At 37.0% G+C, this 72,089-nt stretch overlaps 4 protein-coding genes and 1 long non-coding RNA gene across 6 annotated transcripts; 1 reads left to right on the forward strand and 4 right to left on the reverse strand.

The window, feature by feature from the left end:
- Positions 1–617: 617 nt before the first annotated feature.
- LOC140154219 (cytochrome P450 3A17-like) lies at positions 618–6,908 on the reverse strand. Its single transcript, XM_072176823.1, has 10 exons — positions 6,822–6,908; positions 6,027–6,146; positions 5,561–5,646; positions 4,899–5,047; positions 3,640–3,773; positions 3,136–3,288; positions 2,174–2,391; positions 1,747–1,884; positions 1,180–1,330; positions 618–776 (listed from the first exon to the last, which is right to left on the reverse strand). Exons 1-10 carry the CDS (start codon positions 6,891–6,893, stop codon positions 681–683), a joined length of 1,317 nt encoding a protein of 438 aa, XP_072032924.1. The 5' UTR covers positions 6,894–6,908; the 3' UTR covers positions 618–680.
- Positions 6,909–7,196: 288 nt separating this feature from the next.
- LOC140154220 (uncharacterized) lies at positions 7,197–10,421 on the reverse strand. Its single transcript, XR_011859267.1, has 3 exons — positions 10,194–10,421; positions 7,758–7,851; positions 7,197–7,249 (listed from the first exon to the last, which is right to left on the reverse strand). It is a non-coding gene; the product is annotated as an uncharacterized lncRNA (long non-coding RNA).
- Positions 10,422–11,983: 1,562 nt separating this feature from the next.
- Positions 11,984–25,098, reverse strand: LOC140155113 (adhesion G protein-coupled receptor L2-like). The gene is made up of 19 exons (XM_072177816.1): positions 24,458–25,098; positions 24,023–24,082; positions 23,723–23,825; positions 22,958–23,074; positions 22,229–22,289; positions 21,867–21,984; positions 21,445–21,500; positions 20,865–20,985; positions 20,456–20,559; positions 19,485–19,590; positions 18,620–18,773; positions 18,041–18,107; positions 17,582–17,648; positions 17,067–17,152; positions 16,468–16,594; positions 14,781–14,822; positions 14,399–14,476; positions 13,287–13,395; positions 11,984–12,966 (listed from the first exon to the last, which is right to left on the reverse strand). The coding sequence occupies exons 1-19, from the start codon at positions 24,965–24,967 to the stop codon at positions 12,896–12,898; spliced, it is 2,157 nt and encodes a 718-aa protein (XP_072033917.1). The 5' UTR covers positions 24,968–25,098; the 3' UTR covers positions 11,984–12,895.
- Positions 25,099–30,203: 5,105 nt separating this feature from the next.
- On the reverse strand, positions 30,204–31,645 carry LOC140154389 (craniofacial development protein 2-like). Its single transcript, XM_072176956.1, has 2 exons — positions 31,600–31,645; positions 30,204–30,763 (listed from the first exon to the last, which is right to left on the reverse strand). The coding sequence occupies exons 1-2, from the start codon at positions 31,643–31,645 to the stop codon at positions 30,204–30,206; spliced, it is 606 nt and encodes a 201-aa protein (XP_072033057.1).
- Positions 31,646–48,161: 16,516 nt separating this feature from the next.
- Positions 48,162–70,510, forward strand: LOC140155114 (uncharacterized). 2 transcript variants are annotated; one of them, XM_072177818.1, is made up of 15 exons: positions 48,162–48,297; positions 52,157–52,531; positions 52,798–52,860; positions 53,023–53,288; positions 54,215–54,364; positions 55,177–55,327; positions 55,684–55,850; positions 56,092–56,471; positions 56,995–57,048; positions 57,569–57,693; positions 58,280–61,197; positions 61,667–61,957; positions 62,503–62,640; positions 63,960–64,088; positions 65,821–70,510. In XM_072177818.1, exons 2-15 carry the CDS (start codon positions 52,192–52,194, stop codon positions 65,998–66,000), a joined length of 5,352 nt encoding a protein of 1,783 aa, XP_072033919.1. In that variant the 5' UTR covers positions 48,162–48,297; positions 52,157–52,191; the 3' UTR covers positions 66,001–70,510. The 2 variants fall into 2 exon arrangements, with proteins under 2 accessions (XP_072033919.1, XP_072033920.1); XM_072177819.1 differs by lacking the exon at positions 52,798–52,860.
- The last annotated feature ends 1,579 nt before the right edge of the window (positions 70,511–72,089 follow it).

A 72,089-nucleotide genomic window follows, 5' to 3' on the forward strand; every position in this document is an offset into this window, starting at 1 on the left:
GTTATGCGTTTGTTAAATTGGGAAAATACTATGTTGATCAATTCCCTTGCTTTGCTGAGTGTCATTTGTACACCAACCTTTATAGAAAGGCGAGTTATTTTAGAACATTACAACATGCTTTTTATACGTCATTGTTCACGTATAGACATATATACGTTATTAGGTCATCATCCTTAGGCCTATACGTCATTGTTCAAGGCCTTCATTATTATCTCTGACAACCGTTCTATTTTAGCCATAGCTTTCTCAATTTCCGAGAAGTCCGATGTAGAAACTTTCGATGTGAAATCCAAGTTGTACTCGCTTTTCAGCTCAAGTGCCTCGCTAATATGAGCTCCATCATCACATTTAAGTCGTGGTGATCGCATCGAAGCTGAGAGATGGTCTGATAAAATTCCGCGTTTGGAAGCCTCAAGGACGGCTTATTACGTCATCCGGATATGTTCAGACTTGCAAAACAGTTTAAAACTTGTTTACATCATTCCATCATGCTTATTGCGTCATCCAGACACGTTCAGACTTGTTTAGAACCCATTGTTACATCATTTCAAGTTCTATTACGTTATTTCCAACCTACCTCCGGTTTAGAGGTCAAAGGTCACTTCCGGGTCAGGTCAAAAGGTCAATCCATTCTACCGATTACCCTATACTACTCATTAATTTCCTTCACACGGGCAGTACTACACCTGTCGTGATGCAGAATTCCTTGATACAAGTTTCAAAATAACTCCATCACGTGGTGTGAGTAAACCAGTTGAACCAAGAACAGGTGGTACCTGGAAGTAGTAACAAATAATGGTGATTAAAAAAGCCATTATGCGTGTGCAAATAATGTAATGTGAAGAGCACATTTTGCAGAAAGTCCTTTCCTGTCTCATAAAAATGAAGGAATTCTTTTGGAAAATGTGAAACACGATTCCTACTACTATGTGCGATAATTGGAGTTGGAGGTGCCCCTCCTCTTTCTAATTTTTGATGAGTTTCTGAAACAGGGATCAAGAAAATCCCTTGAATCACAACCCATCAAGCGTTTATGAAGGCAACGAGTGTTGCTGAAACGTAGGCTACGCAAGTAAGTGCAATTTATGGATCAGATACATGTAATAAGAACCTTGTCTACTGAGTTTACTACTATACCCATCCTGATGGATCTGTTCAACAATTATACATTTAACCTACCTGTGTTTCTAAGCAAGTTTCTAATCTGTACAAACGAAGTAGATGAAGAATAGCGAGTTTAATTTGAAGAAGTACAAATTCCATTGCGATACAATTCCTTGGACCACCACCAAAAGGCAAATAGCTGCACTGGGTAATATGCGACTTAAACCTGTGGGAAAGAGAGATATAATTAGAATGAGGAAGAAGTTCACGGGCGAAGTTCACCCTTAACATTATGGTATATGGATACTGCTGCAAATTGTGTGCAGATTGATCTGTAACTTTTGATCGATTTTTTTTGTTTAAATACCATAATAAAAAATAATTAGGGCTATAGGGCCTATATAAACGTTTTTACATAGTAAAATAAAATAAAATTATTGAGTCATGCGAATATTATTCACCAACAAACGCCTTTTATGTCAAGCATGTCTAGGCATCAATAGCTGAAATTTAGGAAATAAGGCAGATGACACTTCGGCAAGACACAAATGACCTGTTGAAGGGGTCTCCATTTTTACAGGACAGGCACGTGTAGCAAATAATCGAGAATTTAAAACAATGTGGCTCCTTATCATTGCTTACCGGTGAGGATTAAATTTGTGAGGATTTGTCCAGTATTTCGAATCTCTATGTATTGACCAGACCGGAATACATACAGTCATACCAGCTGGAATGGTAATACTTTCATATTGGACCGTCTCACTGCAGACCCTATCAAACCTGCAAACAAAATGATTGAAAACATTAATAATAATAATAATAATAATAATAATAATAATAATAATAATAATAATACTAATAATTATAGATAGTTTCCTTGCATGAAAATTTATACTTGAATGTACTTATCATCATTACAATAAAAAAGAATGTGTAAAACATCCCACTTTGAGCGATCCTGCATGTTTAAAGGTAGCTATACTTTGATCAGCTCGTAATCGGCGGGCCTTATAACATCGCGGATTAATATCAAAATACGTCTTTTTATACATGTTATAAGTCTACTCACACAACAGTGGGTGGATACAACCTCAGTGCTTCCTTGATCACCATATCCAGATACTCCATCTTCATTATTGCATCATAACTAATTGAATCATTATCTTCTAATTGGTCTATTTCCTTAATTAGCTCATCTTGGGCGGATGTATGGGTTGCTATTGCGTAACATATCAAACACAAAGCCGTCGATGTTGTCTCATACCCTGCCAACAAAAATCCTAGTGTCTGGAAAACAACCAATAAGAAGGAATAATTTTTAACCAACGCCATCATCATGAATTTGGTCTATATGTGACTGGACACTACGAATCAGCCGTAAAGTCGGCCCGGTCAATTTTGTTTTATTTCGTGTTTAGAAAATATATATCATAAGCTTTAAAATAGTCATTTGACTTCAAACGATATCCAGAAGCGGGGTTATGGTTTGTTGAACTCTGCTCCTTCAACAAAATGGTACCCTTTTTCGGTTCTACGTGTGTCTCTTTTTTCCACATTGCTGGCAATAAAGTCATAATTGGCGGTAATTTCAAATCATCCCCAAGTCAACGAGGTTCAGCCTCAGGAATGTCCTCTCATTGTTATTGTTGGTTACACATATAGACAAAATACAATGCAATTGTAACCCAGCACTTGAACAGGATTTAGCCAAAGCAAATACAGACTAGAGCTATTTAATGATTCTTTATGTAGAAGATTATTATCCTCTTCAGCAATAGGATTATTGATTGGTTTAAACGCTATCAAATGAGAAACATGTCGCGCCTAATTGAGACACCTATGAATACGACCTTCACACATATTTTGCACTTTATCTCAGAATACAATTTGCCGAGTTTACGGCTCATTCTTAGTGTCCACTCACATATATGGAACATTTGAAGGTACTCCAATTAATCGCTTATATTTTTGCTGTCTGACTTCATCATACAATTATCTTGCTGTATCTAAATTTAATTACTATATACTAACTTGTGCCATAATTTGATCTGGAGACGCTTCTGCAGCCTTGTTGACATGACGTATTCCTTTCATGTCGTTGTTGTTTCCGTTTTCCTGCATGTTTTCCTCATGATGTACATTCCTTTTGTGTGCTTCTAGAACTCCATTAAGTAGAGTGTGTTTCTGAGAGGAACGATATCAAAATATATTTTCATGATTAAATGACACCACCTATTTCTCATACCAAGGAAATTTCTACAAACAACAACATGGAGTTGCGATGAGATCACCACCCGAAAGTGGTAAATGTTTGTAAGGAAATTTTCGAGCAGAAAGCCTTGCAATCATATACCCTGGCGTCAAGCCAAACTCTGGCTACGTTTTGTCGACGACACCTTCGCGATTCTTGAGCGCGCCGAATTATTTGCTGTGATATTTGGATTTTTCGTTAGGCCCGCGTTTTTACAACATCTAACTACTGTAACTGGCCTTAATAGAGCGTATCTGTTAATTTTATTCATAAACACAGCTCACCTGTAATGCTAACGGTATCTGTGACATGGACTCTACTGATTTTTCTACGGTATTTCTAAAGTATTGCATAGACTCTGTAGGAAATAACCCCACATTGAAATAGTTGAACAATGGAGCCATCCACGGTAACATCGCTGTAATGGAATCAACAATACAGTAAGAAATTAGCTCTTTTGATGATTTGTACATATTTAATATCTACGAATATTGTAGTCATTCCGGTCATTAAATTATTATACTGGCATCAATCTTTGTTAAAAATGGCATTTTGGCCCAAATTTGACCTCACAGATGAATTGATCAAGTCTTTGCCATTCAAAATATGTATACATTTATATTCATTACACCAACAATTTAGCAGTTATGAGGCCTGAAAGTTTCCATAATTCCAGGGTTCAGACCAACCTTAAGCCATGATACCCGTTCATCAAGTGAACGTGGTATCGTCCAGCGTATCAATTGAACGCCGTGGAGCGAGCTATTGTCCGTGCTTTGACAAATGATTCACTTCTGGTTGGCTCTCAAAACCGTACGGACGTAACCAGGCTATCTTCTGATGTTTAGTTTAGATTGGTAAACAAGATGGCGAATATATGTTCATCATGTCTTGCATGCACGTGAATTATATTCAATTATACTTATTGTGCAGCAATGTGGCTCTGGTATTGGTAAGACATAATACATTATGTTATTTTGATCGGTTTGTCTGATGATGTAAATTCACAATAAATCTCTAAAACTTATTTCTGTTTCATTTTGTTCATTTCGTGTCAGTCATTTTTCCCGCTCATTATCCCCCATCCCTTGGGTACCTCGCTCTACATTTTCCTTTGGCTAATTCCCCAATTTAGCTTCATAATAAGTGGTGGAGAATATGTTTCGGTTAATATTTTTATGTTATTTGGAGTTCCGTTTGTATTTTTTCATTTCTCGCATGCACTCACACACAACATACGCCCCCTTAAATAGCTTCATAACCCCCTCCCTCAATTTAGCTTTATAATAGTTTTGACACTTTTGAGCTTTTATGTCGATTATTTATATTTTATACTTGTACAAATTTTATTATATTCCCGCATGACTTGTTGGACTTAGCTTAGGAAAATGTTTACTTGTATAAATTTCAAAAGTGTCACTTGGCCGAAATTACATCTGCTCTTTGCAATGTCAGTACATAATTTTTAGAATTTTTATATCCGTATTCGATATAAGTTGAAGCTGACACATTTTTTAAAAATTACACTAGTAGTTTTACTCACAAGTAACAAAGAGAGGTCGACTGAAAGCACTAGATTGTTGAATTTGCTTAGAATGGTGAATAAACAGGTGATGTGTGTCGTGAAATGTATCTAAATGTAGACCAAATGCAGAATTAGCTATTGAATCCAGAGAATAGGCATCGAAGAATCTGTAGAAAAACATACATGAGAACAAAAATGTAGGGCGTCCGTCAATGGGAAGCATTGCAAAGGGTAAAATAACCTGAAGGAGCATTTGGAGTCACTCATGACCCATATTTTTGTAGCGTTTACATGATAATTCAGTGGTTAAAGGGGCATTTCGTGATCCACAACCTCATTCCACCCACTTATCTATATCATCTAGGCTACCATCTTGGACACATAATATTTCTTGCCGATTCGATCGTGAAAGAAATTCTCCGATTGTATTTTCAGACTGTAGTAGTCGACACCCAGTAATTACAACATAAGCCTATAAATTTAAATGAAGCTGTGCAATAGCTTGGAAATTCAAAATTGGAATCAACTGAAATTTTGGAAATAAGGTGTTGTCGTCGATATATTGCTCCATACTGAAAAAGAACAATCATGTTGAAATCGCGAAATGTCTCTTTCAGTAAGTATTTTTTTAAATAAGATTTTTTTGGCATCGTAAATTAACGGTATTGTATTTCGCTTACCGTTTTAATTGTAATGGGTTGTCATTGATAGATCCGGCAACGTTTTTGAGTAACACACTACAATTGTCATTCATATGTTCATACATCTGTTGAGAAAAGTAAAATTAAGAAAGAAAAAAAAAACAGAAAGAAAAATAAAATAAAATCGGTATAATTTAAAAATAGAGCACATTATTATATTGAACGGAATCTGATAACCTAATAATATTATCGCCCCACATTCCACGAACTAGAACACTATAGACTAACCTCTAATTTATTTATATCATCATTTGCTCGAAGCTATTGTTTTAAGTCATCCCAGGTATGCATAGCTCATTATGGACGTGGACGTCGCTTTGGAGTTATTTGGTCAGTAAATGTGTGTCATATACTTGGTATTGTTATATCTTACGTTGTTTTGCCATGCCAGGAATGCAAAGTTCGTTATAATTAGATAGGGGCCTACTTGGTCAGTCCAACTTACCCGCCGCAAGCTGTTATCATTAAACACCGTTGACAACATCTCTCGAGTTTGATACCATTCACTTGGATCCTCGAGTTGACTCAAAGATGTATCAAATGGACAGGATTTCAATTCATAAACCTGGAAATTGTTTGAAGAATATATTGTTATAACGCGCGTAGGCTATTTGCAAAGAGACACACAATGTAGTTTTTCCTCGCACCGGACAACCTTTGACTGTAATAAAACTCCGTGCAGCTCCACGTATTTGTCCGCCTTATAATATACATCATGCACTGTATCCATCAATGCCAGAATACCTTACTGACCGTTCTTTAACAATACTCTGAACGCATTACAAGTAACTCATGATAGTGAGCTTGTCACCTGTTTATTTATGTTTTTATCATGTGTAAATTTAATTTGTAGCTTAACCGTGGATGCATTTTTTACTATGTGTAATTTAAGTTGCAATCTAAGATGTAGCTTTAAAAGTCTATTTGTACTGTGCCTTCATCTCCCTGATAGGCGCTTTATAAATGCTGTCTAATATAATAATAACAAAACGCCAAGTTATTTGATAACCATGATAACGTGATCTAATGATTCAGTAATACATCAGGCATTCTCTTGTTCTAGAAAGTTTACCAATTTTATTGAGAAATAAGTATATTTGTATTTAGTTTTGCCACATGGCTACCAATCACAGTGCGTATGTTTGGCTTCACGTTCACTATTTTATTGGACATGTACATGCATGTGTTTCTTTACTTGTTTATTCAGTTTTTGTTTCTTTGTTATTAAATCTGGATTTACCCTACGATTTGGGAACTTCTTGAAGTCCTTATGAAGAATATTGGCGAGTAATTCAGGTTCGGCGATGAGCATGTATGGTGCCTGCCTCTCAAAAGCTCTGTAGGAAATAAAAATGAGTTGAAATATACACAGATAAAGCAAGCTAAAGCAGTCTAAGCAGTTATCAGAAAGTAGGCGAACATTCATGCAAAACGCAGTATATTCGCAAAACAAACTTCTGCATCAAATGAATAATTACTCAATAAATCACGACGGATCTAAGTGGACAGTCGCATCGCAGATATGGATTCGCTATTCTTTTGAAACTTCTGCGAGCTAGTGCATACAGTATACAACTTTCAAATTTCTTTTAGTAAGATACAGAGGTACACTCACCCCACAATTCTTCCAAACTTTCGTATCCATTCTGCATGTGTGTACTGTAAACCCTGGAAAATATTGTTAAGATATAAAATATTTCATCTCGTGGTAAGAACAAATATATTTGTACAAAGCTAATATAGTTCGGTCTTGATAGGATCAGAATCAGAAGCTATCAGACAAATATTGACAAAGCCGGCTTCGAAGGTCCATAAGTTATACACATTAATCCTCTTGAAAGAAAAAGCCTACAATAATAGAACTAGAATAATTTTACTCCCGGCTTTATATTTTACATTTGGAAATAATAAATGTCATCAAAAGGCTTAGGTCTGAGATATAGCCTGATCCTTCCTTGACATGCTTGATAGGCCTATAATAAAACGTGACAAAAGCTTTGAATGATAGGCTTATATCACATCAAGGTAACTGTTAGCATCCACAATATTTTTTATTTGATTGACAATACATGATTTGCATGATTTTTCAACAAGTTAAGGTTTTCGCTTTGTCCCACTTCTTGTTGAACTCGTCGAAACATATTAAAACTTCGTGGGTTGTGACGATTTATCTTACCTTTGAGACGTCAAACATATTTCCGAATACAGGTTTGGGGAAGGGTCCTTTAACACCGTGTCTCCAAAATAGCGCGTGACACCATGAATCATATCTACAGAGTAAACCACAGAAAAAAAATCATAAACGTAATGTATAATTATATTTTCTTAGGGTTTTCAATAAATGTTATTCAAATTCAAAATATAAAAAATATTAAATAAAATCGACCCTTTCTTTTTGTTATTATGGGAGTTAATAATTATGTTTAAAAGGAATCTACAAATCGTCGGGAAAGTTTATGCATCTAATTCAAGCTTAAACACGATGTTTAAACAAATTATTATTTTTTTAAATGTATGCATGAACCGGGGGATTGAACCTAAGTATTTGCATATTAATAGGCGGTAGGATAATAAGCGGTAGCAACATAAAAACACAAAAATTTATGGAAAATTCAATTTCATTCACAATGTTTCATCATTTTTTTTATAATTCTCCCATTTTTTCTGTCACCCTGGGTAAATAATACTTAATAGTCTATTGTTAATTATTTATGCATGAACCGGGGGATTGAACCTAAGTATTTGCATATTAATGTTTTTGTCTTATTCCCAATTTCATTCAACCTCCACCAGCTTCTTTATGATAAAATGTCAGCATAATCATCATCATCATCATCATTATAAATTAATCAAAATTTGAAAGCCCTAACTGAATTAAATTCCATACCGTAGTCCATTAGCAAATATTATATTATATTATATTCACAAACGCAAACATGCTATATTGGTGACCAAAGAGAGCTGGCTAGGAGAAACATTGCAAACAAAGGTATCCATCAATAACTATAATAAATTCAAGTACCATTCTTCCATTAAACTGTTTTTGTGCATATTCTGAGATGGTTCTTTTTCTCAGGCAGGATACATTAATTTATGTACAGACCAACGATTTTAAAATAGGCTAGCTGTTATTAATCATATTAATACTATCTTCAGACGACTGAATCCTTGAATCATTGCTTACCAGATTATTGTATTACGATAAATACAATAAAATCTAAAAGCAGCTTATGATGTAAATCCTACATTTCATTATCTAAACTATCGCAAAATATGTGGGTGGACAGCTCTCAAATACATGGCGAACAGAATAATTCAGAAATTGCTGTTTAATGTATATCACCTGATCACAATTGTGCAATTCAGCATTGTATTTAGTGAGGCATTTATGCACAAAATTTGAAAAACGTATTAACCGTGAGGTCTTCAACCACGGAGAACAAAACCTCGTTTTGCTTTTATAGAGGCCTTGCATGTGACGTATCATCCCGTAAATATGGCGGACTACTCAAGTGCATTCAACAAAAGCATGATTGCAATCTACCGTGACAGTTCGTCTCGCTCATATAACCCTGCACTACGATCGAATAGGTTGATGACAACATTTGATTGAATGGACTGCACTCCGCCATAACTACGGTGAAGGACACCGGTTCAAATCCTTTGTTTGGAGCCAATCGATAAAAGAATGCAAGGCCTCTATACAAGTTACTATAATTGCATTTAAGGCGAGTAGGGGCGGTACCTGAGCAAGCGGTGTTGTACTCAAGTATTGAGTAAAATCAAGCCCATTATGCTCATGAAATGGTGTGGGTTTATATGTGCCACAAGGCTCATTGTATCAAATAGCAAAACTTTCCTTTTGGCCTATTATTTGTCATGACTCAATAAATGCAATATGGAAATATAATGTGGCCAGTGGCTTTCTTCACTCATTTCCTATAAGATCAGTAACTGTATATTATCCTGCAGAAATAAATTGTATTATTTAAGCAGAATTTATACCAAAACTGGTAACCTGACGACTCGCCTTAACCTAGTTTTCTTCCACTGGTGTTTTCTGCTATCATTAGCTGATTATGTGTATCTAATTAAGTTATCACAGAGAAATACTCATCCCTTTGATAATCAGTGCTGTACTGATATATAACGTTGTTGTATTATCATTATTGTAATATTGTTTGATTTTGTGAGTGATTGATTTGTTGTTTGTTGGGGTGTATGTAGAATATGTATGTTTGTTTGTTTGGGTGTTGTTTATTTTGGTTTTTAAACAAAATGTGGTTTACAACAAACATAATTCGAGGGTTGAGAGCCAGAAAGCCTCAACTCACAATCAACTGCTCACATAAAATGAGCATAAAGTCGTCAGGGCACTATAGAAGATACAACAAGATTCAATAGAAAACAAAAGACAATGTGATTGAAATATGGATTTTTGAAGACCAAAGCAAGGAACCAACTTTATGCTCAATTTCTTACGGCTTTCTGGTTCTGAACCCTCGATCTCCCAGCTCTAGCTCAACTACTGTGATTTTATTGGGTTTTTCCATTTGAAGACGCTCAAGTTTTTTGTTTATAAATAAATAAAGAACAATATAGGCCTACTTACGTGAAGTACAAAGTGATTATTCCGATGCAAATATTCCAGCAACTGACGTATTCCCAAAATTCTCCGATGTATTCCATTTTAGAGGTTTTAGCTGATATGAAACAGTATGTGGGAACTTTGGTTCTGTGCAAATAATACTTGCAAAAGCCTTCCGCAACTCACATTTGCACAGTCGGTGTGTTAGCGAGCTTTCCTCTCGTGTGATATTCACGAATATTATCACGATTATGCAGCAGTTCAATTGGCAAATATATTATGCTTGAGTGGTTCAGAAGGCTAAAGATCGGACAGTAATTCAACAATTCATTTCTGAATTTTACCATGGCAACAAATATAGCTCCACTTTCCACAGACCATGTATAGGCTAAATATTTGTAAAATTATCCACAGAATTCTGCACAAAAACAAAAATGATTAAACAGCAGCAAAAGCGTATTATCTTTTAAAGTGAGCTACTGCGTGAGAGCGCTCTTTCAACAGCAACAAAAATACTGCTGTGCAAAATTTCTTGTTCAAAGTGAGAAAGCAAATATTGCAAATATGGGAAAAAGTCACTTTATTATTTATCGTTTGGTTGCGAGTCTCAGCTCGGGTCATGTGACTGGCAATTGTGCAAACACTTTACATTCCAATTGAATATAAAATGTCAAAATTATCATATTATTTAAGTGACACAAATCACACATTCATGCTTGACAGTGAGTTAGGGCTATGCAATATCTGTTCCCCGGATTTTGACTTGCCAAAATCTCTTGCCCTCCCTTTCAACCGGCCAAATTATTATTACACAGCCCATTGTATGCTAAAAACGTCATCGGCACTGGACTTTCACTTCAGAGATTTTTGGCAAATCTTATTGCAGACGAATGAAATGCAACAGTTTAAAAAACTAATTTTGACGATTATCCCCACCGATAGTACATTTGTAGCAAAGCCACTGAAACGATTAATGATTGCGTCACATCTTTTTTATACTTTTTTATCATTCTTTAGACTCCCGGGTTTAGACTACACTCTAAATGAGAAAGACTTAAAATTTAAATCTTAGTTGAGACTTAGAATAAATTAAGTCTTAAAGACTTATTTTTCGCGGGCTTCGATAAATTTTTCTCCAACACCGCGAAACCATTTAAATCTTTTGAAGGATTCAAACTTCGCACCAATCAGATTGTCATGATACGTACACGTGATCCAATCTGATTCTTCTCGACGCCATCTTTTCTTTTCGATTTGTGCTGTGCATGAAGAGAAGTACGCCGCGAAGACCATGGAGAAATTCTTAGCTGAGAATGGCGATGCCAGTATCCGTGACATATTAAAAGGTATGAATTTAGTTTAGTATGCATCCTAGAACATCGTGAACAATTTTCACGGTGATAAATTTTGAAACAATAAAACATCTATAGATGTTTTATTGTTTCAAAATTCACAACACTTTAGAAATAATACGTTTGTTTAAAAGCAATTATTCTGCGAGGAAGAAAGTAACAATGATCATTTTAATGTAATAAATACAGTAGCTGTCGCACTAAAGACTCAAAATAATTAAATACAGGCCAGACTGACAAAATACGGATTAAAAGTTATAGAGAAACATCTTTATTTGAAATATATATGTTTAGAATAGTATTTTTTTAATTACCGCGATAGATCGAGTTTAAAACAAGAAACGTTTCCAATTACCTTATAATATATACAAATTAGATTATTCATTTACCATATATTATAACACTTTTTACAACTGACACGACATGCATGTTTATGCGTCAACTAGAAAGAAGTAGGCAGTAAACTAAATATAGAAAATGTATCTCAATTTCCTACACAAATCTATGCAGAGTAGGTTAAAATATGAAAATGTATAGTTATTTATTGACTTTTGTAGGCTACTAGTATTTTTAGTGATTTCATATTGCTTGTAAACAAATTAAAATTTTAAACAAAAAATGGCCATAATTGTTTTTTGCTTGAAAAAATATAATTTCTTTGGATTCATCAAATTAAAATAACAAAACGAAATGCGGTAAGAATTGCTCCCAAAAGCGAAATACGCGGGCGACCTACAGGAAACAAATTTGTTTTTAAAAGATGAGTATGAATATATTTTAATATTTGGTTTAATTACTTGCACAGAGCTGTATATTATATCTTAAAATATCTTATGTTGTATATTATGTCTTAAAATATACACAGTCAATAACGTCAATTATTACTTTTGGTTGGTTTATTCCCTATTTGAGTATTTGGATCCAGGGATACCTTAACCCTCATCCTCATCCCTCTTGTGCGACGACGACACTTAATTTATATATAACTATAAGGCAACGTGAATGTATATAATAGTTGGCATTTTGCCTAACGTGATAGTATAATAAGAAAAGATTATAGAACAATAATATTAAAAATCTATATATGTAATTGATCAAATCAGGGATATGGTTGTCTCATACCCCTGGTCAATGGTCAAATCATTATAATCGGCTTTGAAGGCCGAAGGTCACATAGGATCCATTTCTTATTTGCATACTCGGAGATAAATATACATGTACAGACAACTGATGACACTGATCTTCTAATTGCTTTGATAAATAATTGCGTATACGATTACGTAACTCATTTTATTAGCTCATTATATATACATTGTCTTTCTTTGGATCTTCATGGCGTTTCCATTGTGTGACGGATTGCTTTTAGTGCCAATCCTAATCAACCTCTGATATTGATTTCACCCCTTCATTTTGCAGGCTTGTGGGTTGTCTCCGAATCACCATTTCTGTGAAAAAAAAGTGCATTGATTTACGTGCTTAGTAACTTAAATCATAGATATGGTTAAAAATGAAAGATTGAGATTTGTCAATACGTTTTCTCACGCCATGCAATTCCCGGACAAGTATAGGCTGACCCAGTAAATGGTATGAGCATTTCAATTTGTCAATAGGCCCAGGCTTTTCAGGAAAAAATCTGGCGAAAAACAACCCATTTTCCCCCAGCGTTGACGATTGCAAGACCAAGTGACAATACACAAGTTTTAAAGCAGTTTAATGTTTGCAGGACATCATCGTGTTGTGGTGTTTCTTAAGGCTTGTGGCTTACGTGTATGTGTGGTGGTGGTTACGGTACTTTGTATATCAACCATTTCTGTCTCTTTCGTTTCATCCTCTGGATGCACACGATTGGCTTTGTTGCGACTCTTAGAATCCTCCTGAAGGAACAAAGTGAACATATTTAGATCATGATGCGAGTTCTATACGCGCGAACATATATGTTACGTTAAGGAATCGGATAGCAGCGTTTGCACAGTATTTTTTGTGGGACCTGAGAGCACATCAGACACACCCAATTACATTCTGAGTGACAGGAATGTCCTTCTGACATGTCTGACATACAGCACTATACTAACGAATAATTTTAATATCCTGTCAACAGATTCTGTCAACGTACGTAGTAAAGTAAACTTACCATGCCCCGGACCTCCGCTTGTAAAGAATTTCATATAAATGTCGTTTAAGGAATCGGATAGCAACGTTTGCAAAGAGTTTTTTGAGGGACCTGAGAGCGAGGAATGTCCTTCTGATATCAAATAATTTTCATTAAAAAAAAAATCGCGATATAATACAAATTTATGGCAAATTATTAAAAAATGATATTTTTTGATATTTTTGGTATTTAACAGTCCTCGAAGTTAACTTTATAAATCTAATGATAAGTACTTTAAAAAGTGTATGTAGCTGGGAGGAAAAGCCGTCTATCATTTGAAAAGTTTGACTTTTTGTTAATAATGCCATCACAATTATATTATATCGCGAATTTAAAAAATCTAAATTATTTGATATCATCAGGACATGCCTTGTATTCAGAATGGTGTCCCACAAAAATAATGTGCAAACGTTGCTATCCGATTCCTTATACGACATTTTATATGAAATTCTTTACAAGCGGAGGTCCGGGCATTGTAAGTTTACTTTACTACGTACATTGACAGAATCAATTGACAGGATAAATTGTTCGTTAGATGTGCTGTTTGTGAAAGATTGACGTTACCAGGCTCTGTAACCATTAATCAGCAATCTTTCACATATCATAAAATTGACGTCACGCAATGTGTGATAGTGGTGTGAGATGGGGGGGGAGGGGGCTGCATGATAGTATGAGGGGATGGGTGGAGTGTGTGTTTGTGTATATGTTTAGATGGGTATGTGACTCACCGTGCTATCGAGAGTGGAAATCATTTCACCTCTAGTGAGAGCTCTCTTTTCCTGTTGTCTGTTCATTGCCCTTCGCACCTGAATAATAAAACCAACAACCCTTCATGAGCAAATAAATCCATACTTCGTTACTAACTTGCATTAATAAAATTAACTTGCATTAATAAAATAAAAAAAGAAATATATTATATATTTTAATTGGAATCAAAAAAAAATTTCAACTGGACTCGCGTTTTTACTATTCTCCAGCATCTTCAGGCCGACTTAGATGATCTGGCGGCAATTGCATTGGCCTCTGACAAGATTGTGTTGTATGCCAAAGGTCTTTGATTTTGAGTCAAACTTCTTAGGAATATCTTTGATTACAGAATAATCACCATACCTCAGCGTTGAAGACGCAATAGAGTAGAAAGATGAACACACCCTGTATTGTGAAAAAAATACGATGTATATGTCGTATATATAATTGAATGTTAATCATTGTTAAGGCGATATAATACCCTGATTTTCATCAGTACCCATCTTCTTTTTTTTTTTTCAAATTTATAAAGTATATAAATATGTTCATCATCTCATGTCCTGAACTTATAAAATATCTCTACATACAAAGTGGTTTTAAACCATTTTAGAAAATCATTTTAGCCCTATATATTTTTTTGTTTACTGTATCCTGGTAACTGAGATGTGTGTTTCATAACAAACCATAATTTATTCTATTGAACATGTCCAAGTAGAATACATGAATAGAATACATTAAATCCTTTGTTATACTATCTATAGAAATGTACTCACTGATTATAACACTGAATAAATTAAATAGGCCTAATCTCTTCCACATAGACAATTTAATACTACACCATGTATGTATCTTCTATAATGTGTTGTTAGGAAAAGAGATTAAAAAGGCTATAAGGTCATCAAAGGTCAGGTTATAGGTCAATTGGTTCAGGTCAAATTCAGGCATCAATTTTGAATACATGTGATAGTCTGTGATATCATACATGTCATAATGAGGCATCAATTTTGATATTTTGTCTGTTACTGGATATATAATGGAAATGTGTGAGGTGGATATACTAAAATACCTTGGGATGTAAATGGTGAGTACAATTTAGATTGCCTAGTTGAGATGGATTGGGCAAATAAATATAAAATAGTTACCAAAATCACAAAAATGAAGCTTACGGAAAACTACCTAATATGGTGGTATAGGTGACAAAAAATACAATCTTTTTCAACATTGCTGTAGTGTGGTTATGGTAACCTGTTACCTATGGCTTAATTAAGTTTCAGTGACATAGTGTCGCAAGTTCAAAATACAAAATATAGCTCAACATTGAAAATAGAAGCATTTTAACCGGTTCGTTTTTTGATAGTTGTGGAGCACCAAGTTCATGAAGTCATAAAAGAAATCAGGGACCACTTATTCCCATTTTACATATCAACATTATTTCCCTAATGTGTTGGCAACACATATCCAAAATTTTAACGAAATCCGTTGATAGTAAGTTTTCCAAAATGAAGTGAATTTAAAACATCAGTGATGTACCACTTTTTGGCTTATACCATTAGAAGCATGTACGCGTCATTGATACTGATGCCACCAATTGAACGAGAAGATTTGCCCCTTCATTTTGTATACCACTTTGTCCAATTTCTTTTCTCATTTCTTCACAAAATGCAAAAAATGCAAAAAAAAAATGCAATGGGTGTAGTACCCCTTAATAGCATTATTATTGCAAGAGCGCGTTTGCCAATGATTATACGGAATGGCATTATTTCGCTGCACCGCAACGTATATACTTCACATTGTTTTAATGCTGTTGTAAAATATCAATTTAGTCTGATTATTGACAATATAATTATTTTGACACTTGGTGTGCCACATACCAAAATAATTTCAGCATCAATACAATACATCTTGTTAATTTATATCACTCTCTTTAGTATTTTGCAAGTTCAATAGTCTGACAAACATTAAACCTTAATCTCTACAAAAATCTATACTACCCCACAGTCACAAATGTTACTTCTTTTTCTTCTTTTTTTAATGACGTTCGACATTATACCTGCAATGAGTTGAAGATGGCAAATAGATAGAGAAATACAACAGTGTGTGCATTGACCGAGATGACACCAAACAGCCAGGTAATACCAAGGAGTGGAAGCAGAAGAACTGCTCCTTTCAATCCAGCTCTGAAATTAACCAATACAACGGCTATTATTATGTATTCTATTACATCATTATGTACTTATTTGATGCTTAAATGATTGATGTTCTTATTACAGGGCTAGATGCACCCCCGGTATCCACCAGTTTCAGCAATTTATAAGCCTGGCACTTTCGGGATATTGTGCATTTTGGTTCAACATTTTTTTCCACTCGGGTCTTTCCCGAGCATCTTGTATCATCCTCCGATTATATTTAATTTGGGTGTCGAAAGGTAATCAAGTTACAGCATGGAACCTATATACATTTACAGAAAACAATATGGTTCTCTAGAGGTTCGAACCTGCCCGGCACCGACAATATTTTGATCGTATACCGTAGTTGCTAGCTAGTTGCTGTAACCACTTTCGTTAGGTGAATAGATCCTATTGCCGTTTTGGCCATCACTTTTTTCTATACCATTCTTACAAATACGTAAGTATATAATAAATGAATTACTTGATGTGGTCATAATCTCCGTCTGATTTCGTCTTTGCCGATATTACAAGAATACGAAGAACCATAATCAAGATGACGCAATTCACCTGAAAAGCAAATGATAGACATGAAATAGGTCAAATGAATAGTAAAATAGATGACACCATATATAATCGAAACCTGAATGGCTAAATCTAAAAACTCTGGAGGCCATTTTATTTGGGACAGTTAAAAGATTCAAGGTCAGACCAGTTTAATCATTTTGGGTCAGACTAGATAGAAGTTTCAAGGTCAAGTCAGTTAAAAGTTTCACTCCTCAATCCAATGTAGGGTTTTAGAAAAATTCGCTTCATTCCTTGTAATACATTTCAACGGCTCTTTTCAGAGCCACCATATCTGCTCCTAGAACAACGAGTGTGAATGTAATGTAAAGTTTGATATCAACAGTTCGTATTCAATTTGAGATCATGAAAGTTTTAACACAATAATGTTTATTTCATTGTTTTTTCATACTTTTGTTTGCATAGATTACTAACCGCAATAATGGCCAGGGCTGGTGCTACGAATGCCCATATCATTCCATTTGCAGTCGACAACCAGCACCTATAATAAGAAAAAAAAGGGTACGGACGAGTTATATCATTGCGGTTGATATAAAAAACGACAACCAGATTGGATGACTGGCAATCATCAATATACGATTAATATGTTTTCTGATCTTTGTTCAATGTTTGAGGCAATATACATCGTTTATATCATGCTCATGATAAAATCAGGTGTGACAACTGAAATATTGTTCATATTGCTTCAATTTCAAAACCAACAGGTGCATGAACTAGCAGATAGATGAGGTCAATAAAGTCTAGTGCCATGAGCTCAGGACCGGCCATAGTAAGATGGATTTTTTTTTATTATTTAAAGGTCCAAATTAAGTATTCCAAGATAGTTCCAAAGATATAATTTTAAGAACATTAAGGGCTATCATGGTTACTTACCTGCCGTTTTCACCATAACCATACCATCTGGTACTGGCCGTAATCACAACGATAAGGATAGGTGAACCTGCACAAAAAAATGAACAAAAATAACGTTAAAAGCTGTTAAAAAGTACTGTATGGTAACTAAAACAATTCATTTAATCTTGTCCCCAAGGGAAGGACATCCACAGAGTAAGGAGGTGATATTATATAGATCATATCAGGAACCGTGAATACAGACTTTGATCTGGTAAAATCGTATTTCCTTGTGTATTTCACATTATACAATGTTTTTAAATATAACATAAAATACCACATGCATTGTACCATGTCCCCCTTACGACGATATAAACCCACCCGCTAGTACAGGGTGTATCAAAATAATTGGTACCCATCTATTTTGATGTTGAAACGACTGCCTCTTCCAAAGACAATGTTGGATACTCTTGAAATGCCCAGAATGTATAGCTGATGACTTGTTTTACAATTAATCTACAAATTATTTGGATCTTATGTTGAATTTTCATGTGCCAGGCTCATCCATTATCAATGAAAACTGATGGGTACCAATCATTTTGATACAGCTTGTATACTCACCCCAACCTACTGCCATGTATGGAATCAATCTATCTTTTCCAGCAGAAAACACTCGGACTATCTGAAGGTACAAATGGATACCTTCCACGAGCATCCAACAGAACACAGCTGTAAAGAAGTAGTGAAGCATAATCGCTACACCACGACAAATGGCCTGAAACAAAGTAACATGGACACCAGATTTAGAGGAGAGCTGTTAGGTTTATTATGAATGATTATGGCCGTTACAGCAGTGTGACAGATATGATGTCCAGTCTTGACATTGAACCTTTAGTTAACCGTAGAAAAATTGCTAGGCTCACTAATTTCCACAAGGCACGGGTGGGTCGACTTGCAATCCCGGTACAAAAACTACTTCGCCCGGTCACCCGGTTCTCACACCGCTCTAACATCATCAGCTATATCCCATTACAAGCCAATAAAGACTGTTTCCTGAACTCATTTTTACCACTTACGACAAGAGACTGGAACGCACTACCTCAACACATCACCAGCATCAACGACAGCAACCTCTTCAAGCAAGCAGTAACAGACCTCTACCTCAAATAATTCACCTCAAAGCGCACCACCTAACCCTACCCGCATTACCCCTCCACCAAGGGGAGTTGGGTAGTACAACTACAAGCTACTACAAGACAAGACAAGAAAGGTCTATGTCATTTTGAGAAAGCTACTATTTTTTCAACGTAGGATGTATGAACGACTGCTGATCGGCTAAAGTGTTTGTCACGCGATTTAGAGCTTAGTGGCTCTTCAAGAAAATCGCATATCATCATGCACGTTAAAATTCTAAGATATGTTAAGATGTATTATGTAAAGATGCATTTCAGTCACAAACGACGTCTCCATAAATTCCGTTACATACCTCCGTAGAAGCAGCTGGTCCTGATACCAAGAGCAGAGTTTGTGCCAACATAAGAGCGACCACAAGATTAACGTGGATTATTACACGTTCAGATCTCAGTAATGATCTATATTAATTAAGAAACGTAAAAAAATATTGCATTTGTTTACTTACTCGTGTAATATTGTGAACATGTTCAATTACACAAACACAAACCCGTCCCTAAATACAACTCCATTATACACCCCGATAAACAATACCGGTTATCTCGTTCAGAAACATCCAGTCTCTGTCCCCTTTGTTCTGTAAACCCACGATCCATAATTCCACACTTCCCTGTTTACTGGTACATTACATTACGCAGACATATCCCCCTTGGAGTCAGGGTAACATGTGCCCATTTGCACAGTATTTTCTCCCAAACAATCATGTCGATTTTTATGTGATTATTATTAGGGAACGTCTCCAATTACTGTTAACGTGTACACAACGTGCCACGTTGGAATCAGCACTCGTTAAAAGTAAACAGACTCTACTTTACATCCACGTTAATCACGCTGAATAATTTACACGTTAAAATACACGTTACATGGTAGTACACTTCAAATGGTGTGGAAGTCCACGCAAGTCCAAATTTTGAAATATCACCCGTTAAAAATTCCATCGTGACCCGTTAAGTACACGTTAGAATTAACGTGGGAATTTGGAGAAGATCGCTTACGCATTTACTAAAGATTTATTATAGGACAAAACAGTATTGCTGTGATGAGTGGTCTTCAAGCGAGGAGTTCCGGAATAGGGAAAATCTACTTTACTAGTGAAGTTGAAAGAGAATAAGAGATCCTGCAAACACGTGATTATGATCTCATCCTTATGATCAGCGGATACGGGCGTTTATAACCTACTGGTAGCTTAATGCTTTGTAGGTTATCGAATTGTCTTGTTCATGAAACAAGTGAGATAATATAATAGAAATGAAATATTAACTTTACCTGAGTGCGAGTAAGACAATAAGTGTGACAAGAAGAGCAATAATGGAGAGAGTACAGCAAATGTACGTTATCCACTCCAGAGCCAATTCATCTCGACGAGAAATCTTTGTAAAACGAATAAAACCTCAACAAAATTAGTCATACTATAGGTACGCTAATATACACACACGCGCGGTGGTCATCACTTCAATAGAGAAAATAGTAAATGAAGTGAATATCTATTTTTTAGCGGCAACTTTTAAATTTTCCTTTACAAAATTGAGGCAAGAACATAAAATAAAATAATTTACTGATACAATGAAAATGCTTCATGAGCTTTCATGAGTTAGATTCCACCAAACCCTTTCATTGACAAACCGGTCAGTTCAACAAAAGTAATGTAAATGAAGGAAACATAACCTATTCATACCTTTACTTCTTTGACTTGCATTAAGATAGCAAAGTTAGTGGTATGCTTGCAATGACACGTAACTTTATTGTCCGTAGATTTGGTAACCTCACAACCAGTAGTGTCCCAAGTAGCTTCACCACTAAATAGAACACAAAATAGTGTTTGTATGAATGTTAAAGTGCAATGAAAACAAAACATTATAGAGAGGCAGTAGATTAAGGACGATGGATGAGATGTAGTGCTGGGTGGTTGTGCATTGCGATATGTGGGCTGTGTTTGTGTATGGGGTAGGGGTGTGGATTCTTCGTTGATGAGACTCTGAGTGGGGACAGTTTCCGTTAGTGTTACCATGGGAATCCCTTTGTAAAAGATTGATGTAAAATTGTGATCTTCACTCGATTAATTTGGTTTCTACTTCCACCAACTGTCTATGAAAGGACGTGTGTTCCATCCATAATAAAAATGATTTATTATATTGTATGAGTACTTTCAGATCAAATAAGTTGTGCACCACGATCCAGAGCAAGGAAAGTCTACACGTTAGCGATATGTTCTAGTTAATGTCATTTTAAATCAAGTTAAATCTGCTTTCACATACTTATCACCAGCTTTCTGGAACACACATGTTGGTTCCTCTGCTTCGCCAGCTTGGTCCTAAATTGAAAATAACAAGCACAGGTAATTTTAATGCCCGTTTATTGTTTGGTTATTTTAGTTCTTTGTGGATTTGTGCCCATAAATTTCTTCAAAAGAAAGTATTGTAGACCTGATCATAGTAACTTCGAACACGGAACCAAAGCTAGATATCCATTGTCTTTGGTTACATAAACCATGCATATAATAACATTTCAGTCTGTAAATAATCCAGGATGTAATTATATTCCCGTTTTATGATCTGAGATTATTCCAATCAAGCTAAAGGTTTTTGCTTATCATTATTAATTAAGGCACTGCAATTCAGGGACCATGTTCAGGGAGAGTATAAACACGATGAAGCTGACTACAAATACGGTAACATACCTTGTTAATTTTAAGCTCGAAGCTGACGGGCAATGACGTCTTCTGGTCATCGACATACACGGTGATAGCTACCACTTCACTAACTGGAGATTTATCAACTGCAGGGCTGTCTCCCGATCTGAAACCAACAAATTTACATTATACAAAGATCATTGCGTAAATATAACCCAACTTCTCTCATCACTTAAGTTTCAATTTGGTCATATAGTCCAGAGAAGGCGCTAATGTTTTCAGTTCAGTCTCTGTACGTGAATATAATGTCCTTGTCAATAAGACAATTGTGTGAGAGCACCGACATCTTAGGAGATCGATGCGGTGGTCGCCTTTGTATTATACTGTCCAAATACTTCATTGTATCTTACCTTCCCGTTATTAGTTCGCCATATTTGTACGTTACCATGGAAACGGAAATCTTCTGACCATCTATGAAAATGACCAAAAATATTTAAACAAAGACAGATACCTTTAATCGATAACATGGCTTTAGGAACGCGTTGAATAAAAGGAACAAAGTATAGGCCTACACCCTAAATATATTATGGTAAGATATAAACTTATAGAGCAGGGAATCTCTGCAAAGAGCTACCTTTTGGTTCTCTTACATTACGCTTATACGTTATTTATTTATTTATTTATTTATTTATTTATTTATTTATTTATTTATTTATTTATTTATTTATTTATTTATTTATTTGGTTAGTTGGTTGGTTGATTGGTTAGTTAGTTAATTAGTTAGTTAATTTAATAGTTAGTTAGTTATAGTTAGTTAGTTAGTCAGTTAGTTAGTTAGTTAGTTAGTTAGTTAGTTAGTTAGTTAGTTAGTTAGTTAGTTAGTTAGTTAGTTAGTTAGTTAGTTAGTTAGTTAGTTAGTTAGTTAGTTAGTTAGTTAGTTAGTTAGTTAGTTAGTTAGTTAGTTAGTTAGTTAGTTAGTTAGTTAGTTAGTTAGTTAGTTAGTTAGTTAGTTAGTTAGTTAGTTAGTTAGTTAGTTAGTTAGTTAGTTAGTTAGTTAGTTAGTTCACCAATGAAATTCATTGTATGCGTACACAAACAAAACAGTAATCATATGCATGAATACGAATTATATGTATTACCCGTAATTTCTAGCTTGTCAAATTCATCTTTAGATATTGTAACTTCACTTGTACTCGTCAAGGCAACATTAATGTCTTCAAAAGCATTGGCTGCTGGGAAAGACTTAGTAGTGGCAACTGTTCGAGAAAAAAAAGTCAAAAAGAAATGCGATAAACATCAAAATTGCTCTCTATTCACCGGACCGTGCAATAATCTCTTGGATGTATATAAAGTAGGTGTATTCCCGGTATGTCACATCACATCAGATATTTATGCAGAGGCGAAAGAGCATTGCGATTTCAATGCTGTGTTACCTTACACACGCAAACACGCATAAGGTTATCATTATTATTGATTCCACTTAGTCTCAGTCAATGAACAATAAACCTGGTGGTAGCGTATGCTTTCAGGGTTAATGGATCTACTCGAAATGGTACTTTTTACATGTATTATCATCACAGCTGAAGATTCAATGTAACTAAAACAATGATCGTTCTCCGGGATCGTTCTTTGCTGAACAATTTTGTCGCAGATTATTTGTAAATACTTTGGACTGGGAATAGTGGACGTACAGATTTCCCCCCAATGGTCAATGGCACCAATAGTTTCCACCTTACATTCCAAGATATTAAGAGAATGAAATTAATAGGATTCTTCTCTGAATGTGAATTCAGGTTCTGTCAATTCCTTTGGTTGTTGGTTGTGCTATAATGAAGCCATTATCTCGGAAAGATGGGTGTCCAACAAAGAGTCCTGCAGAAGCAACCCTGCACTGAATGACTTACCTATAGTAGAAGTTTCTATCGTGATATCAGTATCTGATTTCTTGGCTAAATCATCGATTAGAGACGAGCATGCATTGACAACATTTGATGCCCCACCTTTGTCCTAAAAGAAAACACACACGATAACAATTTTGACTTAAAATATGACAAGAATGTTCATAGAAATGAGAATTTCAACTTACTAATCCTGCGCTGTATGAAACATGCGTTTTAAGTCGTATACCTCAAAAAGATGGAGGATAAGCGATCAACCACAATTATTATGACATTAATTATATATTTAGTATGCTTTTTACCTACCTTCTTCCAGTAATCGCTACGGTTACTGTGAACCAGATCACTACACACCGACAAGTATTTCTGAAAGGTAATACCACGCACCGATACTCAGTTATTCCAGATTTCTCAAAAGATCCCTGTCTCGTTTTTTGTTTTAGTGTTTGTGGATTCTTTTACTATTTTTGGTTGTCCATAATTATTTGATGTTCAAAACTCAGTCAGTCTATATGGTAAAGAAACCATGCATTGCGTAGCAAGAGACAATCCGCTGAATGGTTTCGACATCGTTCAAATAGATTCCATATGCATGACATAAGGTTAAAGGTACCGTAATTTGCGGGTTATTAGCTGTATACATGACATAAGGTTAAAGGTACCGTAATTTGCGGGTTATTAGCTGTAAGCTGCTGTATGCAGGACATGTGAGCAATGAATTGGAACTACATTGGAACCTACCTCTGCATATGCTTTCGGATTGCTGGCATCGGTAGGTATGAGAAGATGCGCAACTATCCAGTTTAAAGCTGCATCAATGCTATTTTCCGATGATCCAGGTTTTAAATCTTCAGCGATACTGTCTAACTTATCTTCCGTTTTAGTTGGAGTGACTCTAGTAGTTTGTGACTTGGTAGTCGGAGCTGTTGTTGGCCCCATTGTTGTCGGAGCTGCTGTGGTTGGCCCCATTGTTGCCGGAGCTGCTGTCGTCGGGGCTGAAGTTGTCGGTCCCACTGTCGTTGGAGATGATGTAGTAGGTCTCACTGTCGTCGGAGCTGCAGTTGTTGTTGCAACAGTAGTAGGCGCTGCAGTCGTTGCCACTGGAGTTGTCGGTGCCAAAGTAGTTGGTTTTGTCGTAGTTGGTGCATTTGTAGTTTGTATGGTGGTAGTCGGTGCTGCAGTAGTTGGTGTTTCTAAAATATCATCATTCAAAGACTTTATTAACATTTTGATGTGGCAACAACAATACATATTCAACAGATCAGATCTTAGGCCAAGTTAAAGGAGGACAGAAGAAAGAGTTTGCGCAATCGGGGTAACTAAATGATATTATTAACATGCTCAGTCAACTAACACACATAATTCATCTCTCTACATCATTTGCATGCTTCCACTCTCTTTCTACCTCCCCCACACACACCCCTACACACTAAGATGTTTTCGCCTTATTCGATTGGACAGCCAGCCAGGCAAAGAAGTTGCTCATCACTATCTGCATTGGGAAGAAAAAAAAACACAAATAGCGATGGGTTATTGCACACTTTGTAAATCATAATGAATTTATTACTTGAATTAAAAAATACAAAATTAGTCAACTTAAATTTATGTCCGGTGTATAGACGTGAAAGGGCTGAATATTGCCTGTGAATCACTTAAAAATTGGCTTGCTTGTTGTTGTCATCGCTGTTCCTTCAGTTCTTGTTTTGGTTTCTGTAATTAAACAGAAAGATAACAGCAGCAATTTAAGAGTAAGGACAAAAGAGTGATGAGATGTGGGAATGACGCTATGCATAGCTTTCGGGAACTTTCAAATTCACCATTGGGGAATAGGGTAAGCTGGGTAGAAGTTGGAAAATTGTCGTTAAGTTCCCGGTTTCATCATTGTCTTTAATACCCGCCGACGGGGACATTATATATTAAATCGATAGCAATTAAATAATATTTGAAAGTTAAATTATTTTCATTTCCGATTAACATTTGATTATATTACTAACTGTTAGTATAATGTATCCGGGTAGATATTTATTACTTTACCCGGTATTTTACATTGTATCTTCTTGGTGATGAGCCTCTGCATAATTGTCACATCCCATGGAATCGATGTATGGGCCACATCAGGTAGAATGTACATGTAGAACATATAAATACATAAAACATTTACGGTAATTAATGATGTAGCCTTACATTGTACTTTTTCCATGCAGTTAAGTTACATTGCCACAGTAATTATTCAGGTCTAATGCGAGTTTTAATAGCCAGCCATATGACTTGCTTGAAGTCTTCGTCAACATCACATATACCGTATATGACGTCATATACCCGATTATAACAAGTTTCACAAAATTAGGAAATAAAAGACCGTAGTAGGCAGAAGTGCTTTTTTTGATTTAAAATCGTTATAAACATGCATGTTTCGTTGGGTTACTCAGAAACAAACAAACACACCCACACACACGTAATATTAATTATTATAATTTGCTGACCAAGACATAGCATAAATAATTTAGTAACAATGGGACACACCCTATACATACCGCAATAAGCTATCGCACCCATGATCAGCTCAGTACCGATACAACAATCAGATCCTCATTTTCAGTTAACTCAATTATTATACAAATAAACAGTGACTATTTATTTACCTTGGTAGTTTTGCGAGCGTTGTCTGGGCCGTTTTGCCATGAGCCCACTGTAAACTGATGTCGTTTTCATTATCCTTATAAAGAAAAACAAACAATAATTTGCTCAGAAAATTGAAAAATTACCAGAATGATAAAGTATTGTAGTGAATACATGCCTATTCTACGAGTATATTATGATAAATGATTAATTGAGTGCAGCGCCTTGCATGGAGGTGGCATGATGGTCTAGTGCGATTTTTTTACACGAGCTTGATTATCTATCATATGCTTCGAGCTCATCAATTAATTGTTGTATTGATATTTTAGTTTGAGCATTTAGGGAAAATCTTCATATAAAAAGGTTTGGCTACAAAACGATTCTCTTGTAAATACATCTACATACAGTTTCCACCTCGATACACCCGAGTACACAGATAAATATTATTTCCAAGCACAGCGAGTCTGGCCTCTACGCAGTCTGTGTTTATACTTCACGGTTGAGTGCATAGCATCATAAGAGCTGTGTGAGATCTAGTGGAAAATAGGCATATGTGATTGTTTTTTTTTGGTCAAAACCTCAAGTGTTCCCTTCATCCAATCAGAATTTTTTTATATCGAACGAAACACTTCCCCCTAAAATACTTTTTTCATTACGTCAACAGATAACGCAATTCATATAGCAAGGCGAATGTGGTAAATCTGTTGAAAACGACCTATCCTCACCTCACCTCACCTAGGCTGTTTCATCCTCTGTAGTATGAAGCCCTCTTCAAGAATCTTCCATTTCTGTCTGTCTTGCGCATCCCTTGCCCATGTGGTGCCTCTATATGCTGTTAAGTCGTCTCGCCATCTTCGTCTTTGCCTTCCTCTTCTACGCTTTCCTGTTCTTGGTTGCCACTCGGTGACTCTTTTTGTCATTACTCTTTTTGTCCATCTGTTGTCGTTTTTTCTTGCCACATGTCCTGCCCATCTCCATTTTGCTTCACCGATCCTTTCCATGATGTCTTTGACTCCAGTTTTATTTCTTATGTCACTGTTTCTGATTTTGTCGCGTATAGTTATGTTCAGCATACGTCTTTCCATGTTTCGTTGTGTCGTTGTGAGTTTATGTTCCAGATCTTTAGTTGTCGACCAGGTTTCAGCGCCGTAGGTCATGGTGGGTAACACACATTGATCGTACATGCGCCTCCTCAATGTCATTGGTAGCTTTTTATCACAAAGGATGTCTTTGTACCTGCCAAAACAACACCAGCCAGCCTTGATTCTTAGTAAGACTTCCTCTCTTGTGTTGTCCTCCATTTTGACTGTCTTGCCCAGATACTTGTAACTATATACTTTCTCAATCGGTTCATTGTCAATTTCAATGGACTCTGTAGTGTCAAAGTTGGTCATGTATTTCGTTTTCCCTTTGTGTATTTTTAATCCAATTTTCCTGCTCTCAGTGTTCAAACTATTTAGCTGAACTTCCAAGTCTTTGACTGATGGTGATGTAAGGGCTACATCATCTGCAAACCTCAGGTCAGTTAACCATTCTCCATCGATGTTGATACCTCGTTCGTCTAAATCTAGTTGCTTGAAAATTTGTTCCATGGCAGCTGTGAATATTTTTGGAGAGATTGTGTCCCCTTGCCGTACTCCCCTCTTTATGTGGATAGGCTTGGAGACATCCTTATCTATGTGGATTGTAGCTGTGACGTTTGTGTAAATGTCCTCCAGAATCTTAACATACCCTTCGTTGACTCCAATCCTTCTTAAGGTGGTATTGGAGGCATTATGAAAGTGCTCTTAACATGTTTTAAACAGATTAATTGAGTAGAGCAAAGCACACTTATCAATATGCCTTTTGTTTGAAGCAGATCTGACATACGGTTTTCAAAATATATCAATTTATATTATCTTTATATCTTATTGTTTTTATCAATATTCAATATAGTTAATGAGCTAAAATGACTGGAGAGCTCATTAACATATAATTGTTGCCAATATTTTGCTAAAAATCCATGCATAAATGTTCAGGGTACTTTTATTTTGCATACAATTGCCTTGAAACTTGGTCAAAGTGTTCCTAATGTGTTCTAATGTATTATATAATGAAGCCGCCCCCTAATTTGCATATTTGCATAATTAATTAGCATTTATGCAAATTAGCTCATTAATTATGCAAATATGCAAATTAGAGGGCGGCTTCACTATATAATAATTAGAACATATTAGAAACACTTTGACCAAGTTTCAGGGCAAAAGTATGCAAAATAAAAGTACCCTGAACATTTATGCATTGATTTTTAGCGAAATATTGGCAAAAATGACATATTAATGAGCCTTTGCAGTCCTTTTAGCTCATTAACTATATTGATTATTGACAAAAACAATAGGATACAAAGAACATATAAATTGGTGTATTATGGAAACCGTATGTCCGATTTGCTCCAAACAAAAGGCATATTGATCAGTGTACTTTACCCTACTCAATTAATCTGTTTAAAACATGCTCAAAGCATAAGTCACTGTGTTCCACCGAATCAAAAGCTTTCTCGTAATCTATATAGCCAATACAAAGCTTCAGCTGATACTCATTTGCTTTCTCAATCAGTTGGTTCAAAGCATGTAGATGATCAGTTGTTGAAAAGCCCTCTCTGAAGCCTGCCTGCTCTCTAGGTTGATTTTCATCCAAGATTCTCTTGATTCTATTCTGAATGATTCGTGTGAAAATTTTATATGCATGGGATAGCAGACTAATTGGTCGGTAGTTTTTGATATCCTCTTTATCTCCTTTCTTATGTAGAAGAATAATCTTAGCTTTCTTCCAGGCTGCTGGTATCTTCTTTTCTGTCAATATTTGGTTGTATAGTCTTGTTAATTGAGTGATGATTTCCGCACCTCCTATCTTATACACGTCACTGGATTTTTTATTTTTTTTTATTTGTTCGGATTGTGACAATCCTGGATAACCCAAGAAAGCCTCTATTGAAGCTTATTTCCATTGGGGTCCATTTGAACACCGGGACGGGTTGGGAACAGTCAGGGGTTAACACCCTACTCTTTTCGAAACTGGCTGCGAGATACATGTACAGGTATGGCTCTCTGCACACAGGACCGACGGCTTAACGTCCCCTCCGAAGGACGGAGTACTTTCATGATTCATTTACCCAATTCTAAATAAACCATGGGGAGAGCGTAAGTCTGAATTTAATCTACAGATGTTGCCAATTAATTTCAGACTTTTTTTTTTTCCAAGTCAACCGCCAGGAATCGAACCCGGGACCTCATGCACTAAAGGCAAGTACCCTAACCATTGCGCCACGCTCTCTCCTCTCTCATATGTCATCAGTGCCAGGTGCTTTGTTGTCTTTCATTTGTTTTACTGCTGTCTCTACTTCTTTAACAGTTACATTTGGTATGTCTGTTTGATCTGGAGACAAGAAGTTTGGTTTACTTTGGTTAGAATGAGAGCTATATAGGTCTTGGTAAAACTCTGCACAGATGTTGAGTATTTCTTCTCTACTAGATGTAGGAATACCATTTTTGTCTTTCATCTGGCTGATTCTAGTTTTCTTACTGTTCATTTTGGAGATCTGTTTTGGTCCTTTACCACTTTCTAGGATGGACTCAATTTGTTCTCTTCGTTTTCTTCTACTTCTCTGACGCCTCTTCTTTCTAACTTCCTTCACAGTTTCCTTGTACTCTACTTTCTGTTTAGTAGTTTTGTCTATGATTTCTCTGAGTATCTTTCTTTTAATATCTAGCTCCTCAATCTCAATATCTTCTTTGGTTTTTGGTTTCTTTGTTCTTTCTTGTGGTGCTATCTCTTAAGCAGCCTCTGTCACTGTGCTGGATATAAGTGTAGATCTCGGTCTATATCCATATCATCCATATCCAGTGCTGTGAATCGATTCTTGAGTGCAAGTTTTCAGCCGCATTATATTAGGTTTGCTCTTTTTAGCATTCTTGATGAATTTGAGTCTCGCCAGTTTCTTGTTCAATAGTATCTTAGCTCTAATCATCCTGTGATCGCTGCCAATGTCCACATTCGTGATCACTTCACAATTCTGTAGTATGCCTCTCTGGCTACTTAGTACAAAATCAATCTGATTTCTGATCTTTCCTCCTGGGCTTTCCCATGTCCAATATCTGTTTTCTTTTTTTTTGAAGAAAGTGTTGGCAATAACCAGGTTTTGTTGTGTAGCATATTCAAGTAGCATCTCTCCTCTTCTGTTTCTTTCGCCAATTCCATACCTTCCCATGATTGATTCCTCTCCGGATTGACGTCTACCTATCTTGGCGTTGAAATCTCCCATTACTATGGTGTAGGTCGCTCTACTTTCTTCCATCGCCTTACTCACATCCTCATACATTTCTTCTACTGCTTCATCCTCATATTCGCTGGTAGGTGCATACACTTGCACTACACATAGGTGATTGTTTGCTGTCAGTTGTACATTAAGTGAAACAACTCTATTTGAGTAGTATTTTATTTCTCTTATAGTCTTTGAATTTTGGATGGATCATGAATCCAATTCCTTTCGCATTCCTGTTGTCCTCAGTTTTTCCATGATTATAAAGCCATGCTCCTCCTTTTAATTCTTCAATGCCCTCTCCAGCACGCTTTGTCTCTGACAGTCCTATAATGTCCCACTTGAGATCTCTTAGTTCATCTATATAAGTGATTCCAGAGATTCTTCAGTCCTTAAAGTTCTGGTATTATATGTACATATATTAATACTTCTTTGTCCACTCATATGGCTCTCATCAATCTTGCAGCGTCCTTTCGGCTTTGGCTGCAAAACGTCATACGAAGTGTTGGCTTCCGAGTCATGACTGGGCAATCTGCAACCATCTTTTCTCTGGTGGTTGCGCCCGTTTTGGCCTTGGGCATTACCAGATGATGGTGGATGCGATATCGCTATTTTGACGTCGCCATTGGATTAACACATAATCATGAAATCTTCACAAACAATTCTAAATTTGTTATGTGGTGTCAAAGCAAAATTATCTTACTCTAAAACCGGTGGGGTTCTGCAAAGTACCCCACTGCAAGTATGTTAATTGTCCATTTATAATCGCTAACCGTGTATTGTGAATGGGGCTGTCAGCCCTGTATCTTCGCCAGCCTCGTACGTCCGTGTTGCGTGTCCTATGCCGCCTGGGCATTACGGCCTCTATTTACTTCACTTCCATATCGATTCTTAAAGGGTTTTAGCCATATACTGACGCGCTGGCTGGGCGAATTGTCAGTAGAGGTTGAAGTCCGGGTTACCTCACCCTTAGTCTCACGATGGATGCAGACAACGCAGTGTCCTGCAGTCATCTAGGCTACTCCAATAACCCATGGAAGAAAGAGATGAGAAGGAACCACAACGACTTCGATCGGCCAAGTTTTAATCCGCTTATCTATTGACGCATGAAAAGAAAAGCTATCAATGGTACTTACTTTCATGTATGATCCATTTACCGCGATCGATGCTTGGCGAAATCATTACTGGAAAAAAACTATAACAAACCCATCCAAGAACAAACAAACGCTACCCAGAAGTAAGATTATGGAATTTCACTGATGCTCTGAACATGTATAGTAGCTTTGTTTTAGGATCTACAGTCAAACTGTTTTCTTGACCGTGTTGTGTAGAAACTGTCCTTTAAAATATCGAAAAGGTCATCAAAATCGGCCGTTTTTTTGCTGAGTTTCATCTTTAGCAAATAAGGTAAGATTTTGGTGACTTTTTCGATGAAAAATAGATGCAAAATGTTCTTAAATAATGTACAATGTTCCGGTTGAGTCCGGTACATGAAACCTGTTTAATTTAATAGTTTATATGTGTATAATCGTAACTAGCTAACTCGTTTCAGTGCCAAAGACTGAAAAAAATAAAAAAAAAGTCATCAAAGTTCGGGAAAATTGGGCGAAATGGAAGAAAAAGATGTAGGCCATCAATGACCGATGATCACGTCACCAGAGAAAATCCTATAGAGTGCTTGCACGGAAGGTCATTAGTTCAAATCATCCTTCAGACACGCTCCAGAAGACATGCAAATACATGGAGTACAATACCAATCACCTATTTAACGCGGGTTATTGATCAAAGTAAATCCTCATGAATAACAATGTCAATTAAATGTCGGTAAAGGGAGTGGACAAAGTGAATGCGTTCGTTGTGGTTCCTTCTTATCTCTTTCTTCCATGAATAACCTATCCGGCTACAGTCCACTACCCCCAGCACTACGAACTTACACACTATACTGCTGTATCTAAATACTCGACAGCTTTGTAAGGTCAAACTTTTCACTGTGAGGTTACCACGCTTGCGCGGAAGCTGTTTTGTGTGACCTTTATGCTAATTCAGTGACCCGTGTTCACTCATGCTGGCCTGCACTTCCCGCCGTGAATCAAATCATCCTCCAGACACGCTCTATAAGATATGCTAATGCATGGAGTACAAAGAATTACTTTGATCAATACCAGTTAAACAGGTGATTGGTATTGTACTCCATGCATTTGCATATTATCTGGAGCGTGTCTGGAGGATGATTTGGCCGAGTAAAAATAAAAACATGTTTCTCGTCCGGGTTTAAAAAAGGAGAAAGAGGGGCTTGAGGCCCTTTTTTTAATTTTATTGTTCTGGTAGGTACGCCCCCGCTAGTGATCACAGAACCATCCAGAATTGTTTCTTGCATATTAGCAAGGCTATAGAAAACATCTCAACTTCCAAGACATCTTTCTTCAAAAGTTTTGACTGAATTTTAAAGAACTGAAAATAAATTTGAAGCGGCCTCAAAAAAGGAAGCGGAAGGGGACGAGAAACATGTTTTATTTTTATTCGGCCTTATGATCTTCCGTGCAGTAGAAACGGGAAAATCCGAAATATTACTCAAATTTGGTCCAACTTTGGCCTAAATGTAACACAAAAATCGAAAATGTAACACATTAAAACTTGCACAGTGTTATACTGTGTAGTTTTCCGATGATGCAAAAAATCAAAGTATTCATCGAAAAAATCCAAGAAATTGTGAATCTTGCGATGAAATTTATACATCAAAATGTTTCAGAATTGTCAACTTGCCTAAAAAAATTCCGTTGATCAAAAAACATGTCATTATTTTCCTTATCTCTTCACCGATTTTCAAGGTTTAAAAAACTTCGTGTATATTGCCATTTTGTCTAAATGGGAGTAGAAAGTTGTCAGATTCAAAACATTATTCAACCCTCAAAGACCTTTCTAAAATCCCCGTGCCGAACACACGAAGATTAAAAGTTCGGCTGGTCATTCGGCAAACATCGGCAGAAACTCGCTGAGTCGACTGTGATTGGTCAAGCGGCTGGAGCATGCGCGAGTAATTTAACAAGCATTTGGATACAGTAATATTTGTAGTGCCCAGAGCCCCGTCTGTTAACTCAGAAAAAAGTTCTGAGCCGTAACAGGTGATACGCGATTGACATGCAATCTTCGAGAACGTGGGGTTGGGTAACTACAGAGAGGCGATAGGGACAGGTGGGCTGATGGTAATGCCATCTGTACCTACAACCTTTATCCTATAGTAAGAAATAGCAAAGCAAGCAAAGAGGGAAGGAAGCATGCAGAGAAAGGTTAAGAGCGTGCAGTAGGAAAAAGGGAGAAAGAATAGGAGCAAAGCAGGAGGTTGAAGTTGCGCATCATATAGTCTATTCTACCTTCGATATAAAAAAAACCCGACCTATCCAATCACAATCAAGTGTTCCTTACAATATTTTTACAAGCCGACGACGGATGTCGGCTTGTTCTGTCTCTTCTTAATTCTTTACCTAGCTGGGGGGGGGTTTACACCCCCCAGCTAGGTACTGTAATGCTATCCATTCTTTCTTCTGGCAACAAATTGCACATTTTTTTTCTAGCTCAGACATGCTTTGACCGATTTTGACCTAACTTGATCACAACCATCATTGACCACGACCATACACGTCACCTGACTTTTAGTAGGTTAAAGGTTACAGAGGGGTCAAATAGGCTAAAAATGTGATTTCAGCTAAAAATTCTTCTTCTCCTACATGTAACATTCTACAATGACGTCACTTGACCATAAGCATCGGCTATACCCAGTGCCCATAGTTTGTAAACAGAGTTGGGTTCAAAGGTCATTAAGGGGGCATTACAGGTATATAACCAAATACCTTTAAAATGCTTCTTCTACCACAAATTACATAGCACAATGACGTCACTTGCACATATGCATCGACTATACCCAGTGCCTATAACTTGTACACAGAATTGGGGTCAAAGGTCATTAAAGGGTAAAATCTTACAATTGCATTATCTGGACATATGTAAGGGATATGTGGCTCAAACTCATTGACAACAAATCTCATGACCAGGGGAAAATTTTACAGGGGTCAGGTCATAGGTCATGCAGAGGTCAAATCTTAGAAATGCATTTTCTGGAAATCTGTAAGGGGTATGGGGCTCAAACTTGGTGACAACCAACTTCATGACCTGGGGAAAATTTTGATACATTTGCAGGGGTCAGGTCAAAGGTCGTCTTAGGTCAAATCTTAGAATTTCATTATCTGGACATCTGTAAGGGGTTCAAAGCTCAAACTCGGTGACAACAAACCTCGTGACCAGGGGAACAATTTGAAGGGGTCAGGTCAAAGGTCATCTGGGGCTAAATCTTAGAGCTGCGTTATCTGGACATCTGTAACAGGTATAGGGCTCACTCTCGGTGACAACAAACCTCATGACCAATGGAACATTATTGAACATCTTGCAAGGGGTCAAAGGTCATCTGGGGTTAAATCTTAGAATTGCGTGATAACAAACTTGATGACCAGGGGAAAATTTTTGGAACATTTTGCAGGGGTCAGGTCAAAGGTCATCTGGGGTCAAATCTTAGAATTGCATTTTCTGGACATCTGTAAGGAGCACGGGACTCAAACTCGGTGACAACAAACCTCATGACCAGGGAAATATTTGTGGAACATTTTGCAGGGGTCAGATACCTCCACAACACCAACAAGCCCCAGCTAGGTTTGTGGTCTATGACCACCATTTGCCACTAGTTCTTCTTTCTTCTTTACCTAGCCGGGACACCGGCTAGGTCTTGTGATGCTATCGGATCTTTCTTTCTTCTGGCAACAAATTTCAAAATGCTTCTTCTCTTACATGTTACATCGTACAATGACGTCACTTGCACATATGCATCGTCTACATCCAGTGTATATAGGGTGTTCACAGATTTGGGGTCAAAGGTCATTAAGGGGTCATTTCCGGTATAAAACCAAATATCTTCAAAATGCTTCTTCTTCCACAAATTACATGTGATGGTAACATGCTTAGGTCATGTGACTTGACTTGGGTTGGTGTCTATAGGGTGTTCACAGATAAGGGGTCAAAGGTCATTAAGGGGTCATTTCCGGTGAGAATGCTAAAATATTCAAAAATCACTGTCTTTACAAATTACATAGCAGAGTGTTGTCATTACCACACATGCATTGCTACTAACCAGGGTCTTTGGGGTGTCTACAGTTACGGGGTCAAAGGTCATTAAGGGGTCGCTCCCGGTCAAAAACCAAAAATTATCAAATATGTTCATTTTTTTATATCTCAAAACGTAACCAGACCAGAGTAATATAAACTTCATATATGCATTAGTGTTACCCGATATATGCACGGTATTTTTATTTTGTTGGTCAAAGGTCATTTAGACGTCATTTCCGGTTTTAAGCTAAATAACTTCAAGAATTTTTATCTCCATAACGAAGTATTGTAAATTTTTTTAATTTAAACTGTAATTTTAATTTAAACTGTAACAATGCATTTTTTTGGTGTATATGAGGGTTTTTTTATATTGGGGTCAAAGGTCATTAAGGAGGTCAAAACGTCAAATTTGCAAAAAAAAATTTAAAATTACGGAAAAGTAGCTGTATCTCAGCCTATGGAAGATGGATAAAGCCCCTACATGCTACAGTGATGCACCATTAATGGTGTGAGATGTCCATAATAGCCGGTCAAAGGTCAAACTTTAAGTTAAGACTGGCATTTCCGGCCCCAGGTTAGGTCCAGATCTGTAACCAGATCTAGTTCTTCTTTACCTAGCCGGGACACCGGCTAGGTCTTGTGATGCTATCGGATCTTTCTTTCTTCTTCTGGCAACAAATTCAAAATGCTTCTTCTCCTACATGTTACATCCTACAATGACGTCATTTGCACATATGCATCGGCTATATCCAGTGTCTATAGGATGTTCACAAATTTGGGGTCAAAGGTCATTAAGGGGTCATTTCCGGTATAAAACCAAATATCTTCAAAATGCATCTTCTCCTACATGTTACATCCTACAATGACGTCACTTGCACATATGCATTGGCTATATCCAGTGCCTATAAATTATTCACAGAATTTGGGTCAAAGGTCATTAAGGGGTCATTTCCGGTCTGAAAGCTAAAAATATTCAAAAATCACTGTTTTTACAAATTACATAGCAGAGTGTTGTCTTTAGCACACATGCATTGCTACCAACCAGGGTCTTTGGGGTGTCTACAGTTTTGGGGTCAAAGGTCATTAAGGGTCGCTTCCGGTCAAAAACCACAAATCATCAAATATGTTAATTTTTTTTATCTCAAAACATAACCAGACCAGAGTTGCATTAACTTCATATATGCATTAGTGTTACCTGATGTGTGCACGGTATTTTTATTTTTTGGTCAAAGGTCATTTAGACGTCATTTCCGGTTTTAAGCTAAATAAGTTCAAGAATTTTTATCTCCATAACTAAGCATAGTAGATTTTTTATATATAAACTGTAACAATACATTTTCGTGGTGTATATGAGGTTTTTTTTGTATTGGGGTCAAAGGTCATTAAGGAGGTCAAAACGTCAAATTTGCAAAAAAATGTTTAAAACTACGGAAAAGTAGCTGTATCTCAGCCTATGGAAGACGGATAAAGCCCCTACATGCTACAGTGATGCACCATTAATGGTATGAGATGTCCATAAACTTTAAGACTGGCATTTCCGGCTCCGGCTAGGTCCAGATCTGTAACCAGATCTAGTTACACAGCCGTGACGTTAGTCACGGCTGTGTCTTTTTTCTTACAGGTTCTTTCTTCTTTCTTTCTTCTTTACACAGCCGTGACGTTAGTCACGGCTGTGTCTTTTTTCTTACAGGTTCTTTCTTCTTTCTTTCTTCTTTCTTTCTTTCTTCTTTCTTCTGCCGACCACTACATTTGCTCTAGCACTTACATGCTTGTACCGATTTTGACCTAACTTGGTCACAACCATCATTGACCATGCCCCTATATGTCATATGAAACTCGTGGGGTCAAAGGTCATGTGGGGGTCATAGGGGTCAAAAACGTGATCTCAACTCAAAATGCTTCTTCTCTCACAGATTACGTAGGACAGTGACGCCACTTGCACACATGCATTGTTATTATCCAGTGTCTATGGGGTCCTCACAGATTTGGGGTCAAAGGTCATTAAGGGGTCACTTCCGGTATAAAACGAAAAAATTTCAAAATTTTTTATTTGCTAAGAAAAACATAGGACAGTAACGGTATGTTCACACATAAATTGTAGTTACCCTGTGTATATGTGGTATTTTTTTTATTTAGGGTCAAAGGTCATTAAGGGGCCACTTCCGGTATAAAACGATATAGCTTTAAAATGCTTCTTCTACCACAAATTACGTAGGACAGTGACACCACTTGCACACATGAATTGTTATTACCCAGTGTCTATGGGGTCCTCACAGATTTGGGGTCAAAGGTCATTAAGGGGCACTTCCGGTATAAATTGAAAACCCTTCAAAAATGTGTATTTGCTAAGAAAAACATAGGACAGTAACTATATGTTCACACATGAATTGTGGTTACCCAATTCATATGTGGTATTTTTTTTTTTTTGGTCAAAGGTCATTAAGGGGTCACTTCCGGTCTGAGACGAAAAACCTTCAAAATGCACCTTCTGCCACAAGTAACATAGCAAAGTGGTGTCACGTGCACCCATGCATTGACATTAGCCAATGTCTATCTCGTTTTCATATATTTTGGGGTCAAAGGTCAATAGGGGCCACAACACGGCTGTGTTCGTGGTCTTAGACCACAGCTAAGTCTAGTTCTTCTTCTTTCTGCCGACCACTTCATTTGCTCTAGCACTTACATGCTTACACCGATTTTGACCTTACTTGGTCACAACCATCATTGACCATGCCCCTACATGTCATATGAAACTCGTGGGGTCAAAGGTCACGCAGAGGTCATAGGGGTCAAAAACGTGATTTCAACTAAAAATGCTTCTTCTCTCACAGATTACGTAGGACAGTGACACCACTTGCACACATGCATTGTTATTATCCAGTGTCTATAGGGTCCTCACAGATTTTGGGTCAAAGGTCATTAAGGGGTCACTTCCGGTATAAAACGAAAAACTTTCAAATTTTTTTATTTGCTAAGACAAACATAGGACAGTAACGGTATGTTCACACATAAATTGTAGTTATCCTGTGTATATGTGGTATTTTTATATTTAGGGTCAAAGGTCATTAAGGGCCACTTCCGGTATAATACGAAATACGTTTAAAATGCTTCTTCTCCCACAAATTACGTAGGACAGTGACACCACTTGCACACATGCATTGTTATTACCCAGTGTCTATGGGGTCCTCACAGATTTGGGATCAAAGGTCATTAAGGGTTCACTTCCGAAATAAAACGAAAAACCTTCAATTTTTTTTATTTGCTAAGAAAAACATAGGACAGTAACGGTATGTTCACACATGAATTGTGGGTACCCAATTCATATGTGGTATTTTTTTATTTGGGGTCAAATGTCATTAAGGGGTCACTTCCGGTATAAAACGAAAAACCGTCAAATTTTTTTATTTGCTAAGAAAAACATTGGACAGTAACGAGTATGTTCACACATGAATTGTGGGTACCCAATTCATATGTGGTATTTTTTTTTATTTAGGGTCAAATGTCATTAAGGGGTCACTTCCGGTCTGAGACGAAAAACCTTCAAAATGCCCCTTCTGCCACAAGTAACATAGCAAAGTGGTGCCACATGCACCCATGCATTGACATTAGCCAATGTCTATGGCCGTTTTCATATATTTTGGGGTCAAAGGTCATTAGGGGTAACAACACGGCTGTGTTCGTGGGTTAGACCACAGCTTAGTCTAGTTACCTAGCTGGGGGGTTTACACCCCCCAGCTAGGTACTGTAATGCTATCCATTCTTTCTTCTGGCAACAAATTGCACATTTTTGCTCTAGCTCAGACATGCTTTGACCGATTTTGACCTAACTTGATCACAACCATCATTGACCACGACCATACACGTCACCTGACTTTTAGTAGGTTAAAGGTTACAGAGGGGTCAAATAGGCTAAAAATGTGATTTCAGCTAAAAAATCTTCTTCTCCTACATGTAACATTCTACAATGACGTCACTTGACCATAAGCATCGGCTATACCCAGTGCCCATAGTGTGTAAACAGAATTGGGTTCAAAGGTCATTAAGGGGGCATTACAGGTATATAACCAAATACCTTTAAAATGCTTCTTCTACCACAAATTACATAGCACAATGACGTCACTTGCACATATGCATCGACTATACCCAGTGCCTATAACTTGTACACAGAATTGGGGTCAAAGGTCATTAAAGGGGTAAAATCTTACAATTGCATTATCTGGACATATGTAAGGGATATGTGGCTCAAACTCATTGACAACAAATCTCATGACCAGGGAAAAATTTTACAGGGGTCAGGTCATAGGTCATGCAGAGGTCAAATCTTAGAAATGCATTTTCTGGAAATCTGTAAGGGGTATGGGGGCTCAAACTTGGTGACAACCAACTTCATGACCTGGGGAAAATTTTGATACATTTGCAGGGGTCAGGTCAAAGGTCATCTTAGGTCAAATCTTAGAATTTCATTATCTGGACATCTGTAAGGGGTTCAAAGCTCAAACTCGGTGACAAACAAACCTCGTGACCAGGGGAACAATTTGAAGGGGTCAGGTCAAAGGTCATCTGGGGCTAAATCTTAGAGCTGCGTTATCTGGACATCTGTAAGAGGTATAGGTCTCACTCTCGGTGACAACAAACCTCATGACCAGGGGACATTATTGAACATCTTGCAAGGGTCAAAGGTCATCTGGGGTCAAATCTTAGAATTGCGTGACAACAAACTTGATGACCAGGGAAAATTTTTGGAACATTTTGCAGGGGTCAGGTCAAAGGTCATCTGAGGTCAAATCTTAGAATTGCATTTTCTGGACATCTGTAAGGAGCACGGGACTCAAACTCGGTGACAACAAACCTCATGACCAGGGAAATATTTTTGGAACATTTTGCAGGGGTCAGATACCTCCACAACACCAACAAGCCCCAGCTAGGTTTGTGGTCTATGACCACCATTTGCCACTAGTTACCTAGCCGGGACACCGGCTAGGTCTTGTGATGCTATCGGATCTTTCTTCTTTACCTAGCCGGGACACCGGCTAGGTCTTGTGATGCTATCGGATCTTTCTTTCTTCTTCTGGCAACAAATTCAAAATGCTTCTTCTCCTACATGTTACATCCTACAATGACGTCACTTGCACATATGCATCGGCTATATCCAGTGTCTATAGGATGTTCACAAATTTGGGGTCAAAGGTCATTAAGGGGTCATTTCCGGTATAAAACGAAATATCTTCAAAATGCTTCTTCTGCCACAAATTACATAGTACGATAATGTCACTTACACATATGCATCGGCTATATCCAGTGCCTATAAGTTATTCACAGAATTTGTGTCAAAGGTCATTAAGGGGGTCATTTCCGGTCTGAAAGCTAAAAATATTCCAAAAATCACTGCTTTTACAAATTACATAGCAGAGTGTTGTCATTAGCACACATGCATTGCTACCAACCAGGGTCTTTGGGGTGTCTACAGTTTTGGGGTCAAAGGTCATTAAGGGGTTACTTCCGGTCAAAAACCAAAAATCATCAAATATGTTCATTTTTTAAATCTCAAAACGTAACCAGACCAGAGTGATATAAACTTCATATAATGCATTAGTGTTACCCGATGTATGCACGGTATTTTTATTTTTTGGTCAAAGGTCATTTAGACGTCATTTCCGGTTTTAAGCTAAATAACTTCAAGAATTTTTATCTCCATAACTAAGCATAGTATATTTTTTTAATTTAAACTGTAACAATGCATTTTCTCGGTGTATATAGGATTTTTTTTATATTGGGGTCAAAGGTCATTAATGAGGTCAAAACGTCAAATTTGCAAAAAAAATGTTTAAAATTACGGAAAAGTAGCTGTATCTCAGCCTATTTGAAGACGGATAAAGCCCCTACATGCTACAGTGATGCACCATTAATGGTGTGAGATGTCCATAATAGCCGCTTAGCCGGTCAAAGGTGAAACTTTAAGTTAAGACTGGCATTTCCGGCCCGAGCTAGGTCCAGATCTGTAACCAGATCTAGTTCTTCTTTCTTTCTGGCAACAAATTTCAAAATGCTTCTTCTCCTACATGTTACATCCTACAATGACGTCACTTGCACATATGCATCGGCTATATCCAGTGTCTATAGGATATTCACAAATTTGGGGTCAAAGGTCATTAAGGGTCATTTCCGGTATAAAACCAAATATCTTCAAAATGCTTCTTCTCCTACATGTTACATCCTACAATGACGTCACTTGCACATATATATCGGCTATATCCAGTGCCTATAAATTATTCACAGAATTTGGGTCAAAGGTCATTAAGGGGTCATTTCCGGTCTGAAAGCTAAAAATATTCAAATTTCTCTTCTTTGACAAATTACATAGCGGGGTGTTGTCACTAGCACACATGCATTGCTACCAACCAGGGTCTTTGGGGTGTCTACAGTTGTGGGGTCAAAGGTCATTAAGGGGTCGCTTCCGGTCAAAAACCAAAAATCATCAAATATGTTCATTTTTTTAAATCTCAAAACGTAAACAGACCAGAGTTGCATAAACTTCATATATGCATTAGTGTTACCCGATGTGTACACAGTATTATTATTTTTTTGGTCAAAGGTCATTTACACGTCATTTCCGGTTTTAAGCTAAATAACTTCAAGAATTTTTATCTCCATAACTAAGCATAGTGGATTTTTTTAATTTAAAATGTAACAATGCATTTTTGCGGTGTGTATGAGGTTTTTTTTATATTGGGGTCAAAGGTCATTAAGGAGGTCAAAACGTCAAATTCGCAAAAAAATGTGTAAAATTACGGAAAATAGCTGTATCTCAGCCTATGGAAGACGGATAAAGCCCTACATGCTACAGTGATGCACCATTAATGGTGTGAGATGTCAATAATAGCCGGTCAAAGGTCAAACTTTAAGTTAAGACTGGCATTTCCGGCCCCGGCTAGGTCCATATCTGTAACCAGATCTAGTTCTTCTTTCTTTCTTCTGGCAACCGCAATCAACTGCATGTAGCTCCGCAAGGATTGACAGATTTCAACCAAAGTTGACCCAAATGACCACTGGGCTAGGCCAACCTTCCATTTGACTTTGACCTCGCTGTGACCTTTGACCTAGCTATAATGGTCAAAAATGTGATTTCACAAAAAATGCTACTCCTTCCACAAATTTCATGCAATGATCATGTGACTCATGCATATGAATCAACATGTGGCAGTGCTTAAAACTTCCTAAAAAGAATTGAGGTCAAAGGTCATTAAGGGGTCATTTCCGGTCTGAAAGCTAAAAATATTCAAAAAATTAAGGGGTCACTGTCTTACAAAATATATAGCAGAGAGTCGCCATTAGCACACATGCATTGCTACTAGCCAGGGTCTTTAGGATGCCTACAGGTTTGGGGTCAAAGGTCATTAAGGGGTTACTTCCGGTCAAAAACCAAAATGTTCAAAAAAATTTTATCTCAAAATGTAAACAGACCAGAATAATATAACCAACATACATGAATTAGTGTTCCCTGATGTATGCATGGTATTTTTATTTTGGGGGTCAAAGGTCATTAAGGGGTCACTTCCTGTTTTTAGCTGAATAACTTTAAGAATTTTTATCTCAAGAACTGAACATGTTAGAATTTTTTAATTAAAATTGAAACAATGCATTTTGTCGGTGTACATAAGGTTTTTTTTTACATTGAGGTCAAAGGTTATTAAAAGGGTCAAAAGGTCAATCAAAAATTTTCAAAAAATCAAAATCCATGTATAAGTTCCGATTAAGCTGAAATTCACCAGGAATATTTCTTATGACATCCTAAGCACAGTGCAAGAGCAGTTGACCCCATCCGTAACCCAGGGGTCAAGTTATAGGGGTCAAATTGCGGCTTGTATTCAGCGTCTGTTGACTCTAGTTCATTTTTTATGTCATTAAATAAAAGAGTACACTTATCAGCTTCATTGCAATGAGCAATGGCCAATTATCTTTAAATTGCAAATATTGTGTAAAAAGTTACTATTTTGTTTTGTCATACGGTTAATTGTAAATTCACATGACTTTGCTAAAGAGCGCTTACAAATTGATATGAAATTAAAACGCTGGTAAAAGTCAAATTTGATCTTCAGTTGGTACTTCATCGGTGAGATGAAATCCAATATCCATTGTTATAGATATCCAATATCCATTGTTAGATTGGATAATATTATATTTAAAAGAAATGATTTCAATCTGACAATCTGTTATCATCAACTATATCATAACAGAAAAAGATAATGATTTTCGTAGAAATTCCACAAGTATGAAGGTGAAGAGAAAAGTTTAAAATTCAATTTCACAATTCTCAATGAGAAACACACATTTTTTGATGATATGTTGCATTTGAGGTGTACTTTTTGTTGGTCTTGTATGTTGTAATAGGGAAGGAAAATGTATGGTATCTAAATAATTACATGAATTTACTCTTATATGTATTTTGATTTCGGCCAAAAGATATGACGCGTCAAATTGGTATCGATACTATATACTACCGTATATACTTTACTATACTATTACTATATACTATACTATACTATACTATACTATACTATACTATACTATACTATACTATACTATACTATACTATACTATACTATACTATACTATACTATACTATACTATACTATACTATACTATACGATACTATACTATACTATACTATACTATACTATACTTTTTTACTATACTATACTATACTTTACTATACTATACTAATACTATACTAATACTAGTTCTATATTATACTATACTATACTATACTATACTAAACTATACTATACTATACTATACTATACTAAACTATACTACACTATACTATACTATACTATACTATACTATACTATACTATACTATACTATACTAATACTATACTACACTACGGTATATTATTAGAGATATGAAGTGTTTTATATACTTACGTTTTAAATCAGCAATATAATGTTTTCGCCATTAAAGAGTTCATTCTTCATCAAGGCTAGTAGCAAATGAAATGCATCCAGCTTTGTTGATTCTCAGAATAAAGTCCGCAGCAATTCCAGTAACTCAAATATTTGTGAGGGGGTTAAGGGCAAGTGCTCCGCACGAACATGGTTGTTACGCGCTCTGCCTTTTTTGGTTACGCCAATGATCATTAGATAACATAATCTTACCTTACCGGTGCGCATGCAGATCTTGATCACGTCTTTATATCCCAATAAGTGAAGTCTTATAAATTAATTCTTGTATTGATTAAAATAAGGCAGCAGTATAAAAGCAAACGTCAAAAGGGTTATAAAATATGCGAACTGCTTCTGTATGACTGGCATGGGAGAACAGCAGGTGAAACTGAAATGCGTCTTAATTGCGTTCGATATTTTTTTTCGACAAAGCAATTAGTTTTGCGCTAATAAGTAATATCAGACCCATTATCGATATGACCCGAACTATTCTCCGATACCATCAGCAAAACAGGAACATTTGATTCATTTGTACTAACCTTTTTATCGCAATTATTATTCAAATGTTATGTTATTGCAGAATAAAATGCAATTTTGTTACATCTTCACTGGTTAATGCCATGGAAAACGCATTGGATCATAATGGTCGGAGCTGATTGGCGAGTCTTATAGCCTACATGTACAATAGCTTACAATTGCATAAAGTGAACATGGCTTTTAGCATCCTCTTTTCTTTTTGGAGAAATGAGTAGAGAGAGTATGGTTGGATAGATTTCCACGTAAAAAGCTTATTTCCAGAATTTCAAGCTGATTCGGACATTGCATTTGCAAGTTACGCATAGCGCCGAATATGAGATTGTATTACAACGACCGACCCATAGGCCACTTTGTTGCAATTTCGGGCTGTCGACAGCCGGAAAATACAAAGTTATACAAATAGGACCACACCAAATCTGCAAGGAAGTGTATCATAGGTTTCTGATCACGGTATAAAATCTCACCTTTTTTGGAGTAGGCCTAAATTGTGAGCTGCTGGAGATCAGGGAATCGAGCCATTGGTCACGAAATGTTCCTTTAACATGTTACGGCGTGTGAGTCAATTATGGTGCCGTGCCCTAGTTAGCTCTGGTTTATATATAACTTTATGATCAATCACTCCATTTATGACGCAGTTCTGTTTGATACAAAGCTCAAGATTCGATTGCATTAATGTTCTCTTTTGTTTTCTGTCCCGGTTTTCTGTCTGGTATCGCTTCATGCATTTATATGCCATAATTTTGACCCCGTTGCTATAGCTAACGTTTATATAAAAAAAAAATATCGACCGTATCATAGTGACGTTAGTCGTTAAACGTTGAAAGCAATACGGACTTTTGAACTGGCTAATGGAACTTTTTTTCAATTCAACAAAAACTTCAAATATATTAAATGATACGGATACAATTGTCTAAATCATTACAGCTAGAGTGTCCCAAAAAGACTTTACGAATGTCAAAATTATTGTAGAACCAACCAGGATGTGCGCTCAATGGATCAAACCATTTTCCATTTTTATATCAAAAACCAGAACATTTTTGTAAGATATGCATTATACTGTAGTGTAGGCCATGCATTTTCTTCAAATGCCATTCAACATTTCGAATGTGATTGTTTTTGAGTTATTATTTAATGTAGAGAACTTACATTTTCGTTTTATTTCTGGCTTGCATTGCTATCAGATCATTTTTATGCACATTTCTGAGTGACAATCGAATCATAAAAATCACAGACTTGGAACAAAGTCTTGAGTGTATGCCGATATTTTGCTCTAATTTCTACTTTTTGGTGTTACTTTAATCAAATGGTTTGTTATAAGCTTAATGGAATATGTCTTTCCCAAAAATTAGAATGCATAAACTGAAATTAGTGTTAGTACAAGTCTTTGGGGTTGATTGTCACAACATTTACCACGAAAAACACCCTGAAAACGCATTTGGCCCTTATTTCTGAACATTGGCCAAATATTAAAATTGGACTTTTATTGCTAGTTAGGACTAACTAAAGGATTAGGTATTACTTATTTAAATATTATATGAATATATATGAATATTAATATATGAGTTATGGTATAGAACACTTACCACGTTAGTTGAGCCAGGGATATGAGACGAGCCAATCCATGTCAACTCCAGGGATGTGCACCGCAGCACCTCTTCAATTTCTTTCTTTTTCTGTGTGGTGGTAGATATTGATGAGAAAGTAAAATCCTGAAAATTTGAGCTACATACGCCATTTCGTTTTCCCGTGGCATCAATTTGGAATTTAGAGGGAGGGGTCAGCGTAAAAAATGTGTCGCAACGCGAAAGACGATGTTTGGAGGTCCATATATATGTATTAAGGGGAACCCCCTACAACTTTGAAAAGTATGTATCCTGGGGTACTATTTTGTGTAGAATTCAAATATGGCATCAGAAAACTCCTTTACTTTAAAAGATATAGGGCCCTCAAAACGCAACTTCGTCCAGGACCAACTTCGGGGGGGTCAGAACTCCAAAAGTAAAAATAATTTACTGTCCATTTGTTTGCCAGTCAGAGCCCTTTGGTAGGACATTACTCTTATCCCATATTGAGTCTGTTAGAATACTTTTAGCTGAGATATTACCCATGCAAAACCCCAATTGTAGGCCTACATTTTTTTTACATTTTGATCCCCCCTCAAAACCCGCGATGACATTTTGCCTCACCATCAACTTCAGGTATGTTGAAAATATGTTCTTGGACAACATTTCTGAGAGTAATACAAATTTTATGACAAATTATTAAAATTTGATATTTTTCACATTTTTGATACAACAGTCCTCGAAGTAAATTTTATAAATCTAATGACATTTTTAAAGTGTATGTAGCTGGGAGGAAAATTTTGACTTTTCATATTGAAGATATGGATTTTTTCCCCAAATGACCAAATTTTTTTTGGTGTTTTGGGAAAAAAATTCATATCTTCAATATGAAAGGTCAAAATTTTCAATTGATCGTCGGCTTTTCATCCCACCTACATACACTATAAGTATATAGGCCTATCATCAGATTTATAAAGTTTACTTCGAGTATGCCCTACTGCACAGAGCCTGGAGAGTAGGCCTACTGTTAAATATCAAAAATATAAATTTGTAATCACTTTGCCTAAAATGTGTATTAGGCCTACATTGTGAATTTCAAAAACATCAAAATTATTTGATATCAGAAGGACATTCTTCGTATTCAGAATGCAATTCGATATGTCTGATGTCCCACAATAAATACTGTCCAAACGTTCATACCCCACAGATGAGCGCTTCTATGATCTCCATCTCATTTGATTTCTTAGCTTCTAAAATAGAAACTATCGCCGTATGCGGTTTCAACTATTTTGCATGCAGCAAAATGTGCAAGCAATGCATTGTGGGTTGGTAATTATTCAAGATGGCGCATCCCTGTCGGCGAAGATCCAGACGAATGTGACAGAAAATGTCCTTGTTTTACACGTTTATTACCATCAAAATTGATTTAAAATTAAAACTGAAGTAACTTGAATGGTTGCTTTATCGTAAAAGGTTAGTTGATTGTATTTTGTTGTCTGTGACATGTGGAATAATGAAATTCTTTGTGTAGGCCAGTCAAGGTGAGTTTTTGCCGGTACGTATGGGCAATTAACCTTTCAAGACAATCGAGTCGCGCGATTACTCTATTAACTGTAGTGTTGCTTTCTACGGACAGTCGTAGGTAGCTGTCAATAAAATCATGTATTTTATCGAGAAAATATCACAGTGGTGTTAATGGTACATTTTGGGTTTTGTTTCTGCAATGTTATGAGTAAAACTTTTGGTCAGAAAATGATAAATGATCACTGTCATTTTACTGCTCGACTGTAACAGTGATCATGATAATCTTTTTGATGTTGATAATTTGATTTGTGAATTGTGAACTAAAAACTCTTTTTACCGTCCATGTTTACGTTCTGACTAATACTCAAGAACTCTTGCTTCAAATTACTTTGCTGTTGTTTTTCGGTCAGACACTAGACAGCGTTGACATTTTTTTAGGTATCCCAGGCAAACCTTAGTTAACACATTTGCTAGTCAGCGAAATTCGCCGAGACTGGGGCCCAAACACAATGCATATTTACATAGAAATTTGAATTTTTTTTTTCGAGAACAGGTCGGTGAAGGAAACCTACATAAATATGTTTTTTATACTTCACTTGAACAAAATATATGATTTTTTATGGTGATAATCAAGTTGCACATGGAATTTTAGAGAGATTTTGATAGCAGTTCCATTAAAAAAGCTGCTATCGACATGAGATTAAGATCTAGAAACACCCCTAAATGCCGTTTTGGGGAATTTTGTTAGCAGAATCTTTTTGATGAAAGTCAATCTTTGACAAGATGTAACTTTGTTACGGAAAGTGCTATGACAAAAATGTTTTCAGTTTTGGCTTTCTTTACTCAAGGGCTTTAATTTGATATGTAAAATGATGCAATTTGATGGCAAATTTGAATTCACCTAGCATACCTAATTTTTTGCAACATGATGTTGAAATTTGGATTCTCTTAGTCTTGGTTGGGCTGACGTCACAAAGAGGGAATAGCCTTGTAAAACCAGTGTGCACATGTGCAGTTCCCTTTTTTCGAGCTGGTTGCTCTGTGCGCGCTTGTGCAAAGGGGACGAAGGGGACAATGTTCCCAGATGGCCGGCCGAGTGAATGAAAGTTATAAATATTTCGATGAGTCTGTATTTTTTGAGTCGAAAGTTGTCTATTTTGAACTGTCTAAAATTTTGTTGAAGTGCTATTTTAGCAACATTTTTGATGCGATTCGCTGATTGCCTGTCGTGACAATACACGGTGTCATGCCAAGTTCAGCCAGTCCGACTAGATTTTGAATGCAATGGTCTCTAGCAATGTCTAGCCTTAAATGTGAAGCTATATTTTAGCCCAGGATTTTAGCGCTATGTGCTCCTAAGTGTCAGAAAGTGCACAAAACACTTCCCATTCAAACATGTGGGAGACTGAAAGTAAAGTGCCCAGTCACAATTTAGGTTTGAGATTGCAAGTCCGTCACTCAATACAATCTCTCAGCAATTTGAGACTTCAAAAAATGGATTTATGTTTGGACGTTAATTTGGGCCATTTATTACATGCAGTAAATGTAAACAATGTAAAAAAAATAAGTGCCCCCCCCAAAAAACTTTGTTAAGCGCCCTGGCCGGTTAATGGAACGAATATGGTGCATGCGACTATTAAGAATAACGATAATAAGCATCAGTAATTTGATCTTGTGCGCTAGCTTGTAAAGTTTGATTGTAAAATGTTCCAGTGTACGATGTGTGACTTTCTTCGTTTCATTTCTGATTGTTCACTTTGTTGCAACTTGCATTGCATCTTGTTTTCTTTGCATAATTTTATCCTATACCCTGTGTGGGCAAGTCATACTTCATCTCATACTTCAGTATGACTTGCCCTGAACGTCCATATATGTTCAAAAGAGACGGATACATTGCATGAGAGCCTGCCAATTTAAGCTTCCTATAATATCAATTGCAATAAACATACAAAGTCACAAACTTACAAACTTCAATATGCACTTCAAATACAGCAGACCAGCTGTTAATTATTACCGGTACCGATCCTGTAGAATAACTTACATAATCGTCCATTTCATGGAATCCCGTTGCTCAGAATTGCCAATTTCATTTTTATCTGTCAAATGCGCTGTGGATGTGCTCCATTAAATCACAGGTGTGAAACTGACTTTATACCACTCGCTCGCTTCCGCAGAGAAGCCAGCCTTGTGGCTCTGGGGCATGACGTCATCGTGGACGTATGCAAAATTTCCGACGGTCGTCATATAACCCGTATTGTGATTGGTTGCAAAAGCCATTCTTTTAAAAATTGTAAGCCAATCAATGAACGGGGGCGGCCTTTTACGGTATTAATTAATGTGACTCACCAGTAAAGTACGTCTAACCTGATTGGTTTCCAAACTACTTTGATAATTGCTAAGCCAGTCAGCGTGCTCGATGCAACAACCTCGTAGAGGTTTTCGAGAGGCGAATTCATGTGGTGGTGATCCAGCGATCGAGTATAAATTCAGCTTGACAACTGCTCTCACGTGAGATCGCAGGTGCAATAACAATACATGGACACAATCAGTGACATCTACACAATAGAATAATGAATTATTTATGACATGCATCGGCTGGATTTTACGATCGAGGTAAGGATTTTGGCCTGTCCCTGCGTGAATATCCTTAGTTTTCAGCATCAAAGATACTTGCGATGACCAGTTTTTTGCGGACACTTTGATAACAGGTAACTTTTATAGGTCATAGGGTAGAAACTATAGTTGTACAATTTGTACGAACTTACATTTTGTTATAGGCCTAAAATGTTTACAAAAATATATTGGTCCATATACGTTGTGCTTGTATTCAGTTGTTCGACGTATAATTTTATCCTACAAGCCTTTGAGAGGGGTACGACAGTCTTTTGCTCTGATTGATGCGAGCGGTTTTGTGTTCCCTACTGTGCTCTGCGCTGACCAATGCTTTGAAATATAATATTCCAATCAGATTATCAGTTTGTTGTCATGCTTGTCATACGAGGAATCAGGCAATCAGATTTCCATGTTTCTGTGCACGCAGCACGCTCTCACAATGTAAATAAGTGTTGTTCTTCTCTGCCAGAGACTGAATATAACAAGTTTAAAAAAATTGAAATTAATACCAATATGAAAATGTGACACAATCTGCTCCATGGGGCCAAAGGAGGAGTAGTTGTACAATTTGTACGAACTTACATTTTGTTATAGGCCTAAAATGTTTACAAAAATATATTGGTCCATACGTTGTGCTTGTATTCAGTTGTTCGACGTATAATTTTATCCTACAAGCCTTTGAGAGGGGTACGACAGTCTTTTGCTCTGATTGATGCGAGCGGTTTTCAGATTATCAGTTTGTTGTCATGCTTATCATACGAGGAATCAGGCAATCAGATTTCCATGTTTCTGTGCACGCAGCACGCTCTCACAATGTAAATAAGTGTTGTTCTTCTCTGCCAGAGACTGAATATAACAAGTTTTTAAAAAATTGAAATTAATACCAATATGAAAATGTGACACAATCTGCTCCATGGGGCCAAAGGAGGCATTTTTGAAAATTGAGTTACTATAATTATTACCTTGTAGTAACATTAGGCTATCATATACTGAAAACACCAAAGGTCTAGCATACTTGGTTCTAAAGTTATAAGGTTTTGTGATGTGTATTGTTTTTTACTCCATATTTTTGCCTTTATCTCAGTTTCAAATTTGCAGCCTTTGGCACCCATGGATTAGATCATGTCACAAATATACTTGCTTTGCTTTTTTTATAATAAATTTATTACTACAATTATATTTTTAATGCATCTAGTTGAATGATCTGCAATCGGTGTATGGCCCAAAACCATGGCTGATGCTGAACAAGGACCTAATCATCTCCAGCAGACAGAGCATGCAAACAACCATGCTGCAGCAGGGGATAATGACACACAACTCAAGGCACCAGCTGCTACTGAGGAGATGCCTTCAGTACACATCAGCAACTCCAAGAACCTGAAGCTATCTGATGGTGAAGACACTACACAAGACTCATCACAGGAAGATGAAGACAATGTACCTGGTGACAAGAAGGAAGATGATGTACCACCAGAACAAGGAGGTGTAGATGTTAAAGATGCAAAAGTTGAAGAAATGGAACAAGGAGAAATAGATGAGGAGGAAGGAGATGAAGAAAGTGAGGAGGAAGGTAGGATAAAAATTGTGATAAACCTGATCATTTTATATAACAAAGTGTTTATTATGTAATATCAGATGAATGTTATTAAGTACGGTAGCACCTTAGCATTGGAATAAGCTGCAAAATACCAACATACATAAGTTCCAATATTTAAATGTTTTTACTTTGACTTTCATATTAACTATAACCAACTTGTAATCAGATGTAGTACCACGTTCATGATGGGTTTAATTTAACCTATATATCTGACATGGCATGATTTTGTCTATTCATAGATGAAGAAGGGAGTGAGGAGGAAGATGATGAATCTGGAGAGGGTGAAGAGGAGGATATCCAAGGTAAACAAAGTAAAACTTTGTGCAAAAATCACATAGTAATATAAAATAAGTTTCTATCACAACCTAAAAAAGGGCTCCAGAATGTGTCATTTATGTGACCACCCAATGGACATTATTTAATATAATGCAAACTGATTCAACAATTTTGTCTTTATTATTTAGATGGAGAAGAGGTTGCGACTGGTGATGAAGAGGATGAGGATGACGAGGAGGGGGAAGATGACGATGGAGAAGGAGAAGATTCAGAAGGGGATGACAACGAAGTGGAAGGAGAACAGTCTAGTATGGCCGAAGAGACGGACATGGTAGATGACTCGGAAACAGAGAAGTGCCCAGTTTGCCTCTGTCCGTTTACGGATCAAGATGTTGGAACACCGGAAAGTTGTGACCATACTTTCTGCTTGGAATGTATTCTGGAATGGTCAAAGGTAATCAGATTTATCTATTTTGATTAACCCTAACCGCCTAAGGGCTTTTTGGCGACGGGAAGGGAAAGAAGGAAAGAATAAAGAGAGAAAAGAAAGAAAGAAGTTGTTTGCTCTGGGTGGGATTCAAACCCGAGACCCCTCGCATGCCAAGCACTCGGTCGGCGACACTTTGCCACGGGTCTTGGGCTTCGCTGGCCAGCGAAACCGTGCCTATATATCACTTAGGGCGATTGCGTCATCACACCACGTGGGATGCACGCATCTAAAAGCGCATATATCAAGTAGTATTTTGTAGTATACAGGAGGGTTAGGGTTAAGGAAGCCTATACTGAGTTTCGATAGTGGTAACCTAACCCTAACCGCCTAAGGGCTTTTTAGCGACGGGAAGGGAAAGAAGGAAAGAATAAAGAGAGAAAAGAAAGAAAGAAGTTGTTTGCTCTGGGTGGGATTCGAACCCGAGACCCCTCGCATGCCAAGCACTCGGTCGGCGACACTTTGCCACGGTCTTGGGCTTCGCTGGCCAGCGAAACCGTGCCTATATATCACTTAGGGCGATTGCGTCATCACACCACGTGGGATGCACGCACGAACAGCGCATATATCAAGTAGTATTTTGTAGTATACAGGAGGGTTAGGGTTAAGAAACCTTTTAGTTGTAAATTATTTTAATGGAGGCAATTCAATAATTTATATCATACTGGGTGTTCCTCATAGAAATAAAAGTTTTCAGGTACAGCACAAAATGTGATACATGCTATGTGCTGCCTTATAACTATACTACTAGTTTCAGTTCTCTACACTGTCTAGGTAAAACTTGATCCACATGATTTATTTGTTGAAATATTGTCAGTTTGTAGAAGAAGAATAGAATGAAACTGATGACTTTCATGCTAAAACTGGTGAGATGTTATTCATTATAATTTCAGATGGTGAATACTTGTCCTGTTGATCGTAGCATATTCCGCGCCATTCTAGTAAGACATTGTGTTGGTGGGGAAGTGGTGAAACATATAGATGTGGATGAACCAAAAACGGCATTTGATGTCCAGGAAGAGGAGGATCCTACATACTGTGAGGTAAACACCGAGTGACACTATCAGCCATAAAGGGCTATTCCAGTTGAAATCCATACACTTTATATGGAAGACTTAACCTTAATCTTCCATGCAGGGAGTGTGAATATCAAATGGGTTACCTCAATGGATGACTCCATTTGAAATCTACACCCCTGTGTAGAAAGTTAAGGTTATGTCTTCCATAGGGGGTGTATGGATTTCAACTGGAATAGCCCAATGGTCTCATTTCCAGTGGCATAGTTCATTCACCTTCATACCTGACCTCAATATAGGTATTCGGTTCGAATGATGTTCATAAACCAGAAATATGTTTAATTTGTATAGAATAAAGCCACCGTCTGTTATTTAACCGAGTTGAAATTAACTGCGGGTATTATCACTGAGTGAGCATTGAAAGTATGTGTTAATAATTTGTGATTAAAATCATCTCCTGGCCTTTCTGCCACCATAAGTTAACTTCTGAGAAGATGTATTTTCCAGCGGCAAAAGCAAGTTGTGTGACAGTGATTGATGTAGCTAAAACATGCTTCAATTAGAACCAATGTATATATACATGTACTGGATTGTGAAACATCCTTCTAAGATGTTATGTCTCATATGGGAACTTGTATTGCAACTAAGATAATAGAATTTTTTGTCAGTTGAAAATCATTGTCCTAAAGATGCAAAAGTTCAGAGTTGTATTGTATGTGAAAAATTTAAGTCTGATTTTATAACCAGCAACAAAATAATTTTATATATGCTTTCAGCAGAATAGAAAGAGATCATTAAATCACGATGTTTGTCTTTGTTCTTCCTATGTAATGATATAGGTTTGCGGACGATGTGACAGAGAAGATCGCTTGCTACTGTGTGATGGATGTGATGCAGGATATCATTGTGAATGTCTTAACCCTCCATTGGACCATATCCCTGTTGAGGAGTGGTTCTGTCCAGAATGTGTAGCCCGCAATCGGCACCATGGTGAGCAGAGAGAAAGTTAAACCCTTAGTACAGTATGCTTTAATTTAGGGGTTATCAACCATTTTTACTGGGAGGTGCTAAATTTTAAAACCCAGATAATATGGCGCTCAAGATGATTTGGCTGTGTTCCTGGTTTTGTTGTTCTTCTCAATGTTATGTTGCTACAGCACATGTGCTACTTCATTTGTTGCCAAATGCACTAAAGTGTCAAATTATATATGGGTCCGTACAGGTAGCCCTGAATTAATAAACTATAATTGATGATGGAGTTAAACAATGGAGTAAATGTCATGGCTCTCAAATTGTTATAATTGTGTTGGTTACATTTGCAAGCTTGTGTTGTGTGTTTTGTGTAGATACCGTTGAGGTTGAGGCTGGAGACGAGAGTGAAGACGAGTGGACCACCATTGAACACAGGCCAAATGTTGTACGTGCTATTGCTCGCACCAGGGTCAGTGAGCATGTCCGTGCTGTAATTAGCAGGGCACGTGCTCAGCGTCTTATCGAGGAGGAAGCAGCACGGGTAAGGTTTCTGTGTACTGTACAAAATACTTGAATAAAATGCTAAATTGAATAAGGTAGTCAGTGACAATGCGGAATTGGAATTGGGGCTAATTCACCCATTTATTGCATGGAAGTGATATAAAGTTTGCAATTTAGCTAGTATAATTAGGATTTTATTAAAGCAGGTCTCCTATTAAAGGTCAAAATGAGACAAAATGTGTAACTGTAATTTTATGCCTCTTTTTAATATCACTATGTAGCCGAGCACTTCAAAACGCCCTCGCACAACCACCCCAAAACGCAAGAAGACAACTAAAAGGAAAACCAAAGGGAAGAGGAAACGAAAGACAACCAAATCACCGAAAGGAAAAGGAAAGAGAAGACGCAAAAAGAAGACGGTACGAAGGAAGACAGGCGCTTCAAAGCGCCGGCCTGGTGGAGTGCGAACTGTTAAGAGGACACCGAGCACAACACGAGGGCGCATTGCTAAGAGTTTGCAATTAGTGAAGCCCCGATCAGGAAGTATGATGCCTGATCAGAAGATTGTTGTTGTAAAGAAGAGTAGAATGGATTACAGACTAAGTGAAATAGGTGCCGCTAAACTGAGCATCACCGGCAGTAATGCGCTGTTTGAACCAAGGTATGAATGCATATCAAACATTTTCTACTTGTAGTTTGAAACTCACAATGGTATGTGCATCATTTGTTGAAAATCGTTATTGCAAAAGTGTTCCACTCGGAACAATTCTGTGCTTTGTATGTGTACCAAAATCAAAGGTAGATGATATACTTTTGTTACTTTAGCGCGACAACTTTTTTGTTTAATGTACACCAGCGTGTGCAACTTAGTGTACGTGAAGTGAATCCAACCATGCCAACGCACTCGTGATTAGTTAGTACTGTATCCAAGGTTGTTTGTTCGCTTATAGTTTGAAATATGCAAAATATCACGGTTGGATTGAATGCAGCTGTTGAAACCTGTGTTCATTTAATTGAAATTCCTTGTAAAGTGTTGTTTTTTTGTTTTTGGTGTACTGTCTGTTTAATGCCATTGCTCCAGTAGTCAAATTGTACCAGTTGTTTTTCGCATAATGTATAGTATGCACACCTCATATTGTATTACATAATAAGTACATTTTGACTTTATTTTTTGTCTTTCATAGTGACGACAATGTGTATGCACAAAGCTCAAAGACTGCTGAACCTGTCATCACAAAGTAAGTTGTTAATGCTCTGTGCACTGGCCATAGGCTTCAACATGAAAATGTCCAAGTTTTCAGATATTTTCTTAAAATATCAAGCACTATCTCAAGAACCACTTAACTGTTTTTCATGCTGATTCTAAATATGGTCATGAAAATGGCCAATTCTGAAATTTGGAACTTGTTGTCTGCAGTTGACACCCACGGGTAGAGGGTTAAGATGAGTGTATGATTAGTCTCAATTTCATATGCTTTTTGATGTTAGTTCATTAAAAGATAATGAAATTACAGCTCAATTTTTGCAACACATAAATCCAATGTTTATATTTTCACCCAATTAAAATGAATGTGAAGAAACTAACTGATATATAAGAATATCTATGTTCTTATTATCCTATCAGAATATCTATGTTCTTATTATCCTATCTTTTTAATAAAGGTTTATATTACTTGCTAACACATATTTCAGCTAATGATACTTGTGATCAAGAAAACCAATAATATTACTGATTATGATTAACCACCATTGTTTCAGGCCTGATTCTACTGCTGGTGGTGTGCCTGACCTGCTAGGGAGCATCATGGCTGGGCAGAGTGTATTGCATATGAAGAGCAGTAACATTACAATACACAGAGATGGACACTTGTCCGTTAACGAAGGTAAGTTATAATTGCAACTTTGAATACAGGAATGAATTAAGATATGGTTTAACGAATGGAAGTCAAAAAAAGATTGCCTGAATGTATGATGGCTAGATTGTGGGAATGTATGCCACTTGTCAAATATGATTAGTGTCTGAAGGTTGGTTTTGGAGGATAAAACCCAATAGTTTTGTGCAAAATCATCCCATTTTTGGGGATTTGCAGCCCACATCTCATCAGTCTCTCCCTGCCTCAGGCTCTCTTTGGAGTCTTGACAGCCTGGAAATACCAGCATGACATGATAATGATTACCTGTATACATGGTTCACATAATACTACTCAAAACACAAGTCCATAATTCTATAATTTTTAAGAAGGCTGATTGATATTGTCCAATGGACAATGTAATTCTCACAAGTAGAGTTATTGCATGATTTTGTCCAAGGCAAACATTAAAAAACATTAACAGTGATTTTATGTATAGAAACATATGAAGCAGGGACAGTTCCATCTAACAGTATCAAATGTGAGTGCTAGTACATCATACCAAATCCTAACATCTTCCAGTATACTTAACCATTTTCTTTTATTTCTACACTTTCAGAGGATAAATTCAAAAGTAAACCTAAGAAAAATGCAAGCTCATCCAGCATCACTTCTAAAGATGAAACGGGAAATGCTGATGATAAAGTAGTAGATGGTGACAACTCAAATTCTTGTGGCCAAAATATCATGGAACCTGATATGCATAATGAAGAAAAGGAAGAGGAGGAGGAGGTTGCAAACCAAAGTCCCATGGATCAAGATGGTGGTGAGGAGTCTGATGAATCAGCGAAGGATGAGAATAACGCAGAGGGGTTGGTAATGAATCCAGGTCAAGATGAAGCAGAAAGCGATATTGTGAAGGATAATTTAACTCAGTTAGATAATGCTGTTGATGAGAATGATGACTCTCAGGAAGAACAGGATCCTCTTGAGGATCCAATCAAAAATGTTATCGATGAGGAGGAGACTGTTAACAGTATTGTCACAAATTCCCATAAGGAAGGATCAGAGGGTGTTGAGTTACCTGAAGAGGGTAACATGAATGATAAGTTGATACCATCTGACAATCCATCAAAAGATGATCCTGAGACTAATCCAGGAACTGATTCACAGGATCAGTCCAAGGATGAAACTGGTGATATATCACATCAGGATCAAGGTGAACAAGGTGATCCTAACGACAATGTGTGCAATGTAAACAAAACTGACACTGTAACCCCATCTGATTCACTGGGGAAAGAAGACAGTGTGTCAAATGAAGATGATATCAAAGACGGTGCTGATAACAATATAGATAACAAACATCATGATGATAAGGAGGAGGAGGAGGCGGACAAATCTGATGTTGATGAGGGCACAATAGAAGCAGAAAGAGATGCAGCCATCGATGGGATTGGTGAAAAAGCAGAAGATATTGAAGTAATAAAAGTTGTGAAAGGTGAAAGAACTGTTACAAGAAAAACAGAAGCTGGAGAAATTGAAATTCTTAGAGTTGACATTGTTAATAAACCAAAAAGGAAAGACAGGAAAGGGGAAAGGAAGAGACATGGTTCAAGTAGTAGTTTTGATTCACAATCGGAAGAGGAAGGAGCTATTCCTGAACGAAAGAAAGGAAAAGAACGCAGTAAAAAGAAAAAGAAAGACTCGAAACATCATCACAGTAAAGATGGAGAGGTAAAAGGAAAGAAAACAGGTGATTCTTCAGCTGAAGAAGGAGAAGTGAAAAGTGATGATGAGGGACATGGAGGGAAGAAAAAGAAGAAGCGTAGAAAGAAGAAAAAGAACAAAGACACTAGAAATGTTATTGTCGATCCAAACAATCCCAAAATACTTCCCGACTTGTCCAAAGGCCAGAAAAGCAAGATGGATGGCAAAAAATCGGACTCTGATGGTGGTAAATCAAGGGATCGTGGTAACTATGGTGATTTACGGCAAGTTATTCAAGTCAAGCGTGATTCTCATCCAGATGAGGAAGCTGTGAGAAGATATGAAGCATATTGGAATGAATTTGGCAAAAGGAGAGGAGATGAACGACGAGTTGAAGATTCAAGTCAGTGGGAGCAACTTTATTCCTTTGGTGCATTTACCTTTGGAGAGGGCAAGCAGTGGGAGAATTTCACAGTACAACGAGATAGATCACCAATTTATGATAGAAGGAAAGAAAAAGAAGGGGTTGCATCTAAGCGAATTGAATCTAGAAGATCATCGAGAGGAGACAGGAATACTGGACAGAGTAGAGACAGACAGTTTAGGCCAGAAAAGGAAACAATGGCAGAGAGAGCTGTCAGACTAGAGCGTGAGGCAGCAAAAAGAGAACGTCAGCAGCAGGAAACGGCAAGACGAGGGGGACGGGAGCGTCTCACCATGGCTGAAATTGAAGCAAGGCAGCTGATGCATTCAAGGATGGATGAACATATAGAACGTAAATACGGCAAACAGGGTTTCTTGAAAGAGATTAGCAAGAAAGATGTGGATCCTGATAAAGAAAAAGTGTCTGCAAGAGACAAACATGGCAGAGAACAAAGTTACGAGCATGAATCCAAGGATAAAAGTAGAGAAAAGAGTAGACATGACAAGAATCGTGGACGAGAAAGGAAGAGACATGGGAGAGAAGTAAGCCGAAGTAGTAGAAGCCATGATGACTATAGTAGTGACAGGCATCGATCAGAAGATAAGAGATCCTATGATTCCGATATGTCAAGAAGTAGTAGCAGATCTGCGTCTATACCTAGTGATAAAGAACCAGAACCTCCCAAAAAATTGTTGCCTAAAACCAACACTGTGCCAAAGCCTCCAACAAATTTGCCTGGACAAAAACCCACTGGAGAGGTCACAAAGAAGAAGAAGAAAGACAAAGCAAAGGGAAAGAAGGACAAGAAGTCAAAGGAAGCAAAGAAGGCAGCTAAGAAAGCCAAAGGTGCTAAAGCTGGTAAAAAGGACAAAGCTGACACAGTGGCCGCTCAATTTGAACCAGCTGGTGCTGTTAGTACAGCAGCTAAGAGGCCTCCTGAAGCTAATGCTAATGAACAACCACCAGCCAAAAAACAGAAAAAAATCAAAGGCAAGAAGGATAAGAAAAAGAAGAAAGCTGCCAAACTTGCTGCAAAGGCCGGAAAAGTGCCTGCTCCTCGTCCAACTTGTCTTATTCAAGACGATGAGGATCCAGATGTCATTGACCTTACAGGGGAGATAGAAGATAGGAGTCCAACAGTTTCCACGCCACCAACTCCAAAGCCAGCCACACCCACAAAACCACCACCTAAAGATCCTTCCCCGATTGTGTCATCAACAGCTGATATAAGAGGAGATTCACACAATCCATCCAGTACATTATATGATCCATTTGAACCAACAGTATCACCACCCATTTCCTACTCCAATTCTCCATCTCCTGTATCATCTGATGGGATGTTACACACAAGGAAAGGACCCAGCAGCTCAAGGGTGTCTAGAGGAGGTGCTGACAGAGAAAGAGAGGTGAGTCAGTTCTGGATTTAATAAAAAATATTTTCCTTTTTTTTACAGATGGATAAACAGTTAATAAATACATAAATGGTGCAAGATTTTAAAATGGATTTTATGTCACTAAGAGGCCGGTCGAGTGCAGATCCGTCGGAACACGCTTTTCAATACGGAATAAATGCTAACCTCATCGTGACATCATCCAAGCAGCAAAGTTCATTTCCCATTGAAAAAGCGTTATCCGATGGATCTGCAGTCGAATATTCTGCTAAGCTACTGATTTGGTGTGTTCATTTCATAGAAAACACTAATGTCATGAAAGAAGTTTTATCAGTTTAGTGAAATTATTGCGCAAGTTATATCAACACATTCCTATTTACATGGTAGATATTGAAAAGTGTTAACTTAAATCATATGTCCAACTCAAACATCTGTGTGTTGAGGCTGTTTACTAAAGTATAAATGTTCTTTTCTCTTTCTACAGAGCAACAATTCTTCCAAGAGGCCCTACTCTCCTCGCGATGCACCCCATAGCCGTAGATCCCCTCAAGGTAGTCCACCACGTGCTACATCCAGCTCCACTACCAACAGCATAGCCAAATTACTCCCTGCACTATCAAGTCAGACCAACTCGCAGATCAATCAGTTACTTGGTTCCATCAGTAATAACCCTGCATTACAGTCAGTGCTGAGTGCTTCAACTGGTGGTGCACGTGGAACCAGTCTGTCTGGATCACAGAGGTCGCCAAGTGATTCGGAACAGTCATACTCAAAGGTAAGACTAGAGGATAGTTTGCAGAGTAAAATTGCACTGACTATCCAAGACTTGAGCCTGGTCCCCTAGTGTGATGCTCTACCATGGAAGACAAGGGGCAAGGAGATAACACCGATGTATGCATTGTGTTAAAGCCTATATGAGATTTGTTCTCACAAAATGAGCAGAAAGCCATCAGGAAAGAAAAGGAGATATGCTTTTTTGAATATGCCAAAAAAACAATAGGAATTCTTCTTTAAAATATTGAATTTTGAACACCAATTGAGGGAGCAATTATGCAAGTTATATCATTTTAAAGCTTATGATCCAGAGATTATGAATTTTACCAGAACTCAAAAATAAAGGTTTGCAGCTTTCTTCTCATTTTGTGGAAACAGGTCTCCATTCCTTTGTATAACCAGACTATACTTTGTTCGATTTGTAATTGGCAAAAGAAATGAGACTTGTAATATCATGTATAAATATAGAATTGCATGCATGCAGTTTGGCGCAGCACCTACGCTAGTTTCGCGTTGATCAATTTGTTCAAACCATTTTCAAAACAGGTTAGTGGGTTAGGACTTGAGTCTCCAGTTCTAGAGGAGCGAAGACCAACTAAAGACTCTGATAACATAGGAGAAGTAACGGAGGAAGATATTGAGTCATCTGCAGTAGATTTGTACAACAAGAACTCCAGGGAAAGGGTAGGTTGGATCACTAAATAGTCACTAAACTTACTAACATACAGGATTCACACAAAAATTATGGTTATCATCCAGGATGCATGCATTCATATCCAGGACATGTTTTTGTGGTACTGGACGCACGAAAAATGAAATCAAGTACCCAAAAGGTGGGTGATGCAACGAAAATTGAAAATTGCACCTGAAACACTTTTAAACTTGTGGATGAAAGACTTACAAATTTATGGAATAAAGACTTACAAATTTATGGATGTTTATTTTCTCTTGATTACTTTCAATACAAATGACAAAATTTCTACATAATGCTCAGCTCAAATTGCATGCAACTGAATCGTGTCAGTAATTTTTGGTCCCCCAAAACAATGTGTTTTTTTGGGTTTATGCATAATAATAGTACTAATAAAAAATACAGATGGTTCACCAACTGGCAAAGTCCCTGCCTCATCTGTTAATGAAGGCCAATCATTCCATGAAGTGCAACTTATGAAACTGCTATGCTACATATTTTTCTCTGTCACATAAATGTGAAGGCATGTTGTATAGTTTTGTGTCAAGTTATTGATTGCATATTTATGAGTATTACCCTAACACTGCCCATGGTTTTTTGCCATTGGATGTTAAGAAGAAACAAAAAAAGGAGAGATGAACAAAGAAGTCACTTGATACCCCCGGGATTTAACCTTGGACCCCTTGAGTGCTAAGCACACAATCACCGACCGGTAGTCACAGGAGTTTTGCTGGCTCAGCCAGCGATTCCGTGCGTATACAGGACTTACGGTGATTGTGTCATGACATCACATAGGATGCATGCATGCGCAGTGCTTATCCTTGTGGTATTTTTTTGGTATTTACAGCTGTTCGGGTTATAGTCCTCAATCTAGGAAAATACATGTTAATGAGCTTGTTTGCATGTTTTGTCTGAAATTCCTTTAATTAATCTACTCTGCAGCCTACATACAATAACTGATTAACTTCTAACTCAGTAGGATTTAACTTAGTAGGATTATAGGTTATGATCCTCTCTTGTGCTGTACAGTGTGTGTTATGTTATTTGCACATTTGTAAATATTAATTACCTTATTTGCATATTCTTTGTATTTACAAAATGATATCCAGTCTGGAAGAAAGCAAACTTATCCACATTATGTAGAAATGTTTTCCCAAAACATCTTAAAAAATGTTTCCCTCCATGTGCCAGATTTTCTTAGAAGGGGATTTCTTTTTCCCCATTAATTATAATATAGTCCTGCTTGTACTAAACACGTAATGAGCGAAATACCTAATTAATATGTTATTTGTATTCCTTGTCTGTTCTGTAGTATTTGAGGAAGTTGCACCATCAAGAACGAGTGGTAGAAGAAGTGAAGCTTGCCATAAAACCACACTACCAAAGAAGGGAAATCAACAAGGATGAATACAAGGAAATTCTCAGAAAATCAGTCAATCAGGTAATGCTACAAACATATATATGTAACACACTTTCAATAAACAGGTAACTATCAGTATGAGGGGACGGGGGCTCCAAGAGCATGATCCCCTGGTAAAAAATTTCAAAATTACGGATGATCAGTCAATTTTTGAATATTATCAACCAGTAATGATGGCCTAGTAGCCCTTATTATAATTTAATTTAAGTCAGAATTAAAAAGATAAGTTTGTGTCTGACGTCATTATCAATCAAATTCCCTACGATCCTTGAGCACATGAAAGGAAGGTCGATTCATCTGGTACTGATCAGAGAAAAGGAATCTCGGAAAGGCAACAAGCAACTTCTCTAGGCATTGTTGTCATGGTGCCTCCAGGAAAGAAAGTTTCCTAATAGAGACATAACTTTTTGAAACACTAAATTACATCAATGTATGACACACAAGTCTAGAGAGTAAGCATACAAATCACAAAATAGAAGTTTGAAGGTCTAGGGCAGGGGTCCGCAAATAGCGGCGCCGTGGCTTCCCGAGTGGCGCGCGGCGCCATTGAATTTAAAAAAAAATCAAACCCTTGGGTCAAACTTTGCAGGAATATCTCCAATATTCTATATTTCAACATTAAACAATGCGATTCCCATGTTATCCTTGTAAAGACAGGCTAAAATAGTACAAAATGTTGCACCAAATGGCGTCATTTGCACCTCAAATTTCAAAAAATCGATAGTTTCACAGGGGGGACACCCCCTCTGACTCCCCCAGCGACTTCGCAGCCATTGAGTGGCGCTTTGCAGTTTTCTTTTATTTCATGTGGCGCTTCAACAAATCCATTTGAGGAAGCCTGGTCTAGGGACTTGAATTAACCCTAGAATGTGTTTATCATTTAGAGATTCAATCATGTTTCACCGTTGTTCATCACCGATTAACAATGATGCGTCCGCGTGGTTAACCCTCACAAAGTAAACCACACAGACGCACCGGATGCAAGTTGATGAACAACGTGATGAACAATGGTGAAACATGATTGAATCCCTTTCAACAAAGAAAACAAGCTAAATATCGTCTAATTCTCATGATACCTCCATGGGTGATTTCTTATGTTGATAGCCTATCAGCAATAAAACAAAAGAATGTAATGTTTAGCTGCTACTTAAATAACATTAAGAAAGTGTTTGACGCATAAGTTCCAGTCATGACGAATTTTACGCGCTCATGGGTAACGCGTAGGAGTAACCCTGCATTCGCGTATACGCTACTGAAAAAGTGTGGATTCATCACGCATTAACAACGCTTGACTCCTGTACAAAGGAATTGGAAGAGTTGTGGAATCTCATTTCATTACCATTAATTGCAGGACCTGTTCTTTAGGGAACAAACCAAAAGATCGATGACGTCCTATATATAAACGAAACTAGTTTCGTTTAGAGGGGAGGGGGTAAAAATACTTGATTAAGTTTGTACTAAAACATTGGTCTGAAGAATGTGTCATTATTATTATTATTATGTTAAAATTTTCAACATTTCATTATTACGTTTCTGGCAGGGAGGGAGGGCTCGGCTGAGAAACGAAACTAGTTACGTTTATAGGACGTCATCAATCTTTTGGTTTGTTCCCTTAAATACTCACTCCTCTGGGGAAACAGATGCAAGTGTGAAGTTGGGTGCAGGCATTTTTTTTTTTTTCAGCTGTTGGAAAGACCTAAATTGTAATGTACTTATTCTTCCTTTCGTTGTTCTTTTTGTTTCTTAAAACCAGGTATGCCACAGCAAGAGCGGCGAGATTAATCCGGTAAAGATCCGCAATCTGATAGAAGGGTATGTGAAGAAGGCACAGACCAAGCGTAAAATAGGCACCACCATGAAACCCCTCATCATCACCAGCGACAAAAGCAGAAGTTCATCAAAACGTGTGGTTCTTAATAAACTCATTTTATAATACAAGTATTTTTGCTAGATTATCCAATAAATTATCCGCAAGATCCGCAATCTGATAGAAGGGTATGTGAAGAAGGCACAGACCAAGCGTAAAATAGGCACCACCATGAAACCCCTCATCATCACCAGCGACAAAAGCAGAAGTTCATCAAAACGTGTGGTTCTTAATAAACTCATTTTATAATACAAGTATTTTTGCTAGATTATCCAATAAATTAATTAGTAATGTGTGAACATTTGAGCTCATCTTTATTGAGGAGAGTTGTATGGGAGGGGGAAGTATTTCATAAATGGTTTGCAAGGAATTGTTAACTGATTGATTTGGACATTGAAAATAGTATTTGATTAGATATTTAACTTTGTGGTAATTAATCATGTTCTGATATTATTGTTCTATTTTCAACTCAAAATTTTTCATACTCGTATTCAGAAAAATGCATTTGGTGTAATATTAATGATCTCATGAGTTCTTGCCAAATGTTATGATTAAGAAAATTACCTTTATAATGTTTCCATATTAGGATGAGCTTAAAATGGCCAGCAAATATCTTCAGCAATTTGTTGAAAGAAGATGAGTATGGTATGAAAATTGCTTGATCAGCTGATGAGTTGCTGACCTGATTGAACCAGCCAATCAGAACCTTTGCCTGTGGTTGTTAATACATGAACGGTATGCAAATATTGCTTGATCAGCCAACCTGATTCATCCAGCCAATCGGAGCCTCACTTCTCTTTGAACCATGCAGATACTGCATGGATCAGCAATTATTGGTGATCAACTCGTATGTGAGCCTCGCACATGTATTTGAGGTATCGTCAACATGTTTCTAGGAGCCTATCAAGACTTGCTGACTCCTGTACAATTATTGATATTAAAAATATGCAAACAAATACTGGAGCAAATTTTGACGATATCTCAACAAAAAAAAACACCTGAATGGTCTCACCATTTGTAATTGTATGATTAATATACTTCTAGCCAAATCCAGAGGTGAAGTTTTGGTATCACAAGTAATCAGATTCTGAAGTTACATGTACTCATTGTAAGTTTAAAAAGATAAGATTACTTAAGATTGCATGTCAGTCGTAAGAGTGATATTGGTTTTGCCACTTATATTACCAGATTCCTGTTGCTGCCGACCTAGAGGTACACTGCTGCCCAGCTACTTTATGGCTACTCTAAACAGTGCAATACCAATCCAGTACTCTAGAGTACCCTCACAGGCATGCAGGTACTTGTGAATACCAGTGAAGTGGTACCTCTGTGGGAAGCAGCAATAGGAATCTGGTAGTGTAGAAGTCATAAAGTGTGTGAAATGAACCCCTGGTATGATTTAAGTGAAGAATTTGTGATATTTTTGGCAATTTAGTAAGTTAATTTGTGTTATGTTAATATATATACCTAATTATTGGAACATAATTCATAAGATTTTGATTCAAGTATTTATTGATTGTATAACTTCTTTGCAATACCATGCACTGCAGTAGTCCTGTGTCACATAGGTGATAGCAGTGGTACACTGTATTATAATCAAAATATGTAATTCTTGATCATCTGATCCCACTCGGTATGCTTAGATATCTGCATGCAAGACAATGACCATATACTTAAAGCATTACCATTTAATAACTGACCAATCATGGTCTTCGACTGCGTTAGGCAAGGGTAGGTCGCAATTGTGTTATTCCACGAAAAAAGTGCGCTTGATGCAGTACGTAGTAGGTCTGTGCTCTCATGGTCAAGAATTAAATGTTGATTATAGTATGTATCAATTTGAACTTGGTCAAACCTCTGTTGTGACTGAGTCCTTCACATAACCTGGCAGTGCAAGAATGGTGTAGGCTGAGTGTTAAATGAATTGATAAAAGTACAGATTGTTGATATTATCAATGCTGTGTGATGTATAGCGGAAACTGATTGTACTTTGATCAGATAAAGTGTAGTTATTGGAACACCTGTCTTCCTCATATCATTGGCATTGACCAGGCAATGGACTTGGTAAATATCAGAAATATGCAATTGAGTCATCACCATTGAGTCATGCTGGTTCTGACTAATCTATTCAGTCATCTCATTTGCATCTTTGTAACATTCCAGCAAACCATAGCTGTTTCTTAGCCAGCATACTGAGCATATAATTGAAAACCGAATTAAAAAGACTAGTTTGCGTCTGGTCTGACGTCATGGCAAAGGCATGACGTGATTGGTTGCCGACTTGAGTAGTACGGCATTTTTGGTGTAGTTGACAGGGCCTCATACGCAAACTAGTCTTTTTAATTCGGTCTCGAATTACAGTATGCGTAATTAACAAACATTGATTAAGCCACAATTGGGGCTTTAATCTCAAATGAAATGGTGTGTGAATCACAATATTGATTGGTGTTGTTTATGAAATCAACTCGGAATCAGGATAAAGATGGAAACTGATGAACAGGTCGTTGAAATTGTCATTCAGTATACATTGAGAGATATCCGTCTTCAGGAAATGTCCTGATTTCATTTTAAAAAAGTTCGCCTTTTCAATCTTGTCCAAAAAGCACCAACTAACCGGTATCTCCCAGGTTGTGTACTTTTGTTCAGTATGCTTTGTAAACAAAGCCAGTCCATAACGATTAGGAACCAGCCGGTTGGACAGTTCCTTGCCCAACTCATTTTTCTCTTGCTATTATATATACGTTCCACAACTGTTTTGAGTAACCTTTATTTTTGTACAGGTATTATTATCATTTGACGGGCTCACCAATTCCACACTACGCAGTTAAGAAGAGATCAATAATACTCAATTCTGTTACCTAGTTCAGACAGTGGTTGAGATCTAATACCCTTTAAACTTGTCCCAACACTCCAATTTATTATGGAATCTATTTTAGGTGAATTATTGGTACTTGCCAAAATGCGACACACAATTTTGAAACATGATTTGGAAATTAAGGTATCATACTAGTTAATGTTAATTGTATGAATTGTAAACTTAAGATATATTGAAAGAAAGCTGTGCAAGGGCTTTCTAAAAAAGTTGGGAAAATGTTTTCCTACTTGCTAAGTCAGAAGGTCCCTAATATTAGTTTATTCTTAGAATAGCAAGATACCCCTCTTGACTTAAGACAGGACTTCGCCAATTAATAATACTTCATATGTTAAGATAATGAACCAGTCCATGAAAGAAATGAAACGTATGCTCTCTTGAAAAGGGGGGTTGATATTTAATACACCAAATATGGTAATAAGCTCAAAACATGAACTCAATATGTTGTGACAAATAATGGACATTGTTGTATATAGCTCAATTATATCAAACTTATTTAAGTATGTCAGTACAATCTGTGTTGTGTACTCCATGTCATGGAGAATGTATATAAATTTATGTAGCTAATAATTATGTCATTTCAAAAGAACATTTCTAGAGAAAGGAAGAAATAATCTTGAGCAGCAGAAAAAAAGTGATGCATGAGTTTTACAGATAGTGACCAGTATTTTGATCGATTAACAAGTTGTTTTTATTTACTTTTTTATTTCATTTTTGGTGCGCATGGCGATGCACATCATTAATATGCATTATCAGCGTTTCCATGTACTTTTGGGACAAAATAAGAAATGGTAAAAATTCTTAGTGTAAGCATCTCATGCCCATGAAGAAAATGGTCACACTTGTTTGTCTACTTCCTGAAAGAGTAGAATTTGTGGACAGGAGTAGTATTATACCAAGCGATTAAGAGTCTCAACAGGTATACCATCGGGGTGAAAAAAGTTGTATGTTATGACTTCAGACCTGCCAACTGTCCCTCATTTTGAGGGACTGGCCTTCATTTGGACCAAAAGTGAAAAAGAGGGACAGTCCTACTTTCTGAAAATTTCAGTGGTGGCAAATTTAAATGTAAGAACAGCAGAAAATGATGCAAATTTCACTTTAAAATTTTGCTACAGCATACTCTTTAGTCTATTGTGATAAATTCAGACCTGCAAAACCACTGAATTCTGAAAGTATTGCACACCTCAAGTCTTTGAATTTGTCAGTACCTGGTTTGTGTACATGCACAAAGGTTTTGGTCTCAATGTCCCTCTTTCTAACTTTGGTAGGTTGGCCAGTCTGTGACTTCATCAGGTCGATAGTGTACTTATTGAACATTTTTTGCTTGTTATGAATCCTCATCGTATCAATAGTATGGCACCATTTCATCTGTATTCTGAAGAATTTCATCTTACAGTATTTTGTGGTAAATGTAAATCATGAGGAAAAATAATTCAAAGTATCACTATGACTATGTGTTTGAAAGTATAGGGGAGGGAGGTGGGATTTTACACCACCAACTCTTGCCCACAGCTTGATGCTTGAATTTTGCCATTATAAACAAATTTGAAAGAGTTTTATGCATGAAGTTAAAGATGGCAACACTGGTGAGTTACCTGCATGAGTACAAAATTTGGCGGATTATGTTTAGGCAATACTGTAGTAGCCAGTAAGTTATCTTTATGATACTGTTCTGTAGAGACCAATAAATATTATACAGTATGCAGGTTTACAGCATGTGTGATTATCTTTGTTCTGTTGTAGTAACACTATAAATCATTGGGTGCATCACATACTGATCTAGTTGATGTAACACAATATTTTTACATACTGAGCTATAACTTTAATACCATGTTAAACAATGTTATTTGAAAGATTGCTTAATTAATTTTCCTGGACGCAGGGTATTTGAATGAAGAAGATGCTTTAAAGTTTGTATCTTCTGAGTAATATTATTAGTTATTAGGTGAAGCGGAGGTATGGTACGGGAAGTTATCGTGCGAGAAGTGTCATACTGGGTGAAGCCGAATTTATCATGCCACTAAGTCATTCTAAATATTGAAATAATTACCTTTTTAAACATTTTAATTGCTGCTAAATAGGAAAAACATTACAAAAAATAGATAACTGTTCCGCGTATTACAGATTGCGTGCATTTTACGCGCCCGGTTTACGTGAATCGCCTTTATACGCGCACCTCGCCATGCACGCGTATCGGGCTTGCGAAATACGCTCTCACTGACTAGATATAAAGCGTAAAATACGCACTCACTGACTAGATACGAAAATATATCATGTTAGCGGTGTCCTTAGTGGTATGATAATGTTTAATATGGTATTAAACTTATTTAATTTATAGCTCTGTATGTGAAACGATTTTGTATGAAACTAAAGCTCTGTAAGTGGTGAGACCGAGGTAATGTGTAGAAAGTTACCATTTATAACCAGGGAGCACACTAGATATAATATGGTTTGTCCAGTTGTTTTGGTAGCATATTGTAACATTCTATAGGTGAGTCAAAATTTCCAAAACCAACATTTTATCACTAGAATGATAGGATTGGTGAAGAATAACTCCATCTTTGGGATATATTATTTGAATATACATCAATATTTGAATACTGTTTTTCAAGAGCATTCATTTGATACATATATTGATATACTTTTATTCAAACTTTGCCTGTAAATGCTTAAAATGTGGTAAATATTACAAAATGGGGCAAAAGTGATGAGTATTCAGAACTTCTTTATAGGGTCTATGTTATGTTATGTCTAGGTTATGTCAAATCAGACCAGTAAAAAAATGCAATTTGCTTTGATAATTTTGGTGTCACTGGACTAGCTTTATTTTTCATTTGACATGTTACAGTTTCACAATTTCAATAAACAATATTATAATAAATAGTCTTCTCCGTATATATGTTACAATTTTACATCTTTTTACATGTTATAATCATCACAAAACGTACAAAAATCGGATACTTCTTAAAACATGGCTTTATATACAAACCACAATATTAGGAACTACGTAGAGCATTTCAATATTACTTTATTTAGTTAATATTTATTTAGTGTTATGCTAGATATGTGTGACTGATTTACTTACTGCGCACATTATTGCCATATTCATAGGTTTAAGTAGAAGGCACAAATAATTATACAGGAAAGATAATCCACCATAAGTATAAGAGCAGGGTTTTTTCTGTTGATGTATCAGTATGTGAAATGCATTCTGTGCATACTACATTTCAATGGAATGAAGAACCTGGGATGCATTCATGTATTTTATTTGCATTCGAGA

The sequence above is a fragment of the Amphiura filiformis genome, chromosome 6 (assembly GCF_039555335.1).
Source record: "Amphiura filiformis chromosome 6, Afil_fr2py, whole genome shotgun sequence".
NCBI classification, from domain to species: Eukaryota; Metazoa; Echinodermata; class Ophiuroidea; order Amphilepidida; family Amphiuridae; genus Amphiura; species Amphiura filiformis.

Excerpts from the sequence above, each read along its gene's own strand:
- LOC140154219 (XM_072176823.1), bottom strand. The coding sequence starts at position 6,893 with ATGCTCATCGCCGAACCTGAATTACTCGCCAATATTCTTCATAAGGAC. Across the intron at positions 6,147-6,821 it reads AGAAGTTCCCAAATCGTAGG|GTTTATGAATTGAAATCCTG; the intron begins GTAAATCCAGAT and ends AACAATTTCCAG. Across the intron at positions 1,885-2,173 it reads TTGTATCCACCCACTGTTGT|GTTTGATAGGGTCTGCAGTG; the intron begins GTGAGTAGACTT and ends TTTTGTTTGCAG.
- LOC140155113 (XM_072177816.1), bottom strand. The coding sequence starts at position 24,967 with ATGTATTGTTGTTGCCACATCAAAATGTTAATAAAGTCTTTGAATGAT. Across the intron at positions 13,396-14,398 it reads TTTCCACTCTCGATAGCACG|GAGGATTCTAAGAGTCGCAA; the intron begins GTGAGTCACATA and ends TTGTTCCTTCAG. Across the intron at positions 12,967-13,286 it reads AACCACCACCACACATACAC|AAATGGTGATTCGGAGACAA; the intron begins GTAAGCCACAAG and ends TTTTTTTCACAG.
- LOC140154389 (XM_072176956.1), bottom strand. The coding sequence starts at position 31,645 with ATGACTGCAGGACACTGCGTTGTCTGCATCCATCGTGAGACTAAGG. Across the intron at positions 30,764-31,599 it reads CATCCATCGTGAGACTAAGG|CAAACAATCACCTATGTGTA; the intron begins GTGAGGTAACCC and ends TACAACTGACAG.
- LOC140155114 (XM_072177818.1), top strand. The coding sequence starts at position 52,192 with ATGGCTGATGCTGAACAAGGACCTAATCATCTCCAGCAGACAGAGCAT. Across the intron at positions 53,289-54,214 it reads GTATTCTGGAATGGTCAAAG|ATGGTGAATACTTGTCCTGT; the intron begins GTAATCAGATTT and ends TTATAATTTCAG. Across the intron at positions 55,851-56,091 it reads TCGAGGAGGAAGCAGCACGG|CCGAGCACTTCAAAACGCCC; the intron begins GTAAGGTTTCTG and ends ATCACTATGTAG.